General features: G+C 42.0%; 1 protein-coding gene across 1 annotated transcript; it reads left to right on the top strand.

Annotated features, from left to right (window-relative positions):
- Positions 1 to 5,591: 5,591 nt before the first annotated feature.
- TXNL1 (thioredoxin like 1) lies at positions 5,592 to 30,153 on the top strand. Its single transcript, XM_056544922.1, has 8 exons — positions 5,592 to 5,800; positions 9,235 to 9,331; positions 11,093 to 11,266; positions 12,446 to 12,568; positions 13,928 to 13,997; positions 23,879 to 24,051; positions 27,136 to 27,240; positions 29,914 to 30,153. The coding sequence occupies exons 1-8, from the start codon at positions 5,703 to 5,705 to the stop codon at positions 29,941 to 29,943; spliced, it is 870 nt and encodes a 289-aa protein (XP_056400897.1). The 5' UTR covers positions 5,592 to 5,702; the 3' UTR covers positions 29,944 to 30,153.
- The last annotated feature ends 36,098 nt before the right edge of the window (positions 30,154 to 66,251 follow it).

Here is a 66,251-nt window from a genome sequence, read left to right as displayed (position 1 = left end):
AATCCTTGGTGACTACACTTATTTTAGATAAGGTATAGTGTAAAGTCTCCAAGGATTTAAACAACTTTAAAAATTAGAGTTGAGCAAATGTACAGTAAGATTGAACAAAATAACTTTTACAAGGCAAAAATGAATTGGCGGCCGGTTCATTAGATCAGGGTTCCTTTCTGCTTACTGTAGATTCCCTAAATTCTAATTCAATGGAAGGTGTCCATAGCAACCAATCAGATTTCAGCTGATATCTTTTCAAAGCAGGTCTTAAAATAAAAGCAGTGATCTGATTGGTTGCCACAGGCGTTCAGTGCTTGTCTGCACCTGTTGTATGTGCTCTATACTGCTGCGATCTTGTGTATTTATGTGCTTATTGAATATATTTTACTATTTAAAGCTATGGGCACTGTTTTATATACAAAATGTCTTAAAAAAAAAAAAGACCAAATAAAATGGATTTAAGCCTCCTTGAGTGGATAATTCATCTATCTTTTTGCTTTAATGGAAAATGAAACCTGATCTATTAGCTCATTCTTGCCATAGGGGAACTCCGCCGAAAAACATCTTATCCCCTATTCATGGTCACGCCCCGCTTGTGACGTCACGGCAATGCCCCCTGAATGCAACTCTATGGGAGGGGTCGGCCGTCACGCGCCCTCTCATAGACTTGCATTTAGGAGGCGTGGCCGTTACATCATGAGTGGGGCAAGCCTCTAAACGAACGCCAGGTGCAGCAGGAAAATCACGGGGGGCCCCAGCGGTAGGACACCCGCGATCATACATCTTATCCCCTATCCTTTGGATAGGGGATAAGATGTCTAGGGGCTGAGTACCACTTCAACCAGGCATTTCATTAGAAATTATTTTCCCAGTGACCGGACACTCACCTTTGGGGCCTTCATAGACTGGTCATATTTTGGAAACATTCCAATGAAACTTGGAAAATATGACCTACGATAAGTGAATCCCGTGAAAGTGAATGAACAGAAGTTATGCTGATGGACAAAGCATAATGGACAATTGTATTTGAAATGTTTGAAATGAAGGACTCACTTGGACGAATGGTGTAACTAGAATATATAGTACCCCATAGATTGGTATAACTTGTGGTCTCTGGGCCCTAATGTTAACACTTTAAGTGCTCCCCCCACCTCGGCCTACCATGTTCCATTGATAATCATGGCGTCTTTATGTGACATAATGACCGCCTCAGGCACCAGGTTATGTCCTTGGTTGGACGTCCTAAAGGTGGATTTCTACTTTTATAATAAACAGAAAAGTGTTTGCTGCTATGATGGACATTTAAATGGCCACCATGCAATAATAATTCATCCTGTATGATTGGCTGCAATTGATCAGCTGATCGCCACAACTATTTATTTTCACAACTGCTCGGAACTCCGCTGCTAGACATCCTATCCCCTAACCAAAGGATAGGGGAAAAAATGTCTGATCGGGGAGGTACCGCTGCTGGCCCCCAACCCCCCGAGCAGTGGTCGTAACATCACGCCATCAAGCTACGCCCCCCTTCATTCATGTTTATGGGAGGGTCCATGTCAGTCGACACACCCCCTCCCATAGACATGAATCAAGGGGCATGGCATGACATCATGAGAGGCGTGGCCGTGATGTCATGATCACGGCCTCTGGCTCCGAGTGTTCTGAACAAAATGTTCAGAATGCTGGAGCACCGGAGTACCCCTTTAAGGCCTCATACATGTGGCCATATAACAAATCTTATTTACACAGATCAACTGCAACCTAATGTGGGGGAACTATACTGCCTACCTAATGTGGGGGAACTACAACCTAATGTGGGAGAACTATACTGCCTACCTAATGTAGGGGAACTGCAACCTAATGTGGTGGAACTACAACCTAATGTGGGGGAACTACAACCTAATGTGGGGGGAACATACTGCCAACCTAATGTGGGGGAACTACAACCTAATGTGGGGGAACTATACTGCCAACCTATTGTGGGGAAAACGATACTGCCTACCTAATGTAGGGGATCATACTGCCTACCTAATGTGGGGGAACTATACTGCCTACCAAATGTGGGGGAACTACAACCTAATGTGGGGGATCTGCAACCTAATGTGGGGGAACATACTGCCTACCTAATGTGGGGGAACTATACTGCCTACCTAATGTGGGGAAGCTACAACCTAATGTGGGGGAACGATACTGCCTACCTAATGTGGGGGAACTACAACCTTATGTGGGGGATCTGCAACCTAATGTGGGGGAACATACTGCCTACCTAATGTGGGGAAAACGATACTGCCTACCTAATGTAGGGGATCATACTGCCTACCTAATGTGGGGGAACTATACTGCCTACCAAATGTGGGGGAACTACAACCTAATGTGGGGGATCTGCAACCTAATGTGGGGGAACATACTGCCTACCTAATGTGGGGAAACTATACTGCCTACCTAATGTGGGGGAACTGCAACCTAATGTGGGGGAACATACTGCCTACCTAAGTTGTTTTTTCTAAACTTAAACCTCAGTATTCTGATTTAATTGCTGTGCTGGCACTTTGAGGGAAAAAAAAGTTGGAGTGCATTACGGTTTGAACGCTCGGGGTCAAAAAGGTTCAATCACTGCCCTAGGGTAACATCTGCCCTGCACCACACACCCCGCCACCACAGGGGGGCCTGCTGTCCACTCGGGTGGGAGGGGGCTTCTGTCCACAAGGGGGGGGGGGGCTGCTGTCCACAAGGGGGGGGGGCGATGTCTTTAATGGCGGCGCTGTGGTTTACAAGGGGGGGGGGCTGCAGTCTACAGGGGGCTGCTACTAATGTCTGCAACTATCTATACTACCTACAAGGGGTTACTACCTACAGCAGAATCACCTGCACTAACTTGAATTTATATGTAGATAGTGGAGGTGCCCTGGTTTCTACCGCTGCTCACCATGTGAACATCAGTGCAATCGCTCCGGAGACACCGGTCATCAGTCTCGCCGCCAATGCAAATTCCCTGTTCTGCCCGATGGAGAAGAGAGAAATCTTGCACACAACAAGGAACCCACATATCAGCACGGTAAGCAGTGCCAGAAACCGGGTCATCCTGGTGTCAGATTCCCTTTAAAAGGAAAGTACTCGTAATTGGTATTGGCAAATAATAGAATAAAAGTATCGGTAAGTCCCATCTACTCTACAATAGTACTGGCTAAAAACAGCAGACACACGGCGCAACAAAATTAACATTGTAGATGAAAAAAATGTAAAAGTTATCGATGTCAGTTATTATTTATTTTACTAAGTGTAAGAAAAAAAAAGTGTTTTACAAGATATTAACTTCTTAAGGACGTAGGGCGTACCTGTACGCCCGGTCCCGGTGTTAAAAACAGGGTCACACAGAGTCGGTCCCGGCTGCTAATCATAGCCAGGACCCTGGGCTAACAGCGCGTGGCATCGATTGTTGTGCCGCGCGCTGTTAACCCTTCAGACGCGGCGATCAAAGTTGACCGCCGCGTCTGAAAACAAAAGTAAACGCTTCCCGGCAGCTCAGTCGGGCTGATCGGGACATCGCAATAAAATCATTTAACCCCTTCCCTAATAAAAGTTTGAATCAGCCCCCTTTTCCCATAAAAAAAAAAAATGTGTAAATAAAAATAAACATATGTGATATCGCCGCGTGCAAAAATGTCCGAACTATAAAAATATATTGTTAATTAAATCGCACGGTCAATGGCGTACGCGCAAAAAAAATTCCAAAGTCCAAAATAGTGTATTTTTGGTCACTTTTTATATCATGAATAAAAAGCGATCAAAAAGTCAGATCAATACAAAAATGGTACCGATAAAAACTTCAGAAAACGGCGCAAAAAATGAGTCCTCATACCGGCCCGTACGCGGAAAAATAAAAAAAGTTATAGGGGTTAGAAGATGAGAATTTTTAACATTAAAATTTTCCTGCATGTAGATATGATTTTTTTCCGAAGTACAACAATATCCAACCTATATAAGTAGGGGATCATTTTAACCGTATGTACCTACAGAATAAAGATCAGGTGTTATTTTTACCGAAAAATGCACTGCATAGAAACAGAAGCCCCCAAAACTTACAAAATGAATTTTTTTCTTCAATTTTGTCGCACAATGAATTTTTTTCTGTTTCGCCGTAGATTTTTGGGTAAAATGACTCATGTCGCTGCAAAGTAGAATTGGTGGCGCAAAAAATAAGCCATGATATGGAATTTTATGTGCAAAATTGAAAGCGTTATGATTTTATAGAAGGTGATGAGGAAAAAAGGAAAATGCAAAAACAGAAAAACCCGGCGTCCTTAAGGGGTTAAAAAAGAGCCCATCCCCTAATAAAAATTATTAAGAAAGTGATCAAAAAGTCCCATCTACTCTAAAATGCTACTGATGAAACACTAGAGACCCACAGTGCCAAATATGAGCCCTGTCGATGGAAAAATAAAAAAAAGTTATCGGTGTCGGAATTTAAGTTCCATTAAAGGACTAGTCCAGGATTGGAAAACGTATCCCCTATCCTAAGGTTTCAGATCGCGGGAGGTCTGACTGCTGGGACCTCCCGTATGGGGCCTCGGCTCTCTGACCAGATAGCTTGTGTTGACCACCGCATGAAGCGCGTGGCCGACACGCCCCATCAATACTGCGCTATGGAAGAGCCGGAGATTGTCGAAGTCAGCGTTCCGGTTCTCCTAGAGTTGTATTGAGGGGGTGTGTCAGCCGCCACTTTGTGTGGTAGGCAACACCCCCCCCCTTCCTGCGGACTGCCGGTGTCCCGTATGGGAGATCACGGGGCCCCAGTGGTCGGACCCCCCTGCGATCTGAAACTATCCTATAGGGCAGTGGTCTTCAACCTGCGGACCTCCAGATGTTGCAAAACTACAACTCCCAGCATGCCCGGACAGCCAACGGCTGTCCGGGCATGCTGGGAGTTGTAGTTTTGCAACATCTGGAGGTCCACAGGCTGAAGACCACTGCTATAGGGGATATGTTTTCCAGTCCTGGAGTACTCCTTTAAGCATTTATTTATTTTTACTTTTCCATTCTTAAAATTACAAAAGCTTCATAAATATTGGGTATCGCTGTAATCGTACTGACAGAATACATATAACAAATCAATTTTACAAAACCCGAAATTTTACGAAAACGAATTTACCAAAAGTTGCTAAATTGCGTTTTCTTTTCAATTTTATCTTACAAATGTTGCCCAGATACCTCCCCCCCCCTCCCCGTTCCACTGTATATATTATATTTTATGGTAGAATAAAAGTTGTTATTACAACCCCCCCCCCCCTCCCCCAAGGGTTTCCCAACCGGAGCGCCTCCAGCTGTTGCAAAACTACAACTCTCAGCGTGCCCGGAAAGCCGAATAGTTCCCTGTTTGGGAAACACATTTGTAGCATACTTTGTTCTATCATTTTGTCCCACTACGCCGCCATTTTTCCGACTTCTAAACCCTAGAGGCGCGCATGGCGGTCAGGTGACCACTCCAGATCATGTGACTATGCGGAAAAAAAAAAAAAAAAAAAAAAATGACGGTGACTTTTTTTTATTACTTCCTGCCAGGGTGTAAAATGGCGCCGGCGGTTCGCCGTCACGTGGTCCGGCATGCTGCCGCGTTGCATTGTGGGGGTCTAAGGAACAGTCAGGGCCCGCCGTGACGCGGCAGAAACGATCGGATTTGTGTTGCCGGTGAATAGAGGAAGCTGTGCCGGAAAATGGTGGGGGTGAAGGTGATCGGGGCAGACGCCGAATTCCAACCGGAGCTCAGCTCGGCCGGCTCTAGGCTCAGTGTGGTCAAATTCACCATGAGAGGGTAAGATGAGGGGCCACAGTGACCGGAGAGGGGCCCCCGGGACCATGTGACTGGAGAGGGGCCCCCGAGACTGGGACCACATGACCGACCTCAGGCCTGTGCTGGGGATTACTTGTTCCCATTCAAAGATACTAAAATCCGTGAGAAATTATCATATAAACTATTTACCTTAGAGTGGATGACATTAGGGGGCGCTATTGTACCCCAGAGCTGTATTCACACTACAATGGAAACCGTCAGCAAGGTTGTGAACATACCCATCCCTGACAGGTTATCACAATGACCCCACCAGCAGAATAGTGAGTGCAGCTCTGGAGTATAATACAGGATATAACTCATGATCAGTACAGGATAAGTAATGTAATGTATGTACACAGTGACCTCTCCAGCAGAATAGTGAGTACAGCTCTGGAGTATAATACAGGATATAACTCATGATCAGTACAGGATAAGTAATGTAATGTATGTACACAGTGACCCCACCAGCAGAATAGTGAGTACAGCTCTGGAGTATAATACAGGATATAACTCAGGATCAGTACAGGATAAGTAATGTAATGTATGTACACAGTGACCTCTCCAGCAGAATAGTGAGTACACCTCTGGAGTATAATACAGGATATAACTCAGGATCAGTACAGGATAAGTAATGTAATGTATATACACAGTGACCTCACCAGCAGAATAGTGAGTACAGCTCTGGGGTATAATACAGGATATAACTCAGGATCAGTACAGGATAAGTAATGTAATGTATGTACACAGTGACCTCTCCAGCAGAATAGTGAGTACACCTCTGGAGTATAATACAGGATATAACTCAGGATCAGTACAGGATAAGTAATGTAATGTATATACACAGTGACCTCACCAGCAGAATAGTGAGTACAGCTCTGGGGTATAATACAGGATATAACTCAGGATCAGTACAGGATAAGTAATGTAATGTATGTACACAGTGACCTCTCCAGCAGAATAGTGAGTACAGCTCTGGAGTATAATACAGGATATAACTCAGGATCAGTACAGGATAAGTAATGTAATGTATGTACACAGTGACCCCACCAGCAGAATAGTGAGTACAGATCTGGAGTATAATACAGGATATAACTCAGGATCAGTACAGGATAAGTAATGTAATGTATGTACACAGTGACCTCTCCAGCAGAATAGTGAGTACACCTCTGGAGTATAATACAGGATATAACTCAGGATCAGTACAGGATAAGTAATGTAATGTATATACACAGTGACCTCACCAGCAGAATAGTGAGTACAGCTCTGGGGTATAATACAGGATATAACTCAGGATCAGTACAGGATAAGTAATGTAATGTATGTACACAGTGACCTCTCCAGCAGAATAGTGAGTACAGCTCTGGAGTATAATACAGGATATAACTCAGGATCAGTACAGGATAAGTAATGTAATGTATGTACACAGTGACCTCTCCAGCAGAATAGTGAGTACACCTCTGGAGTATAATACAGGATATAACTCAGGATCAGTACAGGATAAGTAATGTAATGTATATACACAGTGACCTCACCAGCAGAATAGTGAGTGCAGCTCTGGAGTATAATACAGGATATAACTCAGGATCAGTACAGGATAAGTAATGTAATGTATATACACAGTGACCCCACCAGCAGAATAGTGAGTACAGCTCTGGGGTATTATACAGTATATAACTCAGGATCAGTACAGGATAAGTAATGTAATGTATGTACACAGTGACCTCACCAGCAGAATAGTGAGTACAGCTCTGGAGTATAATACAGGATATAACTCTGGAACAATTCAGGATAAGTAATGTAATGTATGTACACAGTGACCCCACCAGCAGAATAGTGAGTACAGCTCTGGGGTATTATACAGTATATAACTCAGGATCAGTACAGGATAAGTAATGTAATGTATGTACACAGTGACCTCACCAGCAGAATAGTGAGTACAGCTCTGGAGTATAATACAGGATATAACTCTGGAACAATTCAGGATAAGTAATGTAATGTATGTACACAGTGACCTCTCCAGCAGAATAGTGAGTACAGCTCTGGAGTATAATACAGGATATAACTCAGGATCAGTACAGGATAAGTAATGTAATGTATGTACACAGTGACCCCACCAGCAGAATAGTGAGTACAGATCTGGAGTATAATACAGGATATAACTCAGGATCAGTGGAGGATAAGTAATGTAATGTATGTACACAGTGACCTCACCAGCAGAATAGTGAGTACAGCTCTGGAGTATAATACAGGATATAACTCTGGAACAATTCAGGATAAGTAATGTAATGTATGTACACAGTGACCTCTCCAGCAGAATAGTGAGTACAGCTCTGGAGTATAATACAGGATATAACTCAGGATCAGTACAGGATAAGTAATGTAATGTATGTACACAGTGACCCCACCAGCAGAATAGTGAGTACAGATCTGGAGTATAATACAGGATATAACTCAGGATCAGTACAGGATAAGTAATGTATGTACACAGTGATCTCACCAGCAGAATAGTGAGTACAGCTCTGGGGTATTATACAGAATATAACTCAGGATCAGTACAGGATAAGTAAAGTAATGTATGTACACAGTGACCTCACCAGCAGAATAGTGAGTGCAGCTCTGGAGTATAATACAGGATATAACTCAGGATCAGTACAGGATAAGTAATGTAATGTATATACACAGTGACCCCACCAGCAGAATAGTGAGTACAGCTCTGGGGTATTATACAGTATATAACTCAGGATCAGTACAGGATAAGTAATGTAATGTATGTACACAGTGACCTCACCAGCAGAATAGTGAGTACAGCTCTGGAGTATAATACAGGATATAACTCTGGAACAATTCAGGATAAGTAATGTAATGTATGTACACAGTGACCCCACCAGCAGAATAGTGAGTACAGCTCTGGGGTATTATACAGTATATAACTCAGTACAGGATCTTTCCTATAGTCCTGAATGCAGTGTCCTTCTCTCATTTAGCTGTTTTATATGAAAGGAAGGCATCAATAACATTACAGCTATTCAAGCTCTGAGGGCGGCCATATTGGTTTTGACACACTGTTCCCTAAACACAGATCTTGCTAAGAAATAAATGGGTAAAAACTGCACATGCTGAGAGCATTCTGGGAGTTGTAGTCCCCAGAGGGGTCGCATCCTACTGTTAAATCTGTAGTGCTGATATCCTAATAGCCTCCCATTACCATGTAGTATGTGCGGCCGCCCCCATCACCCTCAGGTCTGTGAATCATCGCTGCTGATCCGGGCTTACTCATAAGATGGCGCGGTTTAGTCTGATCCCTATTAAGATAATTGGATTAATGTGGTCACTGCCCTGTGTGGGATCGTACTCCGTTTCCGCAGCTTTTGTTTTGCCTTGTGCTTCTTTTATATATGGTGGTTGCTGTTTTGCAGGTGCGCCCCCTGTATCAGGATAGCGCCGGTGTTCACTTCGCTGAGCAATAAGTATCCACAAGCCGTCTTTCTGGAAGTAGACGTACATCAGTGCCAAGTAAGTGTCCTGCACCTTGACACAGGGACATCCCAGTCATATGTCTTCCATCTGTCTGCTGCAATAGTTACATAGGAGTCTGGCAGCGTCTATCCTCTCCACATTCAGAACCCATAAACACTCGGCTGAACCGAACCTTTATTCATATAGACCAGTGCTTCTCAAACTGGCTGCCTCCAGCTGTTGCATAACTTCAACTCCCCAGCATGTCCGGACAGCCTTCGGCTGTCCGAGCATGCTGGAAGTTGTAGTTTTGCAACAGCTGGAGGCACCCTGTTTGGGAAGCGCTGGTATAGAGGAATCCTGAGCGTTGGCTTAGAAAAGGATTGAACGTGGTCAATGTCAGATCGCATTCTGTCCATTGCACTCAGTAGATTCTGCATGGGTACGTTATGGTATAAATTGTTATGCCGTTCTGTCACTATGCACATATATTCCACTAATGTAGTGTAGTTATAGGTGTGAACTTAGCCCTATCATGCCTGGAGAACCCTGAGCCGTAACCAGGATGGCCACACTGAAATCCCATAATACATCTGAAGTTGCCCCCAACTCATAGAGGCTGTCCACCATTTCCCTTCTTTTCCTTTCCTCTCTTCTTTCCTCCTCCTACCTCCTTTTTTTCTCTAATTCCCTTTTCTACCTCCTTTCTGCTCTTTTCCCTTCCCTATTACTCTTCTTCCCTTTTCTATTATTTTTTTTGCTCTTCTTCTCCTCCCTATTTCCCCTTTTTCCTTCTCTACGCCCATTTTTTGATCTCCCCCCCTTCTCTATTTCCCCTTTTCCTCTTCCTTTTTTTTCTGCTCTTCTTCCCTTCTCTGCCTTCTTTTCTGCTCTTCTTCCCTTCTCTGTCTTCTTTCCTGCTCTTCTTCCCTTCTCTGCCTTCTTTTCTGCTCTTCTTCCCTTCCCTTCTCTGCCTTCTTTTCTGCTCTTCTTCCCTTCCCTTCTCTGCCTTCTTTTCTGCTCTTCTTCCCTTCCCTTCTCTGCCTTCTTTTCTGCTCTTCTTCCCTTCCCTTCTCTGCCTTCTTTTCTGCTCTTCTTCCCTTCCCTTCTCTGCCTTCTTTTCTGCTCTTCTTCCCTTACCTTCTCTGCCTTCTTTTCTGCTCTTCTTCCCTTCCCTCCTCTGCCTTCTTTTCTGCTCTTCTCCCCTTCCCTCCTCTGCCTTCTTTTCTGCTCTTCTTCCCTTCCCTCCTCTGCCTTCTTTTCTGCTCTTCTTCCCTTCCCTCCTCTGCCTTTTTTTCTGCCCTCACTCACTCCTTATACTGCAGATCTTGCTTTTCTGATTGGCTGCTGTTTATATGCACAGGCCCAGCAGGAAGCCATTACTTGGAAGCCGATTCCAGTTACTGCACTGATAAGATGTTTATGAGAAAAGTAACTAAAGAGAAATATCAGATTAGTGCCAGAAATACTCAGATGAGCCCAGTGAGGGGGCAACTTTAATTCTTAGCTATGGGAATTGTATTGTGAGCAGTTCCCTAATGTTCATCAGTAATCTGCAGCACAACCTCCATAAGAAGTAGTGATCTGTGTGTTACAGAAGGCAGAAGTTGCTGATCTAAAGCTTTGAGTAGAGAACGGGCAGCAGATATGGTGCCAGCATTGTGTAAAGTGTAACAATGTGGGCAGGTTGTGTAGGACCGTGTGCCACCAAGGCCGGTAATGGAAGTAGCCTGGACAGTGAGCACTGTATATACTGATAAGCTATGATTATGGTACGAGATATATTTTTATTGTGCCTGTTGTGTTACTGCTTTTTAGGCTACAGCTGCAGCCAATAATATTTCAGCGACGCCCACATTTTTATTCTTTCGAAATAAAGTGAAAATCGACCAGTACCAAGGTGCAGACGCAGCCGGCCTAGAAGACAAGATAAAACAGCACTTAGAAAACGATCCGGGGAACAATGAGGATGCAGATATTCCCAAAGGCTATGTACGTATAATAAGGAATGAACAGTGACCTGCCTCATACAAGCTTTCTCAATGGTTATCATACTGCGCTCAGGGCTCCTAACTATAGGAGGGGGCAGATCTAGCTGTTTCACTGGGCCCCAAGACACCTCTGCCCTATAAGAAGACACTATCATTATGAATGGCACACGGTAGACATGGGACCCTGTTAAAAAATTTGCATTAGTGCCCAGAAGTAGAGATGAGCGAACTTGCAGTAAATTTGATTGGTCACGAACTTCTCGGCTCGGCAGTTGATGACTTATCCTGCATAAATGAGTTCAGCTTTCAGGTGCTCCCGTGGGCTGGAAAAGGTGGATACAGTCCTAGGAGACTCTTTCCTAGGACTGTATCCACCTTTTCCAGCCCACCGGAGCACCTGAAGGCTGAACTAATTTATGCAGGATAAGTAATCAACTGCCGAGCCGAGAAGTTCGTGACGAATCGAATTTACTGTAAGTTCACTCCTCTCTACCCAGAAGCTACAATTAATGCCTTTCCAAGCTTTGCAGAACTCCAGACCCAGCATGCCTGCACACCTGTGCCTTAGCTGGGACAAAGATGATGCTGCAGCTGGACAGAATTATGTTTTGGATGGTATGGGGACCCCTAGTGGTCTTTTTTATTTATTTTTATATATATATATATATATATATATATATACACACCATGATTTCTTTTCTACTTTACGTCACTTGACGGGCTCGGCACAAAGTCTCAAAATGTTTGCGACAAGCAGGCCTTTATGGAAAAATGTTGCAACTTTCTTAAAAATACGCCAGGCGCAGGGGAGAGAAGTCCCGTCTAAGTGTTGCCTAACCTTATAAAGTGATAAAATAATGGGAGGATTTGTCATCACTTTATTTTGAGGACGTTTTTGGGGGGCTCTGATTTGCACAGTGGTCTCTGGTCACTCGTGTGAATGGGCTGGCTATTTGTGTTCGGTTTTGGCATTTTGCAGGCTAACACATTGATGAGGATGCAGCACTCCACCAGTTGCTGTGTGTGTACCCTCTATTCTCAGGGTTAGTGAAGGTCCCATAGATCGTCCTTCTTCAGTGAATTGGAGACTGAGTATGTTTTGATGTATCCATTAGAAGCCCTTTGATTGGTTCTCTAACCCAGCACACATAACTGATGGCATTTCCCTTCTCTCTTGTAGATGGATTTAATGCCATTTATAAATAAAGCCGGGTGTGAATGTCTTAATGAAAGCGATGACCACGGGTTCGAGAACTGTTTACGGAAAGACCCAACATACCTTGAATCGGACTGTGATGAACAGGTAAGTGATGTATGGATATGTGTATGTCAGTGTTTCCCAACCGGTATGATGTCAGCTGTTGCAAAACTACAACTCCTAGCATGCCCCGACAGCCGTCCTCTGAGCTCATTCCTGTCTGACAGCACTCCCCTGTGCTCTCTCCTGTCTGACAGCACTCCCCTGTGCTCTCTCCTGTCTGACAGCACTCCCCTGTGCTCTCTCCTGTCTGACAGCACTCCCCTGTGCTCTCTCCTGTCTGACAGCACTCCCCTGTGCTCTCTCCTGTCTGACAGCACTCCCCTGTGCTCTCTCCTGTCTGACAGCACTCCCCTGTGCTCTCTCCTGTCTGATAGATAAAAGTCGTAATCCTTCCAGTACTTATTAGCAGCTGTATGCTGCAGAGGAAATTATTTTTCTTTTTGAATTTCTTTTTTGTCTTTTTCACAGTGCTCTCTGCTGACACCTCTGTCTGTCAGGAACTGTTCAGAGCAGCATAGGTTTGCTATGGGGATTTTCTCCTGCTCTGGACAGTTCCTGATACGGGCATCAGGTGTCAGCTGAGAGCACTTTGGACAAGACAAAAAGGAAATTTAAAAAGAAAATAATTTCCTCTGTAGCATACAGCTGCTAATAAGTACTGGAAGGACAAAATATTTTTTAATAGAAGTTATTTACAAATCTGTTTAACTTTCTGGCACCAGTTGATAAAAAAAAAAAAAAAAAAAAAAAAAAAATAATAATAATAATTCCACCGGAGTACCCCTTTAATGAGTTAAAGGGCTACTCCAGGATGCACAACTTCTCCCTTATCCACAAGATAGGGGATAAGTATCCAATCTCCTGTACAGGCCTGGCTCTCGCCACTTAACTTACCATACTCCAGACTGCTCCAGCCCCACCTACGGAGACGAGCAGAAGTGACTGCCCGCTCAGCCAATCACTGGCTAAGATGGGACCCTGTCTCTGCCGGTAATTGGTTAAGTGGGCAGTAACATGAATGAGTCTACGAAGTTGGAGGCTTAATAGCTCAAGGAGAAGCTGCTGAATGGTAGGTCCAGTACCAGAGCCCGGACCCCATACAGGAGATCTCAGGGGTCCCATTGGTCAGACTCCCCCTGCTATCAGATCACATATCCTCTAGCCTGTGGATAGGGTAGAAGTTGTGTTCTCTGGAGTACCCCTTTAAACCAAAACTCTTTTCCAGCTGCATTGTTCTACTTTAGGTGCCCTGGTACTTAGATGTCTGTCATTTACCTCAGTTGCATCATTACTCTTATATATCGGTCATAAGGTCATTTATAGTCTTATCATGCTTCGCAAAATAAAAAAAAATATTTTCCAAAGTCCTCATTGAACCCTTTTATTACTTTTTCCCCCCAGCTCCTGATCACTGTCGCTTTCAACCAGCCAGTCAAGTTGTACTCCATGAAGCTCCAGGGTCCTGATAATGGTGAGAGATTATCACGTTTATGGGCCATTATAGATGGGCAGAACTGTGCCTGATAAGAGTGCCAGTCTAGCAGTTCTGTGCTAATTCAAAGGATAGGGGATAAGATGTCTGATCGCAGGGGTCCCGCCGTTGGGGATCCTCTCGATCTCGGATGCAGCACCCCAGACATCCGGTGCACGGAGCAAACTTCACTTCGTGCCGGATGACTGGCGATGCGGGGCTGAGGCTCGTGACGTCGCCGCCATGCCCCCCTCAATGTAAGTCTATGGGAGGGAGCATGACAGCGGGACTATGACGTCATGAGCTACTGGCGCCGGCTCCATCGTTCGAAATGGTTTGTTCCAATCGCTGAGCAGCGGAGTACCCCTTAAACAGGGGTCCTCCTTTTTTTTTTTTTTTTTTTTATTCTCCATTGTCACACAGATGCATATTTCAAGATTTGGTTTCTTCCTTGTACTGCAACCCTGTCCAGCACTTTTCTCTAATTTTGAGCGTCTAATTCGGAAGACCCACTGACCTATCCTTAGGGGATGAAAAGCATTATATAATATGGGGCGCTGTCTTCTGTTGTTTTTTTTCCCCACCTATTAGTCCCCTAAATCTATGCGGCCCAAATATCCATCATGGATGTGTCAAACATCACTCCTATGAGTCTACACCCTCATTTTTCATTTACATAGAAAGATGACTAAATTTAGTTAATTTGTTTTCCCTTTGTCTCCTCAGCAGCACAATGTGGGGTGTCTCCACCCCTGTGAGCTAATTAGGACCGGGGATTTGTTAATGAAATGAAATCAAATTAAAATCATAGGTACCTCCCATACAATGACTATAAAATGCCCTGCTCACATCAGGACAATGAGTAAATTAAAAAGTACAAATACACTAACTAGGGAGGGCAGCTTGTGCTGCTTAAGAGACTAAGGGAAAACAAATTAACTTACAAAATGTTGTCTTCCCTAGCGCCCCTCAGCAGCACAATGTGGGGATTTAGCAAGAATAACCCCTAGGTAGGGCACTCCTGCATAGCAGAATTTAAGACTGTCTTAGCGAAAAGTGTTTCACTAGACAGAAAAGTATCTACCCTATAATGTTTTAGGAATGTTAAAGGAGAGCTCCAAGTTGTTGATTGACATATCTGTTCCAGAGGAGCAGAATTCCGCTCTGCCCAAGAGGTGGAAATAGACCTAGTGGAATGTGCCCTTGTGAACTCCAGTGCATCCAACCCCTTGGTGGCATAGCATAAATGTATGCATTCACAGATCCATCTGGAGATGGAAGGTTTAGCTTCCTTAGCACCTTTCTTAGACCCCTGATGTAAAAGAGGAAGATTCTCTGACCGTCTGAAGGATTAAGTTCTCTCTAAATAAATCTTTAAACATCTTACCAGATCTAGGGTTGCAAAGTCCGTCCGAGAAGTTCCAGGCTCAGGAGAAAATTGTGGGAGAGAAATGACCTGGTTAACATTTGCAAAAGAAGGAACTTTTGGCATAAACGATGGGAGAAATCTCAGAAGGACCTTATTAGGTAAGAATATAGTATAGGGTTCGGAGGAAGCTAGGGCTTGGAGTTCACTAACCCTTTTTGCAGTAGTAACAGCCAAAAGTAAAACTATTTAAAGAGTGAGGAACCTAAGTTCCACCTCCTCTAAGGGTTCAAATGTTTGAGCACAAAGTTGTTGCAAGACTAACACCAGATCCCATGGAGCAACTGGTTTCACGGATCTAGGACGGATTCTAGTGATGGCTTTAATAAAAGATTTTTATCACCGGCTCTTGAGTGAGTCGTCTCTGAAAAGATGCAGATAGGGCTGCTAGCTGTACTTTAATAGAGTTTGTCAAATCCGTCCTGCAAAAATTCCAGAATTGAAGGAACAGAAGGAGTAGAGGAGTCAATCTTCCTCCTATCACACCACTTAAGGAAAATGTTTCTGATCCTTGCATAGGTCTTGTTAGTCCCCTTACTCCTAGAGTGAGATAGCGTCTCTAGTACATGGTCCAAAAGCCCTCTGGCTTTCAATAAGGACCTATCAACCTCCATGCAGTTAGATTGAGCATTTTGAGATTGTAGCAGAACTGAGTGCCCTGAAACAATAGATTGTGCTTGAGGGGAAGTTTCCAATACGTTCCCTTGCTCATCTGAATGAGATGGGAGAACCAGGATCTCTTGGGCCAGAATGGTATGATGGCGATTACTGAAGCCTGATCCTGTCTGATCTTCATCAATACCCTGTGTATCATGGAAGTTGGCAGAAATATGTATGCCAGATTGAAATCCCAAGGAATTGTCATGGCATCTACCCGAAAGGGCATGTCTGCCGGATAAAGGGAGCAGTGTTCGATTCTCTTGTGGCCATCAGATCCACCTCTGGAAGACCCCAAAGGTCTACGAGTTGGAAGAATATCTCCTGGTTTATGGCCCATTCTCCAGGAATTGTCAAGTCTCTGCTCAGGCGGTCTGCAAGGAAATTCTGGACTCCCTTTATGTGGACAGAGTATCCGTGTTTCTGCCCAACGAAAGATCTTTGCTACCTCCTGAAGTAGCAGAACAGATCTCGTTCCTCCCTGCTTGTTTATATAATAAACAGCCGACATGTTGTCCGTTCTCACCTTGACAGCTCTTCCTAGAAGAAAAGGTTCGAAATGAAGAAGCGCATAATAGATTGCTCTTAGCTCCTTGATATTGGATGAGAGGAGCATTTCTTCTAGACTCCATTTCTCTGCTACCTTTCTTCCTAACAAATGGGCTCTCCAACCGGACCCTGAGGCGTCTGTTGTCAAAAGTAACCATGGAGGATCTGTAAGTGACATACCGTCCTGGGGAATGGCCCACCATCTTAGGGATCTGCGAACTGTGGGAGAGAGTCTGAGATTAGAGTCTAGGGAGGAAATCCTTCTGTCCCTGGCATGAAGAATCTCTGCTTGTAGTGGCCTCATGAGCCAGAGTGCCCATGGGACAGCTTCTGCTGAGGAGGAAAGGAGACCTAGGAATCTCATAAGAATCCTCAGAGGTACCCTGTGAGGAACACAAAGGAATTGATATCCCTTGGATATCCTGTCCTTCCTTGCTGGGGATAGATAGATCTTCATATTGTGGGAGTCTATGCAGAACCCTAAGAAGGTTATTGTCTTGGTTGGTGTAAGATGTGATTTCTGCAGATTTATCAGCCGTCCTAGCCTGTGGAGTAGATCCAGAGTGATGGTGGTGTGAAGATGGAGTTGTTCCTGAGTCCTGGCTAATATAAGCCAGTCATCCAAATAGGGGATTATTCTTATACCCTGGACTCTGAGTCAGGGTGGGTTCACACTACGTTTTCTCCCATACGGGAGCGCATACGGCAGGGGGGAGCTAAAACCTCGCGCTCCCGTATGCCTTCGTATGCGCTCCCATTTGTCATTCATTTCAATGAGCCGGCCGGAGTGAAACGTTCGGTCCGGTCGGCTCATTTTTGCGCCGTATGCGCTTTTACAACGGGACCTCAAACCGTGGTTGACCACAGTTTTAGGTCCGGTTGTAAAAGCGCATACGGCGCAAAAATTAGCCGACCGGACCGAACGTTTCACTCCGGCCGGCTCATTGAAATGAATGACATACGGGAGCGCATACGAAGGCATACGGGAGCGCGAGGTTTTAGCTCCCCCTGCCGTATGCGCTCCCGTATGGGAGAAAACGTAGTGTGAACCCAGCCTCACCCATCATTGAGGATACCACCTTTGTAAAGACAAATGGGGCTGTTGTGATCCTAAATGGGAGGACATGGAACTGGAGGTGGTGAAGGACCCCTCTGATAACAACTGCAATCAGCAGGAATTTCCTGTGCCCCTGGTAAATGGGTATATGGAAATAAGCGTCTTTGAGATCTAAGGACGCCATGAAATCGTCCTTTTGCAGGATCATCTTGACAGATTTTGTTTCAATTCGAAATCTTGTCTTTGTTATGAATCGATTGAGAAACCTGAGGTCTATAATGAGTCTCCATTTCCCTCCTGGCTTCGGTACTAGAAAGACGGGGGAGTATATACCCCCTTGCCCCTTTCTGCTAGGGGAACGGGTTCTACAGCAGCATCTGTAATGAGCTCTAGAACGGACTCCTCCAAGAAATCCTGTTTTGGAGATTTCTAGAATGGAGGACGTTAAGAATATCTCTGGAGGCTGATACATGAGGGGAAGAAAATACCCACTATCTACAATGTTTAGCACCCAAATATCTTTTATTAGATCTTGCCAGGATTGGAGAAAATAATGGAGATGGCTGCCTTCTGGCATTTTGTCCGAATTATGGTTTCTTTGAACTTCTGGCTCTAGAAGACCCTCTTCTGGCTGAGCTGGATCCTCTGCCACGTCCAGAGTTCCTAGCTTGTCTGGCTCTTTGTGGATAACGGTCCCTTCTAGACTGGTTGTAGCGACCATGAAAGGATCTGTCTGATAATGGCAGATTCTTACCCTTATTGGAAAGTTCCTCCATGATGGTATCTAATTCGGGACCAAATAATTTGGTCGGATTAAATTCTAGATTACAAAGAATATATTTTGAATGACTGTCTCCAGACCAGGGTCTTAACCATAGAGCTCTTCTGGTAGCAGAAGATAAGGCCATATTACGTGCAGACAACTTCACCTGCTGACAGTTGGCATCATACAAGTAATCCATTCCCAAGTTGATATACTTGAAATACCCAAGTATATCCTCTCTGCTGACTCCAGAATCTGTATCATCCTGGACTTTAGAAAGCCAAGACTTCATGGCTCTAAGCACTTCAAATGAGGCACTGCCCATAGCACACTGACTAGAGGATGCAATGTAGGAACGTCTGAGGGTTACCTCCATGCGTTGATCCATGGGGGATGAAAGTTTTGCAATCTCATAATCAACCTTTGGGGGATTAACCCATTCCTTAGACTTAGCCTGGTCCAATGGTAAAGGGTTTTGAAACGCCTATTAATAACTGGTGCCTTCTCTGGATTGATCCATTCGGACTTCATGAGCTCCGAAATTGTGTCGTCCACTGTAAAGACTCTGGATCCCTTGGAAGTAGAAGGAACCTCCCCTTGATCAGCTTGTTCATCTGTACAGCCCTGATAAATCTAGGGAATTTCCAGCAGGGAAATGTGTCTTTCCTTGCACCTCCTCATCTTCAGAACTAGATGACTTAGTTTCATCTACAACTCTAAATTCCTCATCAGTGTGTGCAATGATGGGGGTATCAACTCGTCTCGGCCTCTTACTCGGGGGAGGGGCCACTGTTAAAGAATCCTTTAACTCCTTGATGGAGCCAAAGACAAACTCCTTGACCCACACGAACATGTCTTGCATGGATGGTTCCTGGTTTGGTGGCAGCCTGAGACGACAGGACACACAGATGGGATAGTTCATCCGGAAGAGGAACCTTACAGGAATTGCATTCCAAGTGTCTACGTTTCTAGGAAGACTTCCCATGAGGCTCTCTGCTGATCCTCCAGATTCCATAGAGGACATCTGAAAACATATGAGAGGAAAAAAATCAATATCAAGCATTAAAGATAGAAAAAACCCTTCTGGAAGAAACCTACAATTATAGAAGAAATATAAGCTTCAAGCAATATAGCAGTATACCAGAATCTCAGAATACCATACTATCTGGCTCCAAGAGACTGAGCCTATACACTGGAGGGGTTTAAATAGGCGCCACTCTGCCCACTTCCGGGTCACTGCCTAACAAACCTTCCAAGAACAGGAATTATAAGACCCCCCCCCCCCGGATTAAATTATTAATAATAATAATAATAATAATAATAATAATAATAATAATAATAATAATAATAATAATAATAATAATAATAATAATAATAATAATAATAATAAAATAAATAATGAACTCCTGAAGCATAAGGTCTTTCAGAATAGTATGCTTAAAACTCCCTGGCGGCTTCACTGGTGTGCCGCAAGCAAAAAGAACTTCCGGTGGCACCGGAAGTGACGGAACAGCGTTTTACTTGGGTCCTTGGACTACAACAAGATGGCGCCTGTAACCAGAAGGGAGCGCATGCACTAGAACTCTGACCCGTGACTTCCGGCTAAAACAAAATGGCGGCCTGCACCGGAATGGCAACAGGGACCCTGAGAGAAAGAAAAGAAAAAAGGTTAGCAAGGGAGCTCTGGAGCGTCCATGCTCACATAAGGACAGAAAAAACTCTCACTGTCCTGATGTGAGCAGGACGCTTTATAGTCATTGTATGGGAGGTACACATGATTTTAATTTTGATTTCATTAAAAAAAAAAAACTAATTAGCTCGTGAATGTTTTGTCAAGATGTACAACATATAAAGTGTTTTTTGATTCTTACACAGTGCCCATTTATGAAGTAGCTGGCCTCTTCTCCTCTTTGCCATCACTTGGCAGACTGTGTAGGCATTTGTATCTTCTGCATAATGGAATAAAACACCTTCACGTTATTACCACGATCGTCTTTTTTCATATTTATTAGGCTATGATCAAGGACTTTCCTTTTGCCATCTGACATTTTTTTTTTTTTTTCATTAGTAGTGCTGCTACCATCTTGGGTTATATCAGGGAGGAAGTCGCTGCTCTTTCCTCCTCTTTGCTATTACTAAAGGAGTAAGTAGCTTTTTTCCCCTTCCTATTTGCCATCAACATGGGAGCTAGTAGTTAGTCTCCTTTTTTTACCATCACTGAAGGAGGAAGTACCATATTTTTCGCCATATAAGACGCTCCGGCTTATAAGACGCACCCAATTTTAAAGGATGAAAATGTAGAAAAAAAATATTCTGAACCAAATACAATGTAAAGTATAGGACAGTGATCTTCAACCTGCTGACCTCCAGATGTTGCAAAACTACAACTCCCAGCATGCCCGGACAGCCGTTGGCTGTCTGGGCATGCCAGGAGTTGTAGTTTTGCAACATCTGGAGGTCCGCAGGTTGAAGACCACTGGTATAGGAGGTAATACTCGCGTGTCCCCGCCGCTCCGGACCTGTCACCGCTGCCCTGGATGTCTCCCTCCATCGCTGTCGCCGCGTCCCCGTCACTCCGGAACGTCTCTGCTGCCGGCCGGGTATCCTCGCTCTCCGTCGCCGCTACGCACGCCGCTCCTATTGGATGACGGGACGGTGTGCGTGATGAGTACTAAGGAGAGCACCGGCCATGCAGGGGATCCCGGCATGGAGCAGACACCGAGGCGGCAGGTAAGTTCCCTCCCGGTGTCCTGTAAGCTGTTCGGGACGCTTCGGTTTCACTGCGGCGGTCCCGAACAGCCCGACTGAGCAGCCGGGTTACTGTCCCTTTCGTTTCAGACGCGGCGGTCAGCTTTGATCGCCGCATCTGAAGGGTTAATACAGGGCATCACCGCGATCGGTGATGTCCTGTATTAGCCGTGGGTCCCGGCCGTTGATGGCCGCAGGGACCGACCCGATAGGACAGGGTTTTAATGTGTATTTGTCGTATAAGAAGCACCAACTTTTCCTGCCCAGTTTTGGGGAAGAAAAAGTGCGTCTTATATGGCGACAAATACGGTAGCTTCTTTTCCTTCTATTTACCATCACTGAAGGAGGAAGCAGCTTCTTTTTCTTCCTATTTTCCATTAACAAGGGAGAAAATAGCTTCTTTCCCTTCCTATGTTGCATTAGTAATGGAGGAAGTAGCTGCCGTCCTCTTTGTGACATCAGTGAGGCAGGAAGTATCTTATATCTGTGTTTTATTAGAAATGAATAGAACAGCTCAGTACATCCTGTTTATGGTCCACCAGGCCCAAACCCCGATGGTACATGGTAGAACTCTCCATTTAGTTGCCACAATACGCTTACATCCAGCATTCATTTTACTTGTGTCTTTGATGCCAAGTCGTGATCCCCCGGGTCACATGGTAATTCTGCTACAGATTTGAGTGTGTTCTTTTCCTTTCATCAGACGCAACGTTCTTTTTGAATCACGTCAACATTTTAATTACATAAACAAAGACAAGGGTAGAATTCTCCATTATATCCCCCGGCCCGCGCCTCCCGATGTCACCTCTCTGCCTCCTCCGCCATGCTGACGTCCTCAAGGTCTCCTGCTGACTGTACTTAGACCTTGCCTTTCTTTGTTGCTGCTCAGTGGAAATAAAGTCTGAAGTGTTCAGATTGTTTGTTTGTTGTTGTTTCAGTATTTTTTACTGTTACCTATAACCTTGTGAATGTTTTATTCTCTCCTCCAGCGGCTGCTTTCCGATCTCTGTGATGAAATCTCTAATAACCTGAGGCTTTGAAGCTTTTGTCAAAGTAGTTGTCTAGATTAGAAAAAACATCTTGCCATTAACCCCTCAGCTGCCGTGATCAATACAGATCACGGCATCTGCGGCAGTATGGCATTTAAAATGGATGATCGGATCGCCCGCAGCGTTGTCGCCAGGATCCGATCATCCAGCATGGCGGCCAGAGGTCCCCTCACCCGTCTCCAGGGGTCTTCTGGTCTGAGATCGAGCAGACCAGAGCAGAAGATATCGCCGATAATACTGATCAGAGCTATGCCTATGCATAGCATTGAACAGTATTAACAATCAAATGATTGCTATACATAGTCCCCTATGGAGACATAAAAAAAAGTGAAAGAAAAAAAAATCCCCTCCCCCAATAAGAAAGTAAATTGTGCCCTTTTCCCAATTTACCCCCAAAAAGCGTTATTTAAAAAAAATAAATAAACATATTTGGGATTGCCGCGTGCGTAAATGTCCAAGCTATCATAATCTAATGTTATCCCGTATGATGAATGGCGTAAGTGTAAAAAAAAAAAAGTCCAAAATTGCTGCTTTTTTTGTCACATTTTATTCCAAAAATAAAGTGATTAAAAAGGTAAATATAAGCAAAAGTGGTACCAATAAAGCCTACAGATCACGGTGCAAAAAAATTAGCCCTCACGAGGCAATTTCAAACATACAAATTTTGTTAAAATAGTTTGAGATTTTTTTAAAGCAGTGCAATTACTGTATATACTCGAGTATAAGCCGAGTTTTTAAGCACAATTTTTCGGAGTGAAAACATCCCCCTCTGGCTTATACTCGAGTGAACAAAAAAAGTTTCTGGCTTTAGCTGTGAGGGGATGGTCCCGGCCGTCCATCTCCGCCTGTTCAGTGGTCTTCAACCTGCGGGCCTCCAGATGTTGCAAAACTACAACTCCCAGCATGCCCGGACAACCATTGGCTGTCCAGGCATGCTGGGTCGTTAACGGGTTTGTCTGATGACATCCATGGTCGTTAACAGGTTAAAAGGAATGTGCCATCAAAAAATGACCTATTGTTCAAATTACGTTTTTAATGTTAAACTTATTTTTTAATTATTTTTTTTTTTTTGTTTCCATTTTACTATCTATATTTTATAATAATCCGGAAATCTTATAATTTTTATTTTGGCCACTAGGCCTAAAACTAAGCTGAGATTTCCTGTTTGGTCTGTGTTAATAAGGGGGAGGCTGCTGGAAAGTGATCTGTACAGCATTACCGTAAGAGGTGAAATAATTTTATATATTCTTTTTCCCATGTCTGACATAGAGAAGACAATAGATGAAGCTCACAGCCCAGCCTACCCCTTCCTGTAGAGAATGACCTCTGCACAGATCCCAGAGCATGCCCAATAACATTTCTAGTTAATCTCAATGGGACAGCCCCTGTTTATGCCTGTCAGTGGAGCATGGTGTAAAGAATATCTCTTAATGCTGCTAAAAAACAGCTTGGGCAATCTGGCTTCCCCCACAATGTACAAAAAAACGGAAAAAAAAGAAAAATAATTTTATATATTCTTTTTCCCATGACTGACTGATCTATAAGATCTGATAGTCTGACAAATGTTGCAGCTCTATAATACCCCCAGAGCCCATGTGGTTTAAATAGATTTATTTTTTTTATTCTGTGCAGGTCAAGGCCCAAAGTATGTAAAAATCTTCATTAACCTCCCCCGCTCCATGGATTTCGATGAAGCGATGAGGAGTGAACCAACCCAAGCTCTTGAATTGACGCCGGATGATATTAAGGAGGATGGCATCGTACAGCTCCGCTATGTTAAATTTCAGAATGTAAACAGTGTAACGGTAAGTAGCGTGACTGTAAGTAGTCAGTAACACTTCTATACAGAGTCCAGCGCTAACAGGAACTTATCTGGAGGAGCTTGAGAGCTATAGATAAGTTCAATACAAGGCTAAGGGCCCGTTCACACTGAGGAATTTACTCGAGTAATTCCTCATGAACTCTCAGCTTGAAAAGATACATCTCTTCTTCCCATATACCTTAATGTATTTTGCTCTTTCTCGTTCACACTGCAGAAATTCCGTGCCGGAATTCCTCTCCGCTTGAAGAAAGAGCATATTCATTCTTCAAGCGGAATCCCTTAGAACTCAATTTAAAAAAAAAAATTCCACCCGACACTGTTTTCGCACGTAATTTGCACGAAAATTCCACACCAAAAAAAGGCAAATTATGATTAGAGGTTTTCATCCAGCAAAAAAAAAAAAAGTTTCCTCCTATATTTCTGTGTGGAATTCCGCATCAATTCCGAGCGGAAAAAAAACTAAAATTCCGCGGCAGAATTATTAAGCGAGAATTCCTCGCTAATTCCTCAGTGTGAACAGGGCCTAAAGGGGTCGTCTGGGATTAGATGCAGCGCAACCGTTGTTGGACTGGAGTTGAGCTGCAAGATGCATTCGAGTGGGGTATGTTGTAGTACCATACACAGACCATGTATAGAACAGCCATATGGAGAACAGCATGACCACTTTTGGCTGCCTCCGAGACATGATGTCACAGCCATGCCCCCTCGTGATGTCACGCCTCTATCTTGGAGGCAGCGCCCGACACAATGTCGGTGGCTGCACAGAGTTCACGGGGTCCCAGCAGTGGAACCAGATTCATACATCTTATCCCCTGTCCTTTGGATAGGTAATAAGATGTATAAAGCCGGAATACCCCTTTTTAAGCAGAATTCCTACTGCCGGGACAACGATTAGAGGTACACTTGAACTAAACAGCTCCACAGAAGAATATTGTGGTTAACAGCAGCAACATTAGATTTTTTTCTTTTCTTCAGTTTTTCTTGTTATATAGTTTTAAACTTAAAATTTTTGATAGGTATAAATCCTTTTGCACTGAGATTTATTTGCTTTCTAAATACAAAATTAAGCCACTTTCTATATAGTCTTGATAAAAACCTTTCCTACCATTTTTCTCCTGTAGAACTGATGTAACTTCTTCACATAGTTGGCTGCGCTGCCGCTTCTGATGTAGATCCTGCTTGTAGTTGTGTCGGCTCTTATCTCCTCCCCTCACTTCTCAGCAATAGAGATGGCAACGGGGAGAAGTAGGAGGGTGTCCAATGCACTATGGCCCAATGATGGAGCCCCATAGACTTTTTTAATGGGGTGTGTCAGGTGTTCATTGTTTTACAGGAGTTAAGCAGAGAAAAAAATTACTGCTCGCAACCTTAAAGGGGTACTCCACCCCTAGACATCTTATCCCCTATCCAAAGAATAATGGATAAAATGTCTGATGCACGGAGCGGGGCAGAGGCCATGTCCCCACAATGCAAGTCTATGGGAGGGGTTGTGACAACATGGCCACACCGCCTCAGCGCAAGTATATGGGAGGGGGCGTGGCCGTGACATCACGAGCCTCTGGCGCTGCACCCGTCGCTCTAAACAAATGCCAGGTGCAGCAGGGAGATCGCGGGGGGGGGGGGGGGGGGGGGGGAAGCGGCAGGACCCCCTTGATCAGACATCTTATTCCCCTCCTTTGGATAGGGGATAAGATGTCTAGGGGTGGAGTACCCCTTTTTCCCGGACTCTTGAATGTTAACTATACCCTAGATATTCAGTGACCCCTCCCTATTCCTCCCAAATCATTCATTGCATGCTAGTCAGTCTTGCCTTTGAGGATTCTGGGAAAATTGGCTGCTAGAAGCTGTCCGAACCTGAAGACAAGAAAACCCAGGGTGCGTTCACATCACTTTTGGCATACAGCGGCTATATACGGTTTTGTATTTTGAAACTGTATACAACCGTATTGCTCGTCGTTTTCGTTGATCACTCATATAAAAACGTACACAAATAAATGTCTCGGTTCTAAGTTTTTGTATTTTGCACTTTTTCTAGTCATTTACAAAACCATTGCCTACCATGCTTTTGTGTCCTTTTTTGTTAAAAACTGTATATCCTCCGTATACATTTTTTATTACATTGTACCATATGTGTCTTTTCTTTTTTTTTAAATGTGGGAACTTCCTCCAATTTTCTAGAACTGTATTTTTCAATTAAAATGTGTACTTTATTATTATTATTATTATTATAATATATATATTTTTTTTTTTACAAAACCGTATGCAACTGGACATTAAAATACACAAATCCCGCCCCCCCCCCCCGCCCCCAGCACACTTTAAGGCTGCATTCACGTCACAATTTTGGCATACAGTTTTGAATACATAAAGCCGTACGAGATTGTGTGTTCTGAAATTACACTGCATACGGTTTACAACCGTATGCAGTGTAATTTCAGAACACACACACTCATACGGCTTTATGTATTCAAAACTGTATGCCAAAATATTGACGTGAATGCAGCTTTAAGTGTACTGGGGGATTTGTTTTTCTTATGGTGAATATTCTTTTTATTTTATTTTTCCTCCAATTATTTTTTTTGCTTTTTTTTTTTTTTTTATCCCCATGAAATAGTCTACCATCTATACTATAAATCACAGAGGCATTGGAAATAATAAAGGGGTTTATACAAACTTCTCCGGGCAGCAAGGGGCCGTTCTGTGAAGGTCCTTTTTCCTTTGGCCATAATTGGCAAGGCCCCATCGGGCCCATTAGCCTGCTTCATTGCACCGGCTCTCGTAGATAAATTTATTTTTAAGTTTTCGTTTCTGCTCGCCCGACGTCCACCAGTCTTTAAATAACCCATTCTGCGGCGCGGCACACAGGTGGCTGCTCCAAAGTGACATTGCTAGGACAGTTTCAATTTGAGGAATCTGTGAAATTTGTTAGGCTAATTTATATGCCAACTAATTAAATTATGTCTTTTATTGCCCGGCCACCTGATCCCACAAAGGCGCGTTCACGCCAGATTTATCATGTGTATCCCCCAGTGTCTGCCTAACCCGCCGCTAATCATTCTTCTTTCAGCTATTTGTCCAGTCCAATCAGGGTGACGAGGAGGCGACAAGAATCTCATACTTCACTTTTATCGGGACCCCCGTACAGGCGACAAATATGAACGACTTCAAGAGAGTAAGTGGGGAAAAACTTTTGCCTTATGTATGGATAAGACACAAGTCATTTTACACAATTGTTTGGCAAACACCCGGTTACCAAGGGAGATGTCGGACAAGAAAACTTATCAAGAGTTACGTAAAATGCATTGTTTTACGATGGAGCAAATTGTACTATAATTTATTGAAAAAATTTAGCAGGTGAAGTAGTAAATCTCAAAGCTGTAAGTCAGTGTTTCCCAAGCAGGGTGCCTATGTGAGTCGTAGTTCTGCAACAGCTGGAGGCATCCTTGTTGGGAAACAATGCCGTAAGTCAATGTACCTAATTCATACATTGGCACTAATAATCTCACTGTAGCTCTGGCTGCAGGTAGCAAGAATTTTAGCATGTAAAAGGAGAACTATGGCAAAACTTACCTTTATCCCCTATTGACATGATAGAGGATAAGTAGCTGACTGCGGGGGGTCTGACCGCTGGGGTCCCATGATCTCCAGAATGAGCAGGTGCTCAGTAAGGAGCGGGTGCTGCAGACGGCAGGTGCTCCATTCGTTTCTAAGGGAGCGCTGAAAAAATCATCTGCATCATTGGCACTCCCATAGAAATTAATGGAGCGGGTGATGTAGACGACACGTGCTCCTCTGGGAGAGAGCTGGGGTCCTGCCCCAGAGATCACGAGGTCAGCTACTTAGGTTAACTTTTTGCTGGAGTTCTCCTTTAAAGTCCTTCTTAAACTCATTCTGCTTTACAGAATTTAGGGCCTATTTTTAGGTTAAGGGGTAATCAGAATATAGAGCTGTTACCTAAAAAAAAAATAAATAAATAAATAAATCGAAAAGAAAACACCCTCAGGTTGTGTGTGGTATTCCAGCTAGGTTCCATTTGAGTGGGTGAAGCAAAGTTGTAACGGGTGGATCTGTTTTTAGAAGAAATTATCTATTTTTTAAAAAAATTTTCCCCTCCTGGATAACCCCTTTTTAAGGCTGGTGTAATTTCATTGTACTATGGACACGTTTTTTTATGTCTTTATTATGACCTTTAGCTCTGGCCTTACTGAGGGGTCCGAGGGCCCGAATTGACAGCTGTCAGTTTTATCCATCAGACTCATGGTTTGCAGCCATAATAGTGACACACAAATTGGTGTGACATGGGCTTAGGCCATCAGTTTTAAATCGGTGAGGGTCTGGCTCTCTGTACCCCAGCTGTTTGGTGGATTAGTGGGCACAACTCTGTTCTTCTACTAGTGCCTATACCTTGTACTGCAGTTTAGACCAGTTCCAAGTGAACAGAACTGAGCTGCAATGCTAGATACAGCCACTGCCAAAAGTATGGTGCTGTACCTGGTAAGCAATACATTTGACATTGCACCATGGCTTCAGATCAGAGGGCTTGTCATTTGTTGAACCCTGCAGTATCTGGACCTATTCAGATTGAAAGCAGAATTACTGTTCAGGGTTGGACTAAGACTGCCAGGGTTTTTTGCTGATTTCCCGTTGGTACAAGCACTGTCTCATGTCTATTGGTAGGGATGTCCCAATACTGGTACTCGTGCAAATATCCCCTATACCTATATATAAAAAAAAAAATCCCTCTCCTCTTACCACCGCAACTGCACTCAGGACGCTTCATTGTTTGCTCTGTTATCTGGAGTGGTGAAGGACCTGCCACACGATGAAATGCGTGGGGTGCAGGAGGAACGTCCTGCACCACTAACAGGGGAGAATGCAGAGGCTTCAGTGCGAGAATGGGGGGAAGGTGAGTGGGATTTTACTACTTACTGAGGGCTTTTACTGAAAAGTACCTACCTAATTACCTACCAACCCATTTTACCTAAGTGCTTCAACCTAATAGAGGGGTTTCCTACTTGCCTATCTTCTGGGGGCTTCTACCTAATAGGGAACACCTCCCTACACACTGAGGCCTTCTACCTTCTAGGAGGGGATTCCCTAACAACTGAGGGCTTCTACCTAGAAGGTACAAGCCCACTGTAGGTAAGTAATCCCCCCCCCCCCCTATTAGGTAGAAGCCTCCAATAGAAAGGGAATCCCCCACCAAGAAGTTAGAAGCCCTCGGTAGGTGTTCTCCCCTAACCGGGAAGGGATTCCTTACCTACCTACTGGGGTGTCTACCTAATAGTGGGCGTGTCTTAATTATGAGCACCAGTGAGGCCTCACAAAGTTTAGAGCCACCTCTGCTGTCACATGACATAAACAAAAAAAAATTTTCCATTCACCCCCCAAGCTGTTTTCCCCCAACTTTCAACTTTCCCTATAACATTTAGACCTTCATGGAAGACATCTAAGAATCTTTGTCAGTCTTAGCTAAAGACAAGCAAATCCTGGAATACAATTCAAATATTGAGAATGCAATTTTTAAAGAAGCGCAATATTGATTTTTGTATCTAGGTTTCAATTTGGTTTGGTTGGTATTACAGTAGTTGATTATTTCTGTCCTCTTAGAGCAGCCTTATAGGGGTACTTCACTGCCCCAGCGTTCGGAACATTTTGTGCGGGCTGCGGGGGTCGGGATGCTTGGCTTGTATGGTTACTTTAATTTCCAGAAATTTTACATCTCTAGACAGGATATAGGGGAGAGGCTCCTGCTGCAGAAGCTGAGGGGAAGCGGAGATTTTTTTTTTGCAGTTTCTGGATTTACCGTCCCTATAAATGTTTCCTTTTTTGTCTTTACTTGCAGGTTGTAGGCAAGAAAGGAGAGAGCCACTGAGCCGATGTCAGACACCTGTGAAGTTACTCTTACAAGTTTTGGGTCATCACAACAAGAGCATTTTCCGAGAAAAAAAAAAGTTAATGTTCCATTCAGAAAAAAAATCCCAATAAACCATTTGCTTTTTGTTAAGCTGAGTTTCATAACCGTGATTTTATTGGAATCTGGCTCTGACCTTTGTAAATAAATAGGACTACTTTTGCCAAATCACTTTTGTGTCTCTGAGGATTTTCATGGGCGTCATATCTTTGTCGTGTTAAATTATGTATTGAATCAATAAAAAAAAATAAAAAAATAAAATAAAATAAATTTGTTTGCCTGTAGCATATCAGGTGTTCCAATTTATAATAGGCGTTGGCAAACAAAGGATCTTTGCTGCAGGGGACAAAGGGATTATGGGAAGATGCAAAAAATCTGGATTATTTTACCTTTATTCCTGTAGTACTGACAGTAGAGGGAGCTGTGGCCATTAATGATTTTGGGAAAAACTATGGAATTGTATAGACTGAAATCCAATCCCTGTTCTCTTCCCCTAATCTGATCAATGACAAACATGTATGTCATGGGTTCGGAAGGGGTTAAAGGGTAACATGTTGCGGGGTGACAATGGGTTGCTTGGGAAACTCGTGACCCTACTGTGCTACTTGGACTTCCCTGGCTTTGTGATTTCTGAAAGGCTGCCTTAATCAGCCCTTCGCAGTCGAGTGCCAATTACATGGATCAATGTAATGCAATAGCACTACATTGATGTATGTAAGCCATCTAATAATGGTTTATGTTAGGCCCCTATGGGGGGGAGAAAAAAATGTGTAATCACCCCCTTTTCCCATTTTTCAAATAAAACACTGAAAACAAATTAAAACCTATTTGGTATCGCCATGTGCGTAATTGTCGGAACTATTGCACGGTCAAAAGAGTAAATGCAAAGAAAAAATATGCCAAAATTGCTGCTTTTTGATCACATAACAACCCAGAAAAAAATGAAATAAAAAGTGACCAAAAATCAAGAAGTCGTACCGTTACAAATCATGGCATAATATAAACTTTAACACAGCTCTGTAGAAAAATAAAACTTATAGGGTCTGAACATGGCAATGAACAGATTTTTTTTATGTTCGTCTTACCGTATTTTTTTTTTCAATTTTGCCTTAAAGATAATTTATTTTATTTTATTTTTTACTTTTTGTTGCTTAATGCATTATATCATAAAATTAAGTGTACCAATGAAAAGTACAGCTTGGCCCCAAAAAATAAGCCCTATTGCAACTTCATCAGGGGAAAAAAGATAAAAAACGTAATCCACAAACCAAAGGGGTACTCCGGTGGAAAACCATTTTTTTTTTTAACCCCTTAAGGACTGAGCCCTTTATCGCAATTCTGACCACCGTCACTTTAAGCATTAATAACTCTGGGAAGCTTTTACCGATTATTCTGAGATAGTTTTTTCGTGACATATTCTACTTTATTTTAGTGGTAAATTTTCGTTGTTTCCTGCATCCTTTCTTGGTGAAAAATCCCAAAATGTCATGAAAATTTAGCATTTTTCTAACTTTGAAGCTCTCTGCTTGTAATGAAAATTGATATTCCAAATACATTTTATATTGATTCACAAATACAATATGTCTACTTTATGTTGGCATCATAAAATAGACATATTTTTACTTTTAGAAAAAATTAGAGGGCTTCAAAGTATAGCAGCAATTTTCAAAATTTTCATGAAAATTTCAAAATCTGAAGGGACAGATGTTACAGAACTACAACTCCCAGCATGCCTGGGCAGTCTAGGCATGCTGAGAATTGTAGTTTGGCAACATTTGGAGGGCCACTGTTTGGGCTCTGTGACCCTCCAGATGTTGCAAAACTACAACTCCCAGCCTGTGGCTGTCTGGGCATGCTGGGAGTTGCAGTTTGGCAACCACTGGGAACGGCAGCAGTAAATATCGCTTACTGCCCCCTTCCTCCCCCCCCCCCCCCCACGTCTCTTCCCTACCTGCGCTGCTGATCTCCGCAGTCTCCAGCGATGATCTGCGGTCCCCACGCCATCTTCTGCACAGGTGCAGGCCGCCATCTTCCCCCCCCCGTTCTGCTCGACATCCAGGGGTGGGCACTGCCATTGGTCTGAACTCAGGTCTGACTAATGGCAGGGGATAGGAGGAGATCGCAGCACTGCGACCTCGCTCCTAGCCCTCAGGATGATCAGGGCTGTCACTGACAGCTCCGATCATCCCTATATTCCAGGTGATCGGGTCACCAGAATAGCAGAAAATCGCATGTCTGAATTGACATGCGATTTTTCTCCGATCGCCGACATGGGGGGGGGGGTCCTCAGGACCCCCCTCGGCGATGTCGGGATGCCTGCTGAATGATCCATACGCCCTAAGGACTTTAAAATGGGGGCGTATGGATACGCCCGCCGTCCTTAACAGGTTAAATCAACTGATGCCAGAAAATTTAAACAGATTTGTAAATGACTTCTATTAAAAAATCTTTACCCATCCAGTACTACTTATCGGCTACAGAGGAAATTATTTTCTTTTTGAATTTCTTTTGTCTTGTCCACAGTTCTCTTCTGACACCCCTGTCCGTGTCAGGAACTGCCCAGAGCAGCATAGGTTTGCTATGGGGATTTTCTCCTGCTCTGGACAGTTCCTGATACAGGCATCAGGTGTCAGCAGAGAGCACTGTGGACACGACAAAAAAGAAATTAAAAAAGAAAAGAATTTCCTCTGTAGCATACAACTGCTAAAAAAATAAATACTGGAAGGGTGAAGATTTTTTAATAGAAGTCATTTACAGATCTGTTCAACTTTCTGGCACCAGTTGATTTAAAAAAAAAAGTTTTCCACCGGAGTACCCCTTTAAGGTTACTACTATTATAACTATTATTAGTTGATCTGATGCAGATTTTTAGATGCACAATGCATGCTGCTGTGTTTTTCCTACCCATTGGGTAAGTGAAATATTCACCTGATTTGATTTCAATGGGTAGGAAAATACACAGTAGCAAATATGCTACAAAATACAGAAACGTGACCCTACCCTAATACTAAGATATAGAACGTGCTGCCTCTCTTTCTATGTAATTTTAGGCACAGATAATATTGCTTTCCTCTCTCCCCATAATAAGTAAGGCACAGATAGTATCGTCTCCCTCTTTCCATATAATGTAGTCACAGATAGTTTTAACTCCCTGTCTCTTACTAATGTTGTAGTAATGTTGATACAGACAGTAACACCTCCCTAAATTTTCCTATAATGTATGCACTGATAGTACTGACTCCTTGTCTCATCCTATAATAATGCAGGTACAGATACTGTCTCCCTGTTTCTACCTATATTGTACTGCACCAAATCTTTCCCTATAATGTAGGTACAGATAGAGTTTAACCCCTTAACGACCAAGGACATATAGTTACGTCCCCGCGTGGTATCAGGTCATTCCCGCATGTATCTGAAGCCGGGACCCAGGGCTAATAGCGCGTGGTAGCTATCGTGGTGCCGTGCGCTAATTACCCTTTAGACGCGGCGTTCAAAGTTGAACGCCGCGTCTAAAACGAAGGTGAAAGCTGCCCAGCTGCTCAGTGGGGCTGATCGGGACCACCGCAGTGAAAATGCGGTGTCCCGATCAGCTGGGACACGAGCGTAGGTCCTCTTACCTGCCTCCGCCGTGTCCCTTCGGCGATTGATTGCTCCAAGCCTGAGATGCAGGCTTGAGCACTCGACCGCCGATAACACTGATCACTGCAAAGCTATGGCTTAGCAGTGAACAGAACTGGCAATCAGTGTGTGCAGTGTTATAGGTCCCTATGGGAGCTATAACACTGCAAAAAAAAAAAGTGTAAAAAAAAGTTGTGTGATTTAACCCTTTCCTTAATAAAAGTTCAAATCGCCCCCCTTTTCCCATAAAAATCACCCCCCTTTTCCCATAAAAAAAACACCATGTAAATAAAAATAAATATAAGCAAATGTGGTATCGCGTAAATGTCCGAACTATAAAAATATATCCTTAATTAAACCGCACGGTCAATGGTGTACGCGCAAAAAAATTCCCAAAGTCCCAAATGTATTTTTGGTCGGTTTTTATATCATGAAAAAATGAATAAAAAGCGATTAAAAAGTCCGATCAATACAAGAATGGTACCGCTAAAAATGTCAGATCACGGTGCAAAAAAAATGAGCCCTCATACCGCCCCAAATGCAGAAAAATAAAGTTATAGGGGTCAGAAGATGACCATTTTAAACTTCTAAATTTCCGTGCATGTAGTTATGATTTTTTCCATAAGTACGACAAAATCAAACCGATATAAGTAGGGTATCATTTTAATCTTATGGACCTACAGAATAAAGAAAGGAAATGATTCTTATCATTCCATAGCTAGACAACATATTGATTGTGGCGGACTCTCAGGATCTTGGTTGGATCCTAAACAAAGTTGCAGGAAAACTTTTTGGGGGATTCTTCTAGACTCTGTAGCTCTGCAATCTTTCCTTCTTCAGGATCTAATATGTCAATTTCTTTCTCTAAAAAATTACTCACCTCAGTTTGCTATGTCCTAGGCCATATAACATTCTCTATCCCCGCTGTCGCATGGGCCCAAGTTCACTCCAGACCTCTCTAAAAATGGATTCTATTTGTGTGGGACAAAGACCAGAGTTCCCTGGACAACAGATTCCTTATTCACCAACAGCTTAAATAAACATCTAAAATGGTGGCTCTCTCTACAAAATCTACGGACGTCTCTTTTGTCTGGCTACTTCCTGGTTGCTCACACCTCTTCTGAGCATGCTCAGAAGTAATAACAGATCAAAAACAGATTGAAAAATCTGTGCAGAGGAAAATGTGCCCAGTTGCCCATAGCAACCAATCAGCTTGCTTCTTTCATTTTTACGAAGGTCTGTGAAAAAGGAAAGAAGCGATCTGATTGGTTGCTATGGGAAACTGGACAACTTTTCCACTGCACAGGTTTTGATAAATCTTCCCCATGACATTAAAAGATTATCCATTTTCCCATTGACTTTCATGTTAAATTTATTATATCAGCTGTTTTTCTATACATTGAATCTAGTCTTCCTTGGAGAAAGGATAAGAACATTTTCCTTCAGTTTGCGGATCCAAATAAGGGGAAAAAGCCTTCTAAATGTTCCATTGCTAGATGGATCTGCATGGCCATCTCAGAGGCGTACTCAGCTAGAGGGAAGGATCCACCCTTGAGTTAAAGGGGTACTCCGCCTCTAGACAGATGTCTGATCGTGGGGGTCCTGCCGCTGGGAATTCCTGCGATCTTTCCTGCAGCACCCCTGTCATCTGGTGCACGGAGCGAGCTTCGTTCCGTGCCTGATGACTGGCGATGCAGGGGTCAGAGGATCATGACGTCTGTGCTCTCTCCTGTCTGATAGTACTCCTCTGTGCTCTCTCCTGTCTAATAGGACTCCTCTGTGCTCTCTCCTGTCTGATAGGACTCCTCTGTGCTCTCTCCTGTCTGATAGGACTCCTCTGTGCTCTCTCGTGTCTAATAGGACTCCTCTGTGCTCTCTCCTGTCTGATAGGACTCCTCTGTGCTCTCTCCTGTCTGATAGGACTCCTCTGTGCTCTGTCCTGTCTGATAGCACTCCTCTGTGCTCTCTCCTGTCTGATAGGACTCCTCGGTGCTCACTCCTGTCTGATAGGACTCCTCTGTCCTCTCTCCTGTCAGATAGCACTCCTCTGTGCTCTCTTATGTCTGATAGCACTCCTCTGTGTTCTCTCCTGTCTGATAGCACTCCTCTGTGTTCTCTCCTGTCTGATAGCACTCCTCTGTGCTCTCTCCTGTCTGATAGCACCCCTCTGTGCTCTTTCCTGTCTGATAGTACTCCTCTGTGCTCTCTCCTGTCCGATAGAACTCCTCTGTGCTCTCTCTTGTCTGATAGCACTCCTCTGTCCTCTCTCCTGTCTGATAGCACACCTCTGTGCTCTCCTGTATGATAGCACTCCTGTGCTCTCCTGTCTGATAGCACTCCTCTGTCCTCTCTCCTGTCTGATAGCACTCCCCTGTGCTCTCTTATGTCTGATAGCACTCCTCTGTGTTCTCTCCTGTCTGATAGCACTCCTCTGTGTTCTCTCCTGTCTGATAGCACTCCTCTGTGCTCTCTCCTGTCTGATAGTACTCCTCTGTGCTCTCTCCTGTCCGATAGAACTCCTCTGTGCTCTCTCTTGTCTGATAGCACTCCTCTGTCCTCTCTCCTGTCTGATAGCACTCCTCTGTGCTCTCCTGTCTGATAGCACTCCTCTGTGCTCTCTCCTGTCTGAAAGCAGTCCTCTGTGCTCTCTCCTGTCTGCTTCCCTCTCTATATAATAATGTAGGTATAGATAGTAATGCAGTACTCTCTTTCTATATAATAATAGTAATAGTATTGCAATAGTCTCTCTCCATATTATAATATTGGTAAAGATAGTGCCACCTTCCTCACTCTCAATGCAGTAATGTAGGTCAAAATAAGCACCACGTTACCTTTTCCATATAGTAACGTACAGGGTGGGCCATTTATACAGATACACCTTAATATAATGGGAATGGTTGGGGATATTAACTTCCTGTTTGTGGCACATTAGTATATGTGAGGGGGGAAACCTTTCAAGATGGGTGGTGACCATGGTGGCCATTTTGAAGTTGGCAATTTTGAATCCAACTTTTGTTTTTTCAATAGGAAGAGGGTCATGTGACACATCAAACTTATTGGGAATTTCACAAGAAAAACAATGATGTGCTTGGTTTTAACGTAACTTTATTCTTTCATGAGTTATTTACAAGTTTCTGGGTTCAATGTGCTGCCCATTGTGTTGGATTGTCAATGCAACCCTCTTCTCCCACTCTTCACACACTGATAGCAACACCGCAGGAGAAATGTGCATAAAGAAGCAAGGAAAGATGGAAAAATCTCCTAAAGGCATCAAATTACAGATTAGACATTCTTATAATATGTCAACAAAAGTTAGATTTTATTTCCATCATTTACACTTTCAAAATAACAGAAAACAAAAAAATGACCTCTGCAGAGTTAATATCTTGTACTGCCCCCTTTGGCAAGTATCACAGCTTGTAAATGCTTTTTGTAGCCAGCCAAGAGTCTTTCAGTTCTTGTTTGAGGTATCTTTGCCCATTCTTCCTTGCAAAAGTCTTCCAGTTCTTTGAGATTTCTGGGCTGTCTGTCACGCACTGCTCTTTTAAGGTCTATCCATAGATTTTCAATTATGTTGAGGTCAGAAGATTGTGAAGGCCATGGCAAAACCTTTAGTTCATGCCTCTTGATGTAATCCCCTGTGGATTTCAAGGTGTGTTTAGGATCATTATCCATTTGTAGAAGCCATCCTCTCTTTAACTTCAGCTTTTTCACAGATGCCATCAAGTTAGTATGCAAAATTTGCTGACATTTTATTGAATCCATTTTTCCTTCTACTTGTGAGATATTCCCTGTGCCACTGGCTGCAATACAACCCAAAGCATAATTGATCCACACCCATGCTTAACAGTTGGACAGAGGTTCTTTTCATTAAATTTTGTTCCCCTTCTTCTCCAAATGTACCTTTGCTCATTCCGGTGCATTGCCGTAGATTGTGATTTGCCATAGATTGTGATGGAGTGACTCAACAGTTTTAACTGCTCGAGCGCTCCGCCTCCATTACATTCTATAGGCTGACACTCGCACACCATCCCCCAACCATTGGTTACTGCGGGGGCTGGGGGGGTTGTACGAGTGTCACGTGGCATATTTAATCATCACGCATCGCAGCTCACTGCAGTGTCACTTGGGCTATCACAGGGAGAGGATCTCTCCCTGTGATAGCCGAAGCTGCACGGAGCTCTCATGGCCTCTGTGGCCGCCAGCGCGCTCGATCGCTATCGGGATCCCTATGCCCGATAGCGCTGTCATCCACTTGCCTCCTGCCAGCGCGATCGGTCGACAGCGCTATCGGGATCCCTATGCCCGATAGCGCTGTCATCCACTTGCCTCCCGCCAGCGCGATCGGTCGACAGCGCTATCGGGATCCCTATATCCGATAGCGCTGTCATCCACTTGCCTCCCGCCAGCGCGATCGGTCGACAGCGCTATCGGGATCCCTATGCCCGATAGCACTGTCAACCGTTTGCCTCCCTGCCCGCTGCTCTACTCCCCGTCCCCTGTTAACTCTCAGGGAAAGGGGAACAGAAAGTAGAGCAGCGGGCGCAGCTAAAGTAGTACTGCGCATGCGCAGCACTACGCAAATAGTGTAGGTAGGTAGATTAGTGTAGGTTGTAATTTAGCATAGTTTAGGCACCAGAACTCCCAGCATGGGAGTTGTAGTTTAGGACAACAACTCCCAGCATGCCCAGACAGCTAAAGGCTGTCCAGGAATGCTGGGAGTTGCAGTTTAGCTTAGATTAGACAGCGAAGGGACTACAACTCCTAGCATGCCCAGACAGCTAAATGCTGCCCAGGCATGCTGGGAGTTGTAGTTTAGGACTACAACTCCTAGCATGCCCAGACAGCTAAAGGCTGCCCAGGCATGCTGGGAGTTGTAGTTTAGCTTAGATTAGACAGCGAAGGGACTACAACTCCCAGCATGCCCAGACAGCTAAAGGCTGCCCAGGCATGCTGGGAGTTGTAGTTTAGCTTAGATTAGACAGCGAAGGGACTACAACTCCCAGCATGCCCAGACAGCTTAAGGCTGCCCAGGCATGCTGGGAGTTGTAGTTTAGGACTACAACTCCCAGCATGCCCAGACAGCTAAAGGCTGCCCAGGCATGCTGGAAGTTGTAGTTTAGCTTAGATTAGACAGCGAAGGGACTACAACTCCCAGCATGCCCACACAGCTGAAGGCTGCCCGGGCATGCTGGGAGTTGTAGTTTAGCTGATGGGACCACAACTCTCAGCATGCCCAGACAGCTGAAGGCTGCCCGGGTATGCTGAGAGTTGTAGTGCAGTGAAGGGACCACAACTCCCAGCATGCCCAGACAGCTAAAGGCTGCCCAGGCATGCTGGGAGTTGTAGTTTTACACAGGTATAAAGTAGTTAGCGTAGTGTTTGCGCGATTTTAGCGTAGTTAGCGTAGCGTTAGCTCAATTTTAGCGTAGCTTTAGTTTAGTGTTAGCGCAGTTTTACAGTTTTTAGCGTAGCAAAGTGTTAGCGCAGTTGTAACGTATTTAGCATAGCGTAGTGTTAGCGCAGTTGTAGCGTAGCTTATTGTTAGCGCAGTTTTAGTGTATTTAGCGTAGCTTAGTGTTATCGCAGTTTTAGTGTATTTAGCGTAGTATTAGCGCAGTTTTAGTGTATTTAGCGTAGTGTAAGCGCAGTTTTAGCGTAGCTTAGTTTTAGCACAGTTTTAATGTATTTAGTGTAGTGTCGCTTAAGCACATTTTTAGCATATTTAGCGTAGCGTATTGTTAGCGTAGTCTTAGAGTAGTTAGTGTAGTTGTTATGCCGAGCGCTCCGGGTCCCTGCTCCTCCCCGGAGCGCTCGCGGCGTTCTCCTCTCTGCAGCGCCCCGGTCAGACCCGCTGACCGGGAGCGCTGCACTGACATTCACGATGGGGATACGATTCGCATAGCGGGACGCGCCCGCTCGCGAATCGCATCCCAAGTCACTTACCCGTCCCGGTCCCCGGCTGTCATGTTCTGGCGCGCGCGGCTCCGCTCTCTAGGGCGCGCGCCAGCTCTCTAAGATTTAAAGGGCCAGTGCACCAGTGATTGGTGCCTGGCCCAATCAGTCTAATTAGCTTCCACCTGCTCCCTGTCCATATAACCTCACTTCCCCTTTCCTTCCTTGCCGGATCTTGTTGCCTTGTGCCAGAGAAAGCGTTTAGTGTTGTCCAAAGCCTGTGTTCCAGACCTTCTGCTATTGTTATTGACTACGAACCTTGCCGCCTGCCCCGACCTTCTGCTACGTCTGACCTTGCCTCTGCCTAGTCCTTCTGTCCCACGCCTTCTCAGCAGTCAGCGAGGTTGAGCCGTTGCCGGTGGATACGACCTGGTTGCTACCGCCGCAGCAAGACCATCCCGCTTTGCGGCGGGCTCTGGTGAAAACCAGTAGCAACCTAGAAACGGTCCACCGACACGGTCCACGCCAATCCCTCGCTGACACAGAGGATCCACATCCAGCTAGCCGAATCCTAACAGTAGATCCGGCCATGGATCCCGCTGAGGTGCCGCTGCCAAGTCTTGCTGACCTATCCACGGTGATCGCCCAGCAATCGCAGCAAATTGCCCAACAAGGACAGCAGCTGTCGCAGTTGACCGCCACGTTACAGCAACTTCTGCCACTGCTACAGCAGCAACCATCTCCTCCGCCAGCTCCTGCACCTCCTCCCAGCGAGTGGACTCTCCTGTCGTGGCTTCCTGTCTCAATGTTCCCTACATATGGAGATGTTGTTGGACCAATTTCCTACAGAACGGTCTAAGGTGGCGTTCGTAGTGAGTCTTCTGTCTGGTAAGGCCATGTCTTGGGCCACACCGCTCTGGGACCGCAATGATCCTGCCACAGCCACAGTCCAGTCCTTCTTCGCTGAAGTCCGTAGTGTCTTCGAGGAACCAGCCAGAGCTTCTTCTGCCGAGACTGCCCTGCTGAACCTGGTCCAGGGTAATTCTTCAGTAGGCGAGTACGCCATCCAATTTCGTACTCTCGCCTCCGAATTATCTTGGAATAACGAGGCCCTCTGCTCGACCTTTAAAAAAGGCCTATCCAGTAACATCAAGGATGTGCTGGCCGCACGAGAGATTCCTGCCAACCTGCAAGAACTTATCCATTTGGCCACCCGCATTGACATGCGTTTTTCTGAAAGACACCAGGAGCTCCGCCAGGAAAAAGACCTTGATCTCTGGGCACCTCTCTCACAGTATCCTTTGCAATCTACCCCTGTGCCTCCTGCCGAGGAGGCTATGCAAGTGGATCGGTCTCGCCTGACCCATGAAGAGAGGACTCGCCGTAGGGATAAAAATTTATGTCTGTACTGCGCTAGTACCGAACATTTCTTGGTGGATTGCCCTATTCGTCCTCCACGTCTGGGAAACGCACGCACCCAGCTCACGTGGATGTGGTGTCTCTTGGTACGAAGTCTGCTTCTACACGTCTCACGGTGCCCGTGCAGATTTCTCCTTCTGCCAACTCTTCCTTCTTAGCTGTGGCCTTCTTGGACTCTGGTTCTTCTGGAAATTTTATTCTGGCCTCTTTGGTGAATAGGTTCTGCATCCCGGTGACCCATCTCGTCAAGCCGCTCTACATCTCTTCGGTCAACGGAGTGAAGTTGGACTGCACTGTGCGTTACCGCACAGAGCCCTTGCTTATGAGCATTGGACTGCATCACGAGAAAATTGCATTTTTCGTCCTGCCCAACTGCACCTCTGAAGTCCTCCTCAGTTTGCCATGGCTCCAGCATCATTCTCCCACCCTTGACTGGACCACCGGGGAGATCAAGAATTGGGGTCCTGCTTGCCGCAAGAAATGCCTCACGTCTGCTCCCAGTCCCGTCTGTCGGGCCTCAGTGTCTCCTCCTGTGCCTGGTCTCCCCAAGGCCTATCAGGACTGTGCCGTGCCTCCTCATAGCCCCCGTCCCGGTGACACTCTGCCCTGTGACATGCTTCACCCTCTGCCCCCCCTCCCTATTCCCATTCCTTCTGAACTACCTGCCGCTGTTGTAGCTACCCAGGACTCCTTTTAGTTCCAGAAGGAGACTTAAGAGGCGTCCCCTATGTTCTCGTCTCTTTTGAAGGGACAAGGAGACAAAAAGAGGGGGAGACCTAAGGAGGGGGGTACTGTTACTCCGAGCGCTCCGGGTCCCTGCTCCTCCCCGGAGCGCTCGCGGCGTTCTCCTCTCTGCAGCGCCCCGGTCAGACCCGCTGACCGGAAGCGCTGCACTGACATTCACGATGGGGATGCGATTTGCATAGCGGGACGCGCCCGCTCGCGAATCGCATCCCAAGTCACTTACCCGTCCCGGTGCCCGGCTGTCATGTTCTGGCGCGCGCGGCTCCGCTCTCTAGGGTGCGCACGCCAGCTCTCTAAGATTTAAAGGGCCAGTGCACCAGTGATTGGTGCCTGGCCCAATCAGTCTAATTAGCTTCCACCTGCTCCCTGTCCATATAACCTCACTTCCCCTTTCCTTCCTTGCTGGATCTTGTTGCCTTGTGCCAGAGAAAGCGTTTAGTGTTGTCCAAAGCCTGTGTTCCAGACCTTCTGCTATTGTTATTGACTACGAACCTTGCCGCCTGCCCCTGACCTTCTGCTACGTCTGACCTTGCCTCTGCCTAGTCCTTCTGTCCCACGCCTTCTCAGCAGTCAGCGAGGTTGAGCCATTGCCGGTGGATACGACCTGGTTATTACCGCCGCAGCAAGACCATCCCGCTTTGCGGCGGGCTCTGGCGACATGGTCCACGCCAATCCCTCGCTGACACAGAGGATCCACATCCAGCTAGCCGAATCCTAACAGTAGTGTAGTGTTAGTCCAGTTCTAGCATAGTTGGCGTAGTTGTACACTGGTGCAGTGTAGCTAACTTAGTTTTACAGGCAGATGAAGTGTAGCTTAGAGAGTTTAGCGTGGGGTGTAGCTTAGCTTAGTCATAAAGTGAAGTGGCTACAACTCCCAGCATGATCAAACAGCCAAAGGCTGTCCGGGCAGGATGGAAGTTGTAGTTTTGCAAAAGTAGCAGAGGCAGTTGCGCTCTGCTACGTTAATGTAGTATACGGCCACCTGTATAGATGGCTGTATACGGTGATCACAAGGCCACTTACCCACCTCCATTCCTGCTCCGTCACTGGACTTTTAGCAATGCAGGAAGATGACAGAGCTGGAACTGGGGTGGTAAGTTAGGCTCTCCAGGTACTAACCCATTTTTTTGTGTTTTTCTTCTCGTTTCAGATACGTGAATGCGGGGGACTACATCGGAATCGGTGGACTACGACGATGACCTGCATTTTTTTCTTTTCTTTTAATAAAATGGTTAACGAGGGCTGTGGGGGAGTGTTTTTCCTAATAAAAATGTTTTAACTTGTGTGTGCTTTTTTTCTTTGTTATTACTTTACAGGCTTAGTAGTGGAAGCCCTCTTGTAGACAGAGTCCATTACTAAGTCGGGGCTTAGCGTTAGCCCCAAAAACAACTAGCGCTAACCCCCAATTATTACCCCGGTACCCACCGCCACAGGGGTACCGGGAAGAGCCAATACCAACAGGCCTAGAGCGCTCTTGGGCCTAGGCGGTAACATACTGGCGTTATTTAGGCTGGGGAGGGCCAGTAACGATGGTCCTCGCCCACCCTGGTAACATCAGGCTGTTGCTGTTTGGTTGGTATTTGGCTGAAAATGAAAAGATGGGGAACCACACACGTTTTTTTTTTTTTTTTCTTTTATTAAAAAAAAACAAAAACCTGTGGTTCCCCAGGCGGGGACCTATAGAATGCAATGGAGGCGGAGCACTCGAGCAGGGAAAACTGCTGAGTCACTCCATCACAATCTATGGCAGATCACAATCTACGGCAATGCACCGGCAAAAAAGTTCGATTTTAACCTCATCGGTCCACAGAATTTGTTTCCAAAATGCATCAGGCTTGTCTATATGTTCATTTGCAAAGTTCAAACGCAGATTTTTGTGGTGAGGACGTAGAAGAGGTTTTCTTCTGATGACTCTTACATGAAAACCATATTTGTACAAGTATCTCTTTATAGTGGAATAGTGTACCACAACTCCAGTGTCTGCCAGATCTTTATAGAGGGATTGTGTGTCAAACGTGGGTTTTGAATTGTTTTTCTCACAATCCTACGAGCTGCTCTGTCTGATATTTTTCTTGGTCTTCCAGATCTTGCTTTAACTTCCACTGTTCCTGATGACTGCCATTTCTTAATTACATTCCGAAAAGAGGATATTGACATCTGAAAACGTTTTGCTATCTTCTTATAGCCTTCTCCAGCTTTGTGAGCGTCAACTATTTTCAGTTTCAGATTTCTAGACAACTGCTTAGAAGAACCCATGGTGCTGATTGTTGGGGCAAGGTCAGATGAGTCTGGGCACTTAAAACCTTTGAGATTGACATCACCTGGTCTTCCCAGATGATGATTGAGAACAATCCATGACACTGGCAGGTCTCAGCTTTGCAAAGGGGGCAGTGCATGCTATAAATTCTGCAGGGTGCCCAAACTTTTGCAGACCCCATTTTTTTGTTTTCTGTTATTTTGAAAGTGTAAATGATGGAAATAAAATCTAACTTTAGTTGACATATTATAAGAATGTCTAATCTGTAATTTGATGCCTTTTGGAGATTTTTCCATCTTTCCTTGGCTTCTTTATGCACATTAATACTAATTTTTACCTGGGGTGCCCAAACTTTTGATCCCCACTGCAGTACCACTGCACTCTCTCTCTCCATTTATAGTAATGTATTTACAGATAGTACCACCTCACTCTCTCTCTCCATATAGTTATGTAGTTACAGATATTACCACCTCACTCTCCATATAGTTATGTAGTTACAGATAGTACCACCTCACTCTCTCTCCATATAGTAATGTAGTTACAGATAGTACCACCTCACTCTCTCCCCATATAGTAATGTAGTTACAGATAGCACCACCTCACTCTCTCTCCATATAGTAATGTAGTTACAGATAGCACCACCTCACTCTCTCTCCATATAGCAATGTAGTTACAGATAGTACCACCTCACTCTCTCTCCATATAGTAATGTAGTTACAGATAGCACCACCTCACTCTCTCTCCATATAGTAATGTAGTTACAGATAGTACCACCTCACTCTCTCTCCATATAGCAATGTAGTTACAGATAGCACCACCTCACTCTCTCTCCATATAGTAATGTAGTTACAGATATTACCACCTCACTCTCTCTCCATATAGTAATGTAGTTACAGATATTACCACCTCACTCTCTCTCCATATAGTAATGCAGTTACAGATAGTACCACCGCACTCTCTCCATATAGTAATGTAGTTACAGATATTACCACCTCACTCTCCATATAGTTATGTAGTTACAGATAGCACCACCTCACTCTCCATATAGTTATGTAGTTACAGATAGTACCACCTCACTCTCGCTCCATATAGTAATGCAGTTACAGATAGTACCACCTCACTCTCTCTCCATATAGTAATGCAGTTACAGATAGTACCACCGCACTCTCTCCATATAGTAATGTAGTTACAGATATTACCACCTTACTCTCCATATAGTTATGTAGTTACAGATATTACCACCTCACTCTCTCTCCATATAGTAATGCAGTTACAGATAGTACCACCGCACTCTCTCCATATAGTAATGTAGTTACAGATATTACCACCTTACTCTCCATATAGTTATGTAGTTACAGATAGCACCACCTCACTCTCTCTCCATATAGTAATGTAGTTACAGATAGTACCACCGCACTCTCTCCATATAGTAATGTAGTTACAGATATTACCACCTTACTCCCCATATAGTAATGTAGTTACAGATAGCACCACCTCACTCTCTCTCCATATAGTAATGTAGTTACAGATAGTACCACCTCACTCTCTCTCCATATAGTAATGTAGTTACAGATAGTACCACCTCACTCTCTCTCCATATAGTAATGTATTTACAGATAGTACCACCTCACTCTCTCTCCATATAGTAATGTAGTTACAGATATTACCACCTCACTCTCTCTCCATATAGTAATGTAGTTACAGATAGTACCACCTCACTCTCTCTCCATATAGTAATGTAGTTACAGATAGTACCACCGCACTCTCTCCATATAGTAATGTAGTTACAGATATTACCACCTCACTCTCCATATAGTTATGTAGTTACAGATAGTACCACCTCACTCTCTCTCCATATAGTAATGCAGTTACAGATATTACCACCTCACTCTCCATATAGTTATGTAGTTACAGATATTACCACCTCACTCTCTCTCCATATAGTAATGTAGTTACAGATAGTACCACCTCACTCTCTCTCCATATAGTTATGTAGTTACAGATAGTACCACCTCACTCTCTCTCCATATAGTAATGTAGTTACAGATAGCACCACCTCACTCTCTCTCTATATAGTTATGTAGTTACAGATAGTACCACCTCACTCTCTCTCCATATAGTAATGTAGTTACAGATAGTACCACCTCACTCTCTCTCCATATAGTAATGTATTTACAGATAGTACCACCTCACTCTCTCTCCATATAGCAATGTAGTTACAGATAGTACCACCTCACTCTCTCTCCATATAGTAATGTAGTTACAGATAGCACCACCTCACTCTCTCTCCATATAGTAATGTAGTTACAGATAGTACCACCTCACTCTCTCTCCATATAGTAATGTATTTACAGATAGTACCACCTCACTCTCTCCATATAGTAATGTAGTTACAGATAGTACCACCTCACTCTCTCTCCATATAGTAATGTATTTACAGATAGTACCACCTCACTCTCTCCATATAGTAATGTATTTACAGATAGTACCACCTCACTCTCTCCATATAGTAATGTAGTTACAGATATTACCACCTCACTCTCTCCCCATATAGTAATGTAGTTACCGATAGTACCACCTCACTCTCTCTCCATATAGTAATGTAGTTAGATAGTACCACCTCACTCTCTCTCCATATAGTAATGTATTTACAGATAGTACCACATCACTCTCTCTCCATATAGTAATGTAGTTACAGATATTACCACCTCACTCTCTCTCCATATAGTAATGTATTTACAGATAGTACCACCTCACTCTCTCTCCATATAGTAATGTAGTTAGATAGTACCACCTCACTCTCTCTCCATATAGTAATGTAGTTACAGATAGTACCACCTCACTCTCTCTCCATATAGTAATGTATTTACAGATAGTACCACCTCACTCTCTCTCCATATAATAATGTAGTTACAGATAGTACCACCTCACTCTCTCTCCATATAGTAATGTAGTTAGATAGTACCACCTCACTCTCTCTCCATATAGTAATGTATTTACAGATAGTACCACCTCACTCTCTCTCCATATAGTAATGTAGTTACAGATATTACCACCTCACTCTCTCTCCATATAGTAATGTATAGTACCACCTCACTCTCTCCATATAGTAATGTAGTTACAGATAGTACCACCTCACTCTCTCCATATAGTAATGTAGTTAGATAGTACCACCTCACTCTCTCTCCGTATAGTAATGTAGTTACAGATAGTACCACCTCACTCTCTCTCCATATAGTAATGTAGTTACAGATATTACCACCTCACTCTCTCTCCATATAGTAATGTATAGTACCACCTCACTCTCTCCATATAGTAATGTAGTTACAGATAGTACCACCTCACTCTCTCCATATAGTAATGTAGTTAGATAGTACCACCTCACTCTCTCTCCGTATAGTAATGTAGTTACAGATAGTACCACCTCACTCTCTCTCCATATAGTAATGTAGTTACAGATAGTACCACCTCACTCTCTCCATATAGTAATGTAGTTACAGATAGTACCACCTCACTCTCTCTCCATATAGTAATGTAGTTACAGATATTACCCCCTCACTCTCTCCATATAGTAATGTAGTTACACATATCACCACCTCACTCTCTCTCCATATAGTAATGTAGTTACAGATAGTACCACCTCACTCTCTCTCCATATAGTAATGTAGTTACAGATAGTACCACCTCACTCTCTCCATATAGTAATGTAGTTAGATAGTACCACCTCACTCTCTCTCCATATAGTAATGTAGTTACAGATAGTACCACCTCACTCTCTCTCCATATAGTAATGTAGTTACAGATAGCACCACCTCACTCTCTCTCCATATAGTAATGTAGTTACAGATAGTACCACCTCACTCTCTCTCCACATAGTAATGTAGTTAGATAGTACCACCTCACTCTCTCTCCATATAGTAATGTATTTACAGATAGTACCACCTCACTCTCTCTCCATATAGTAATGTAGTTACAGATAGCACCACCTCACTCTCTCTCCATATAGTAATGTATTTACAGATAGTACCACCTCACTCTCTCCATATAGTAATGTAGTTACAGATAGTACCACCTCACTCTCTCTCCATATAGTAATGTATTTACAGATAGTACCACCTCACTCTCTCCATATAGTAATGTAGTTACAGATAGTACCACCTCACTCTCTCTCCATATAGTAATGTAGTTACAGATAGTACCACCTCACTCTCTCTCCATATAGTAATGTATTTACAGATAGTACCACCTCACTCTCTCCATATAGTAATGTAGTTACAGATAGTACCACCTCACTCTCTCTCCATATAGTAATGTAGTTACAGATAGTACCACCTCACTCTCTCTCCATATAGTAATGTATTTACAGATAGTACCACCTCACTCTCTCCATATAGTAATGTAGTTACAGATAGTACCACCTTACTCTCTCTCTATATAGTTATGTAGTTACAGATATTACCACCTCACTCTCTCTCCACATAGTAATGTAGTTAGATAGTACCACCTCACTCTCTCTCCATATAGTAATGTATTTACAGATAGTACCACCTCACTCTCTCTCCATATAGTAATGTAGTTACAGATAGTACCACCTCACTCTCTCTCCATATAGTAATGTATTTACAGATAGTACCACCTCACTCTCTCCATATAGTAATGTAGTTACAGATAGTACCACCTCACTCTCTCTCCATATAGTAATGTAGTTACAGATAGTACCACCTCACTCTCTCTCCATATAGTGATGTATTTACAGATAGTACCACCTCACTCTCTCCATATAGTAATGTAGTTACAGATAGTACCACCTCACTCTCTCTCCATATAGTAATGTATTTACAGATAGTACCACCTCACTCTCTCTCCATATAGTAATGTAGTTACAGATATTACCACCTCACTCTCTCTCCATATAGTAATGTATTTACAGATAGTACCACCTCACTCTCTCTCCATATAGTAATGTAGTTAGATAGTACCACCTCACTCTCTCTCCATATAGTAATGTAGTTACAGATAGTACCACCTCACTCTCTCTCCATATAGTAATGTATTTACAGATAGTACCACCTCACTCTCTCTCCATATAGTAATGTAGTTACAGATAGTACCACCTCACTCTCTCTCCATATAGTAATGTAGTTACAGATAGTACCACCTCACTCTCTCTCCATATAGTAATGTAGTTAGATAGTACCACCTCACTCTCTCTCCATATAGTAATGTATTTACAGATAGTACCACCTCACTCTCCATATAGTAATGTATAGTACCACCTCACTCTCTCCATATAGTAATGTAGTTACAGATAGTACCACCTCACTCTCTCTCCGTATAGTAATGTAGTTACAGATAGTACCACCTCACTCTCTCTCCATATAGTAATGTAGTTACAGATATTACCACCTCACTCTCTCTCCATATAGTAATGTAGTTACAGATAGTACCACCTCACTCTCTCTCCATATAGTAATGTATAGTACCACCTTACTCTCTCTCCATATAGTAATGTAGTTACAGATAGTACCACCTCACTCTCTCTCCATATAGTAATGTAGTTACAGATATTACCACCTCACTCTCTCTCCATATAGTAATGTATAGTACCACCTCACTCTCTCCATATAGTAATGTAGTTACAGATAGTACCACCTCACTCTCTCCATATAGTAATGTAGTTACAGATAGTACCACCTCACTCTCTCTCCGTATAGTAATGTAGTTACAGATAGTACCACCTCACTCTCTCTCCATATAGTAATGTAGTTACAGATAGTACCACCTCACTCTCTCTCCATATAGTAATGTAGTTACAGATAGTACCACCTCACTCTCTCTCCATATAGTAATGTAGTTACAGATAGCACCACCTCACTCTCTCTCCATATAGTAATGTAGTTAGATAGAACCACCTCACTCTCTCTCCATATAGTAATGCAGTTACAGATAGTACCACCTCACTCTCTCTCCATATAGTAATGTAGTTACAGATAGTACCACCCCACTCTCTCTCCATATAGTTATGTAGTTACAGATATTACCACCTCACTCTCTCTCCATATAGTAATGTATAGTACCACCTCACTCTCTCCATATAGTAATGTAGTTACAGATAGTACCACCTCACTCTCTCCATATAGTAATGTAGTTAGATAGTACCACCTCACTCTCTCTCCGTATAGTAATGTAGTTACAGATAGTACCACCTCACTCTCTCTCCATATAGTAATGTATAGTACCACCTCACTCTCTCTCCATATAGTAATGTAGTTACAGATAGTACCACCTCACTCTCTCTCCATATAGTAATGTAGTTACAGATAGTACCACCTCACTCTCTCTCCATATAGTAATGTAGTTACAGATAGTACCACCTCACTCTCTCTCCATATAGTAATGTAGTTACAGATAGCACCACCTCACTCTCTCTCCATATAGTAATGTAGTTACAGATAGCACCACCTCACTCTCTCTCCATATAGTAATGTAGTTACAGATATTACCACCTCACTCTCTCTCCATATAGTAATGTATAGTACCACCTCACTCTCTCCATATAGTAATGTATAGTACCACCTCACTCTCTCTCCATATAGTAATGTATAGTACCACCTCACTCTCTCCATATAGTAATGTAGTTACAGATAGTACCACCTCACTCTCTCCATATAGTAATGTAGTTACAGATAGTACCACCTCACTCTCTCTCCATATAGTAATGTAGTTACAGATATTACCACCTCACTCTCTCTCCATATAGTAATGTAGTTACAGATAGTACCACCTCACTCTCTCCATATAGTAATGTAGTTAGATAGTACCACCTCACTCTCTCTCCGTATAGTAATGTAGTTACAGATAGTACCACCTCACTCTCTCTCCATATAGTAATGTATAGTACCACCTCACTCTCTCTCCATATAGTAATGTAGTTACAGATAGTACCACCTCACTCTCTCTCCATATAGTAATGTAGTTACAGATAGTACCACCTCACTCTCTCTCCATATAGTAATGTAGTTACAGATAGTACCACCGCACTCTCTCCATATAGTAATGTAGTTACAGATATTACCACCTCACTCTCCATATAGTTATGTAGTTACAGATATTACCACCTCACTCTCTCTCCATATAGTAATGCAGTTACAGATAGTACCACCGCACTCTCTCCATATAGTAATGTAGTTACAGATATTACCACCTTACTCTCCATATAGTTATGTAGTTACAGATAGTACCACCGCACTCTCTCCATATAGTAATGTAGTTACAGATATTACCACCTTACTCTCCATATAGTTATGTAGTTACAGATATTACCACCTCACTCTCTCTCCATATAGTAATGCAGTTACAGATAGTACCACCGCACTCTCTCCATATAGTAATGTAGTTACAGATATTACCACCTTACTCTCCATATAGTAATGTAGTTACAGATAGCACCACCTCACTCTCTCTCCATATAGTTATGTAGTTACAGATATTACCACCTCACTCTCTCTCCATATAGTAATGTAGTTACAGATAGCACCACCTCACTCTCTCTCCATATAGTAATGTAGTTACAGATAGCACCACCTCACTCTCTCCATATAGTAATGTAGTTACAGATAGCACCACCTCACTCTCTCTCCATATAGTAATGTAGTTACAGATAGCACCACCTCACTCTCTCTCCACATAGTAATGTAGTTAGATAGTACCACCTCACTCTCTCTCCATATAGTAATGTATTTACAGATATTACCACCTCACTCTCTCTCCATATAGTAATGTATAGTACCACCTCACTCTCTCCATATAGTAATGTAGTTACAGATAGTACCACCTCACTCTCTCCATATAGTAATGTAGTTAGATAGTACCACCTCACTCTCTCTCCGTATAGTAATGTAGTTACAGATAGTACCACCTCACTCTCTCTCCATATAGTAATGTAGTTACAGATAGTACCACCTCACTCTCTCTCCATATAGTAATGTATAGTACCACCTCACTCTCTCCATATAGTAATGTAGTTAGATAGTACCACCTCACTCTCTCTCCGTATAGTAATGTAGTTACAGATAGTACCACCTCACTCTCTCTCCATATAGTAATGTAGTTACAGATAGTACCACCTCACTCTCTCTCCATATAGTAATGTATAGTACCACCTCACTCTCTCTCCATATAGTAATGTAGTTACAGATAGTACCACCTCACTCTCTCTCCATATAGTAATGTAGTTACAGATAGTACCCCCTCACTCTCTCTCCATATAGTAATGTATAGTACCACCTCACTCTCTCCATATAGTAATGTATAGTACCACCTCACTCTCTCCATATAGTAATGTATAGTACCACCTCACTCTCTCTCCATATAGTAATGTATAGTACCACCTCACTCTCTCTCCATATAGTAATGTATAGTACCACCTCACTCTCTCCATATAGTAATGTAGTTACAGATAGTACCACCTCACTCTCTCTCCGTATAGTAATGTAGTTACAGATAGTACCACCTCACTCTCTCTCCATATAGTAATGTAGTTACAGATAGTACCACCTCACTCTCTCTCCATATAGTAATGTATAGTACCACCTCACTCTCTCTCCATATAGTAATGTAGTTACAGATAGTACCACCTCACTCTCTCTCCATATAGTAATGTATAGTACCACCTCACTCTCTCCATATAGTAATGTAGTTACAGATAGTACCACCTCACTCTCTCTCCGTATAGTAATGTAGTTACAGATAGTACCACCTCACTCTCTCTCCATATAGTAATGTAGTTACAGATATTACCACCTCACTCTCTCTCCATATAGTAATGTAGTTACAGATATTACCACCTCACTCTCTCTCCATATAGTAATGTATAGTACCACCTCACTCTCTCTCCATATAGTAATGTAGTTACAGATAGTACCACCTCACTCTCTCTCCATATAGTAATGTAGTTACAGATAGCACCACCTCACTCTCTCTCCATATAGTAATGTAGTTACAGATATTACCACCTCACTCTCTCTCCATATAGTAATGTAGTTACAGATAGTACCACCTCACTCTCTCTCCATATAGTAATGTAGTTACAGATAGTACCACCTCACTCTCTCTCCATATAGTAATGTAGTTACAGATAGTACCACCTCACTCTCTCTCCATATAGTAATGTAGTTACAGATATTACCACCTCACTCTCTCTCCATATAGTAATGTAGTTACAGATATTACCACCTCACTCTCTCTCCATATAGTAATGTATAGTACCACCTCACTCTCTCTCCATATAGTAATGTAGTTACAGATAGTACCACCTCACTCTCTCTCCATATAGTAATGTAGTTACAGATATTACCACCTCACTCTCTCTCCATATAGTAATGTAGTTACAGATATTACCACCTCACTCTCTCTCCATATAGTAATGTAGTTACAGATAGTACCACCTCACTCTCTCTCCATATAGTAATGTAGTTACAGATAGTACCACTGCACTCTCTCCATATAGTAATGTAGTTACAGATAGCACCACCTCACTCTCTCTCCATATAGTAATGTAGTTACAGATATTACCACCTCACTCTCTCTCCATATAGTAATGTATAGTACCACCTCACTCTCTCCATATAGTAATGTAGTTACAGATAGTACCACCTCACTCTCTCCATATAGTAATGTAGTTAGATAGTACCACCTCACTCTCTCTCCATATAGTAATGTAGTTACAGATAGCACCACCTCACTCTCTCTCCATATAGTAATGTAGTTACAGATATTACCACCTCACTCTCTCTCCATATAGTAATGTATAGTACCACCTCACTCTCTCCATATAGTAATGTAGTTACAGATAGTACCACCTCACTCTCTCCATATAGTAATGTAGTTAGATAGCACCACCTCACTCTCTCTCCATATAGTAATGTAGTTACAGATAGTACCACCTCACTCTCTCTCCGTATAGTAATGTAGTTACAGATAGTACCACCTCACTCTCTCTCCATATAGTAATGTAGTTACAGATAGTACCACCTCACTCTCTCTCCATATAGTAATGTAGTTACAGATAGTACCACCTCACTCTCTCTCCATATAGTAATGTAGTTACAGATAGTACCCCCTCACTCTCTCTCCATATAGTAATGTATAGTACCACCTCACTCTCTCCATATAGTAATGTATAGTACCACCTCACTCTCTCCATATAGTAATGTATAGTACCACCTCACTCTCTCTCCATATAGTAATGTATAGTACCACCTCACTCTCTCTCCATATAGTAATGTAGTTACAGATAGTACCACTGCACTCTCTCCATATAGTAATGTAGTTACAGATAGTACCACCTCACTCTCTCTCCATATAGTAATGTATAGTACCACCTCACTCTCTCCATATAGTAATGTAGTTACAGATAGTACCACCTCACTCTCTCTCCATATAGTAATGTATAGTACCACCTCACTCTCTCTCCATATAGTAATGTATAGTACCACCTCACTCTCTCCATATAGTAATGTAGTTACAGATAGTACCACCTCACTCTCTCTCCGTATAGTAATGTAGTTACAGATAGTACCACCTCACTCTCTCTCCATATAGTAATGTAGTTACAGATATTACCACCTCACTCTCTCTCCATATAGTAATGTAGTTACAGATATTACCACCTCACTCTCTCTCCATATAGTAATGTAGTTACAGATAGTACCACCTCACTCTCTCTCCACATAGTAATGTAGTTACAGATAGTACCACTGCACTCTCTCCATATAGTAATGTAGTTACAGATAGTACCACCTCACTCTCTCCATATAGTAATGTAGTTAGATAGTACCACCTCACTCTCTCTCCATATAGTAATGTAGTTACAGATAGTACCACCTCACTCTCTCTCCATATAGTAATGTATATTACCCCCTCACTCTCTCTCCATATAGTAATGTAGTTACAGATAGTACCCCCTCACTCATCATAATATAAGGCACATACTGTACAAATAGTACAGCCTTCCTGTCTCTTCTTGATGCTGATGTGGAAAGACACAAAAAGTGTCTAAACCATATAATAAGTTGGTCAAAAATGATATGTGCCATATTTTGGTCCAGAGTATGTGATCTTAGTTTAGTCCAGTAGGACCCCAGGCGGTCCAGTGTAATGCGGTTGTATCCCAGCTGTCACACAGAGCTGTAATGTCACACTCTGGACACTAGATGTCACTAACAGCAAAGCTAAATCCTCCATTCTCATCTCCATAAACCTCCATGATCTATTATAATAAGTCATTATCTTGTGGTGCAATTGTTTATCTCTTCTCACATTTTCCCCTTTAAATACACTTATTAAATTCTATATTCTTTCACATCTGCGTTTCAATTAATTTTATGTACATGGTAAGAAAGCAGCTTTTAAGTCCACCTATTATAGATAAGACATGGTGAAATCCTGCTGTCCTATAAAATATATTAGCTTTTGACCCAGTGCAACTAATAGAATGGCCATTTCCTAACTTCACTACAAAGTGGCCGCACACGACTCACGATTAAATTCAGGAATATAACAGAGTTGGAATTAAATTGTGCTCCGGTCTGATGTATAGAGTCGTCCCGAACCACAGCTGATAACTTCTCTATTCACCCAACCTATTGTATATTTAATGAAGAAATAAACATGGAGATTATACAAAGAGCCGTCCTCCTGCAGGTCCCACATTAGGTGACACCGCGCCAAATTATACACCGAAATTAGTTTTATTTTATAAGACCTATAAACGCAAATCACTACTACTGTTATTAATAATACTGCCAATAATACAATTATTACTACTATTGTTAGGAATAATACTACTGACAATAATAATAATAATAATATTACTACTGTTAATAATACTGCTACCACTAATACTAATAATACTATTACTGTTATTACTAATACTACTACCACTAATTCTATTATCACTACTACTGTTATTAATAATACTGCCAATAATACAATTATTACTACTATTGTTAGGAATAATACTACTGCCAATAATAATAATAATATTATTACTACTGTTAATAATACTGCTACCACTAATACTAATAATACTGTTACTGTTATTACTAATACTACTACCACTAATTCTATTATCACTACTACTGTTATTAATAATACTGCCAATAATACAATTATTACTACTATTGTTAGGAATAATACTACTGCCAATAATAATAATAATAATAATAATATTATTACTACTGTTAATAATACTGCTACCACTAATACTAATAATACTGTTACTGTTATTACTAATACTACTACCACTAATTCTATTATTACTACTACCGTTATTAATAATACTGCCAATAATACAATTATTACTACTATTGTTAGGAATAATACTACTGCCAATAATAATAATAATAATAATAATAATAATAATAATAATAATATTACTACTGTTAATAATACTGCTACCACTAATACTAATAATACTGTTACTGTTATTACTAATACTACTACCACTAATTCTATTATTACTACTACTGTTATTAATAATACTGCCAATAATACAATTATTACTACTATTGTTAGGAATAATACTACTGCCAATAATAATAATAATAATATTATTACTACTGTTAATAATACTGCTACCACTAATACTAATAATACTGTTACTGTTATTACTAATACTACTACCACTAATTCTATTATTACTACTACTGTTATTAATAATACTGCCAATAATACAATTATTACTACTATTGTTAGGAATAATACTACTGCCAATAATAATAATAATATTATTACTACTGTTAATAATACTGCTACCACTAATACTAATAATACTGTTACTGTTATTACTAATACTACTACCACTAATTCTATTATTACTGCTACTGTTATTAATAATACTGCCAATAATACAATTATTACTACTATTGTTAGGAATAATACTACTGCCAATAATAATAATAATAATAATAATAATAATAATAATAATATTACTACTGTTAATAATACTGCTACCACTAATAGTAATAATATCATTACTGTTATTACTAACACTACTACCACTAATTCTATTATCATTACTACTGTTATTAATAATACTGCCAATAATACTATTATTACTACTATTGTTATGAATAATACTACTGCCAATAATAATATGATTACTACTACTGTTATTAATAATACTGCCAATAATACTATTGTTACTACTATTGTTATGAATAATACTACTGTCAATAATAATAATATTATTATTACTACTGTTAATAATACTGCTACCACTAATACTAATAATACTATTACTGTTATTACTAATACTACTACCACTAATTCTATTATTACTACTACTGTTATCAATAAAACTGCCAATAATACTAAGATTATTATTACTGTTATTATTAATACTACTGCCAATAATAATATTATTGCTACTACCGTTATTAATAATACTGCCATTAATACTATTATTACTTTTATTGTTATTAATAATACTACTGCCAGCAATATTATTGTTACTACTACTGTTAATAATAATAATAATAATAATAATAATAATACTGATACTACTACTAATGGTTTTAATAATAATGATAGTACCACTAATACTATTATTACTAAAACTGTTATTAATACTTATACTGTATTTACTGCAATTATTATTAGGACTACTTACAATGACCATGTTCACTATTACTTCTGCTATCAATATTTTTTATGATGATTATTACTATTATTGCTACAACTACTATTGCTACATAAATTGTTGTTGATATTATTATTATTATTAATAATAACATCTATGAATCGTTTTCATGTATATCTTCTTATCTATCTATTTCTTTTCTATCTACCAATCTAGCTGTCTATCTATCTATCTCATATTTTTCTGTATTGAATATTTATCTATATCTCTCATTACTATTTATCTATCTCATATCTATTGATCTATATCTATCTATCTACCTCATATCTATCTCCTATTTTCTATCTATCTATCTATCTATCTATCTATCTATCTCATATCTACCTATCCATCTCATATCTATCTATCTATCTATCTATCTATCTATATATCTCATATCTATCTATCTATCTATCTATCTATCTATCTATCTATCTATCTAGAACCACAGGGGAGGCAGCACAACCTCAGGTGGTACTTCAAGATAAGGGGTGCAGGCATAAAGATGCAAGGTCCCAGTCGCATACCACGTCCATAGGTACAGTGCAATTAGAAACAGCAGCACACACTGTTTGGGTGTGCTCCTGTTTATAACTGCACTGTATCTATCTATCTCTTTATCTATCTATCTATCTATCTATCTGTCTGTCTGTCTGTCTGTCTGTCTGTGTCTATCTCATATCTATCTATCTATCTATCTATCTATCTATCTATCTCATATCTATCTATCTCATATCTATCTCATACCTATCTATCTCATATCTATCTATCTCATATCTATCTTTCTCATATCTATCTATCTATCTATCTGTCTGTGTCTATCTCATATCTATCTTTCTCATATCTATCTATCTCATATCTATCTATCTATCTATCTCATATATATCTATCTATCTCATATCTATCTCATATCTATCTATCTATCTATCTCATATCTATCTGTCTCATATCTATCTTTCTCATATCTATCTATCTCATATCTATCTATCTATCTATCTATCTCATATATATCTATCTCATATATATCTCCTATCTATCTATCTATCTATCTATCTCATATCTATCTATCTCATATCTATCTATCTATCTATCTCTCTTTCTCTCTCTCTCTCTCTCTCTCTCTCTCTCTCTCTCTCTCTCTCTCTCTCTCTCTCTCTTTATCTATCCCATATCTATCTATCTCATATCTATCTATCTCATATCTATCTCATATCTATCTATCTCTCTTTCTCTCTCTGTCTATCTATCTATCTATCTATCTCATATCTATCTATCTATATATCTCATATCTCTCTCTATCTCATATATATCTATCTATCTATCTCATATCTATCTATCTCATATCTATCTATCTCATATCTATCTATCTATCTATCTCATATCTATCTATCTATCTATCTATCTATCTCATATCATATCTCTCTCATATCTTTCTATCTCATATCTATCTCATATCTATCTCTCTCTCTCTCTCTCTCTCTCTCTATATCATATCTATCTATCTATCTATCTCATATCTAGCTCATATCTATCTATCTATCTATCTCACATCTATCTTAACAATAGGGATTCCTCTCTCCTTCAAGATTTTGGATCCCTTTATTGTGGGATGTGAAGCGTTTTCTTTCTGGTTGCTTGTAATAATGGATACTACAGAGTATTCACATTGTACACGCTCTTCAAAGGAAACACAATGTTATTACAAGGCATACAAATGCAGACGCCATCTCTGAGATCCATGTTGTGTTATCTGTAAAGCACCTGGTGCCCTAATTCCTTCCTCATGAAGACGCCGGGGACCTGCCTGCACAGTCAAGAAGATGCTAAGGTGCATTATTGAAGAACATCATTTAGTAAGCATTGGTTATGGCCTTTATTTAGACTTTTTCACACACTCACATAAATATTCATACGCCGCCATCTGTTTTCTCACTTTTGTATTAATTATGAGTGGGAAGATGTCTACGACAACACTACACATCTACCCCTCCATTCACCCCCCTCATGGATGTGCTTTCACTTTACCTCAGCAGCCGGCTCATTGTTTACTCCCTACTTAGAGGGACACATTGTGGACCCATTATACATGGGAATCGATGAGGCCCAATATGGAGGATGTAAAAGAAACTAATTGTGTCGTCTAAATGTTCTGCTGTATATGTTGGTCTTACAGTGTTCTTCAGGGGTCTGAGAAAGATGGGAGACTCCACTATACTGGAGGAGTCTGGGTAAGCTCAGTCAGCAACCCAATGGAGCCCCTCAAAGCACCCACATCGAGCTGGCCTTCATCCCAATCTTCTATATCAGTGGTCTCCAAACTGTGGACCGCCATCTGTTGCAAAACTACGACACTGATAGTGTTCGACTTAATGCTCAAATAATACAATCATACAGTGGTCAAGCATGAAAAAGGATGGATGGGCAGCTGAAACGTTGCATGTTGTATTTGAAAATGGAAGTGCTGCAGCCATCTTTCTTTTTGTATCTATCTATCCTCTATCTAGCTGTATATCTATTTTCTATCTGTCTATCTATTTATTTTCTATCTATCTATCTCCTATCTATCTATCTATCTATCTATCTCAGATCTATCTATCTATCTATCTCATATCTATCTATCTATCTATCTCAGATCTATCTCCTATATATCTTTCTATCTATCTATCTATCTATCTACTAGAGATGAGCGAACTTACAGTGATTCGATTCGCCACGAACTTCTCGGCTCGGCTGTTGCTGACTTTAGCCTGCATAAATTAGTTCAGCTTTCTGTGATCCGGTGGGCTGTAAAAGGTGGATACAGTCCTAGGAGAGAGTCTTCTAGGACTGTATCCACCTTTTCCAGCCCACGGGAGCACCTGAAAGCTGAACTAATTTATGCAGGCTAAAGTCAGCAACCGCCGAGCCGAGAAGTTCGTGACAAATCGAATCACTGTAAGGCTGCATTCACACCTTACGTTATGGGTGCCGGATCCGGCTGAGGGAGGGGCAAACCGGGCTCTCCCGTACCCCAACCTGACCAGCGCTGAAATCCATTTACTTTAATGAGCTGACCGGAGTCAAACGGTGACTCACCGGTTTTAGGTCCAGTCACAATAGCGCATTCGGGTCAAAAATGAGCCGACCGGAGTCACCGTTTGACTCCGGTCAGCTCATTAAAGTAAATGGATTTCAGCGCTGGTCCGACTGGGGTACGGGAGAGCCCGGTCTGCCCCTCCCCCAGCTGGATTTGGCACCCGTAACGCAAAGAATGAGGTGTGAATGCAGCCTAACTTCGCTCATCTCTACTATCTATCTATCTGTCTATCTCATATCTATCTATCTACAATGAGGATCAAAAGTTTGGGCACCCCCAGGTAAAAATTTGTATTAATGTGCATAAAGAAGCCAAGGAAAGATGGAAAAATCGCCAAAAATCTTTCAAATTACAGATTAGACATTCTTATAATATGTCAACAAAAGTTCGATTTAATTTCCATCATTTAACCTTTCAAAATAACAGAAAACAAAAAAAATGGCATCTGCAAAAGTTTGGACACCCTGCAGCGTTAATATCTTGTACTGCCCCCTTTGGCAAGTATCACAGCTTGTAAACTCTTTTTGTAGCCAGCCAAGAGTCTTTCAATTCTTGTTTGAGGTATCTTTGCCCATTCTTTCTTACAAAAGTCTTCCAGTTCTTTGAGATTTCTGGGCTGTCTGTCACGCACTGCTCTTTTAAGGTCTATCCATAGATTTTCAATTATGTTGAGGTCAGGAGATTGTGAAGGCCATGGCAAAACCTTCAGTTTACGCCTCTTGATGTAATCCCCAGTGGATTTCGAGGTGTGTTTAGGATCATTATCCATTTGTAGAAGCCATTCTCTCTTTAATTTCAGCTTTTCCACAGATGGCATCAAGTTAGCATCCAAAATTTGCTGAAATTTTATTGAATCCATTTTTCCTTCTACTCGTGAGATGTTCCCTGTGCCACTGGCTGCAGTACAACCCCAAAGCACGATTGATCCACCCTCATGCTTAACAGTTGGATAGAGGTTCTTTTCATTAAATTCTGTTCCCCTTCTTCTCCAAACGTATCTTTGCTCAGTCCGGCCAAAAAGTTAAATTTTAACCTCATCGGTCCACAGAACTTTCCTAACTTTTCCAAAATGCATCAGGCTTGTCTATGTGTTCATTTGCAAAGTTCAAATGCAGATTTTTGTGATGAGTACGTAGAAGAGGTTTTCTTCTAATGACTCTTCCATGAAGACCATATTTGTACAAGTATCTCTTTATAGTGGAATAGTGTACCACAACTCCAGTGTCTGCCAGATCTTTCTGGAGGGATTGTGCAATCAAACGTGGGTTTGAATTGTTTTTCTCAAAATCCTGTTCTGTCTGATATTTTTCTTGGTCTTCCAGATCTTGCTTTAACTTCCACTGTTCCTGATTACTGCCATTTCTTAATTACATTCCGATCAGAGCATATTGACATCTGAAAACATTTTGCTATCTTCTTATAGCCTTTTCCAGCTTTGTGAGCGACAACTATTTTCAGTTTCAGATTTCTAGACAACTGCTTAGAAGAACCCATGGTGCTGATTGTTGGGGCAAGGTCAGATGAGTCTGGGCATTTAAAACCTTTGAGATTGACATCACCTGGTCTTCCCAGATGATGATTGAGAACAATCCATTATAAGAATGTCTAATCTGTAATTTGATGCATTTTGGAGATTTTTCCATCTTTCCTTGGCTTCTTTATGCACATTAATACAAATTATTACCTAGGGTGCCCAAACTTTTGATCCCCACTGTATCTCATATCTATCTATCTATCTATCTATCTATCTCATATCTATCTCTCTCATATCTATCTAACCAAAGAATAAATTGGCCAGCAATATTGATCCAAACTATTGTAAAAACCTGGCTTGCAGGTGCAGGCTACTGGGCTAAATATACAGCAACAGGAGAATACAGCAGCACACTGCTAGCACAAAGATATAGATGAAACATGAGTATATAGATAAAACATGAGTATATAGATAGAACATGAAAAGCTATACATCTGTAATGCAATAAATGAAGATATGAAACTATGAAATTATGAGGTACTTAGCTTGCAAATTTGGCGCCAAATAGCGTGGACCGTCCCACCACGGTAAGGTGACCTCATTCTGGGACGGACCCTACACTATGAATATGTCTCTGTGTGAACAGTACAGCAGCCATGCAAGGTCTGAAACATCCAAGGCACCTTATATACACCTAATAGAGGTGGGTGGGCTGCAGGAGCCAACATGGAGGTAGCCACTCCCCCGTATGTGTAATACAACCAAAGAATAAATTGGCCAGCACTATTGATCCAAATAGTGCTGGCCAATTTATTCTATCTCATATCTATCTAATATCTATCTATCTATCTATCTATCATATCTATCTATCTATCTATCTCATATCTATCTATATCATATCTATGTCTTATCTATCTATCTATCTCAAATCTATCTATCATCTATCTATCTATCTCTATCTCATATCTAATAATAAATAGTAGAAAAAAGCAGCACATCCGCCAGGATAGTAAAAAATACAGAAGAAGGTGCACGCCGTCACAGAGGCACTGGTTAGGAGCCCCAACTTGAGTAGTAGTGGAAAAGACCGCAGCACACAGGACGTTCTCCAGTAAAAAGTGAATTTATTCCATAAAACAGCAAGCAAAAAAGAAGCCACGTTTCGGTAGTCTCACACCACCATCTTCAGGCATGATGCTGGTGGTGTGAGACTAATCTATCTATCTCATATCTATCTATCATCTATATATATATCTATATCATATATATCTATCTATTTATCTATCTATCTCATATCTATCTATTTCATATCTATCTATCTATCTCATATCTATCTATCTCATATCTATCTATCATCTATCTATCTATCTCAAATCTATCTATCATCTATCTATTTATCTATCTATCTCATATCTATCTATTTCATATATATCTATCTATCTCATATCTATCTATCTATCTCATATCTATCTACCTCATATCTATCTATCTCAAATCTATCAATCATCTATCTATCTATCTATCTATCAAAAACAAATAGATGCAGCACACCACAGCTTGAAAATCACGATGCAAGGTTTATTCCATAGTGTATTCCAATAGACAATGTTTCACCAGCCTCACGCTGGCTTTTTCAAGTGCCAGCTTTGAAAAAGCCAGCGTGAGGCTGGTGAAACGTTGTCTATTGGAATACACTATGGAATAAACCTTGCACCATGATTTTCAAGCTGTGGTGTGCTGCATCTATTTGTTTTTTTATGAATTGTTTTTTTATGCTTGCACCCCGTTCAAAATTACCTATTAATCTTGATGTGCTGTTCATATTTGGACTTTATCTATCTATCTATCTATCTATCTATCTATCTCATATCTATCTATCTACCTCATATCTATCTATCTACCTCATATCTATCTATCTCATATTTATCTATCTATCTATCTCATATATATCTATCTATCTCATATATATCTATCTATCTCATATCTATCTATCTCATATCTATCTATCTACCTTATATCTATCTATCTCATATCTATCTATCTATCTCATATCTATCTATCTATCTATCTATCTATCTCATATCTATCTATCTATCTATCTCAAATCTATCTATCTCATATCTATCTATCTCATATCTATCTATCTATCTATCTATCTCAAATCTATCTATCATCTATCTATCTATCTATCTCACTTTCTGCCTCTCTCTATTATCTCACATTTTTGTTTTTTATTTTTTCCATTCTGAGTGCAGCTGATTTTTTATTTCCTCATTTCTGATTTTTCGATGGCTTCTTTGCATATGTTGTCATGCCTTTATTGATGATGAAAAATGCTGTGGGCAGATGTTATCTGGAAGTAAATAGGGAAATATAAAACACTCTACATACAATGCATTTTTATGTCTCACTTTGGGTGCATTTTGGGGTCAGTAACAGTTTTCAAAATCATAGTATGCTCTAGGTGTAACCTTTTTTTTCCAACCAGTTAGTGACATTTCTCTCCTATAGAAATCAATATTTTTTTTCTAACCACAGCACAATGGTGTCTCCACATTGGGAATATTTTAAAGGGGTACTCCGGTGAAAACCTTTTTTCTTTTAAATCAACTGGTGGTAGAAAGTTAAACATATTTGTAAATTACTTCCATTAAAAAATCTTAATCCTTACAGTACTTATCAGCTGCTGAATGCTACAGAGGAAATTCCTTTCTTTTTGGAACACTGATGACATCACGAGCACAGTGCTCTCTGCTGACATCTCTGTCCATTTTAGCATCCGTGCATCGCAGATGTATGCTAAGGGCAGCATGGTGGCTCAGTGGTTAGCACTGCTGCCTTATAGTGCTGGGGACTTGGGTTCAAATCTGACTAAGGACAGCAATAAATAAATAAAGCATTATTATTATAATAACGTCAGCAGAGAGAACTGTGCTCGTGATGTCATCAGAGAGCATTCCAAAAAGAAAAGAATTTCCTCTGTAGTATTCAGCAGCTAATAAGTACAGGAAGGATTAAGATTTTTTAATAGAAGTAATTTACAAATATGTTTAACTTTCTGCTACCAGTTGATTTAAAAGAAAAAAGGTTTTCACCGGAGTACCCCTTTAATGTAATATTCAAATGACCAAACTTTAATCCCACCCCCCAGCATAAGGTGTATATAAATATATATATATATATATATATATATATATATATATATATACCTCCACGAAATGTTTTGGTACCGGTAAATCAGTACAGCCCTTACGTAGAGAGCCCTTATGGAGAGCGAGGATGCCGGGGAAGCAGAGGCCTTGCCGGAGCATCGGGGACACCCCGGGGACGCGGCGACAGTGATGGAGGGCGACATCCAGGGCAGCGATGACGATCCGGAGTGGCGGGGACACGTGAGTATTACCTCCTATACCAGTGATCTTCAACCTGCGGACCTCCAGTTGTTGCAAAACTACAACTCCCAGCCGTTGGCTGTCCGGGCATGCTGGGTGTCGTAGTTTTGCAACATCTGGAGGTCCGCAGGTTGTAGACCACTGTCCTATACTTTACATTGCACGGATCCCTCAACATACGATGGTTTCAACAAACAATGGTCCATTTGGAACGGATTACCATCGTATGTTGAGGGACCACTGTATATATATATATATATATATATATATATATATATATATATTAGAAAGAAAGGTGGGAAGTTTTTGTTACTGATGGTACTAAAGGGAAACAATAAAGGAGAAGTCTCTTGCCTAAAATTACAAAAAAAAATTATAAGTTTTAGATTGAGAGGGGCCGACCGCTGGGGCCCGTTCTGATCTCCTGTACCAAGCCCCAGCTTTCCCCCAGAGCGGGGCATCATGACTCCCTCAAAAGCAGGGGCCGCCATGCCTCCCATAGACTTGCATTGAGGGGCTGGGTGTGATATCATGAGGGGGCGGAGCTGTAACATCACGATACTCCGGCCCCTGTGTCGTGAGTCATCAGACAGGGAACGTTCTTTGCTCCGTGAGGCTGATGATAAGTGGGTGCTGCAGGAGAGATTGTGGGGGTCCCAGCAGCGGAACCCCCTCAATCAGACATCTTATCCCCTATCCTTTGGATAGGGGAT

This window comes from Hyla sarda, chromosome 1 (genome assembly GCF_029499605.1).
Source record: "Hyla sarda isolate aHylSar1 chromosome 1, aHylSar1.hap1, whole genome shotgun sequence".
NCBI classification, from domain to species: domain Eukaryota; kingdom Metazoa; phylum Chordata; class Amphibia; order Anura; family Hylidae; genus Hyla; species Hyla sarda.
Note: the sequence above shows the minus strand (reverse complement) of the source record. Positions and strands in the feature narration are given on the sequence as shown.

Coding starts and splice junctions, on each gene's coding strand:
- TXNL1 (XM_056544922.1), top strand. CDS start 5,703: ATGGTGGGGGTGAAGGTGATCGGGGCAGACGCCGAATTCCAACCGGAG. Junction 13,998..23,878: donor GCTCCAGGGTCCTGATAATG/GTGAGAGATTAT, acceptor TATTCTGTGCAG/GTCAAGGCCCAAAGTATGTA. Junction 24,052..27,135: donor AGAATGTAAACAGTGTAACG/GTAAGTAGCGTG, acceptor TTCTTCTTTCAG/CTATTTGTCCAGTCCAATCA.